This window comes from Onychomys torridus, chromosome X (genome assembly GCF_903995425.1).
Source record: "Onychomys torridus chromosome X, mOncTor1.1, whole genome shotgun sequence".
Lineage (NCBI taxonomy): Eukaryota > Metazoa > Chordata > Mammalia > Rodentia > Cricetidae > Onychomys > Onychomys torridus.
The window spans coordinates 38,377,558-38,441,850 of record NC_050466.1 but is presented as its reverse complement, the minus strand read 5'-3'; the positions used below and the strand labels follow the sequence as shown (position 1 = coordinate 38,441,850).

Genomic DNA, 64,293 nt, shown 5'->3' with positions numbered 1-64,293 from the left:
CTGGAAGGCAAAGTGCTCACAGTTGGGATAAAAGCCAGCCAGTAGTACCGAAGGTTCATATTCATGTGTTTACTGAGTACCTGCTATGAGCCAGGGACTACAGCTCCAGTTTATCTGACTGCAGCTCTGCCTTCCAGGCTACCTACTGCTCTTGATTTTATCACTTGTTTTCCCACTCAGAATATCATAAGTAAGAATGCCAGGCAGCTTTTACTCCCAGACTTTCTGAATAGATTTCCATCAACGCAGATAGCCCTGGCTGCCATATAAATACAGATAGTAGCAGGAGTGTACTCTAGCTGAAAGTGCTGTGTTTCACAATGCAAGACAGGAGATCTGAACTCTCTTCTAGGCTCTGCCATTGTGTTACTGGGGCCTGGCCTTCTCTTGACCTCAGTATCCTCATCTGTACAAGTGCAGTGGATTGGATGATGTTTAATGGACCTTGCATTTTTGATACTTTTAGGATGAAAATATGTAGAATTTATAAGGAAGCAGTTTATAAATGGTTGTGTTTAGGAGAGTACCCTTTCTTTTTCCTTTGGCGAAGAAAATCAGACTATATTTGGTTCTTGGCACCATAAAGTAACTAATATTTCCAAGAACTAAAAGCAATCAGATTTAAACAGCAAGGTAAAATGTGTGCATGATATTCACACACTTTTCTTCACTCAGCAAGAGTTCTATTTTAATCTGTCACTTCTGATATTATACTAGCATGTTTCAGCCCATTTAGGTTAAGTAGCTACAACAATTGGGGATGCACTGACTCTTATCTAGTCACTGCAAGTGCCCTAGGCAGAATCCAGTGAGGCCTTGCCTCTGAGACTGATAGCTGCAGGTGCACTTAAAGGCCCACATGGTCAGTACTGGCAATATGTCGCAGATGGCTCAGAATGGATTCAGTCATTTTTGAACTTACGGGAGACAGGGTAATTATGGCTCAGAGGTTCAGAAGCTTAGGAGCTTCTCCCTGTGTCACTCAGAGGGCCAGTGGCTTGAGGTGTGAGACTACTTCACCATTGCTGCTTTTGTAAGGGGTGGTCTCCATGACAACATAATCAGTGACTCTTTTCTCAACTGAGCACTGGGGTCCTAGAGCCTTAGTTATTCAAATTTGAAGTAACATGCTTCATGCATGAGCTAGCATTCTCCTCAAATGTAAAATTGACACTTAGAGTGGCTCATGTCTCTTCTCCTTTAGCCAATGGATAACAGAACTGATCTCTTTAAACTAAGTATGGTCCCCTTTCCCGATGCTCAATGCATGATTAATTGCTGTTCTGGAATAAACATGAACTCCAATTCACCTAACATTGAAAAAATCATTTATCTTTATTCATGTGTATGTGCATGTGCCTGCTTGATTGTAGAGTATCATATGTGTGCAGTGCCCATGGAGGCCAGAAAGGAGCATCAAATCTCCTAGAGCTGGAGTTACTAATTAATGGTTGTGAGCCTCTTGATGTGGAGCTGGTAATTGAACCTGGGTTACTTACCAGAAGCAAGTGCTACAGCAAATGCTCTTAACCACTGAGCCATCTCTCTAGCTCCAGCTAATGTTTATTGAGTAACTACTGTGTCCTAGTGTAGTATGTACACTGATGGTAATTTATATACTTTAATTTTTTTTCAAATGCAAACATGCTTATTTCAAAATTTAATCAGCGTTTTTGGTAATGTTATGCAGGGAACTCTACTTGAATATTTGTTGAATGAAGGAATGAAGAACAAAGAAATTACACATTCTTAACATCTCAAAGGCCTCTGAACAGTGTCTTCTCAAATTCTCTCATTATATAAATGGAGGTATTAATTCCTCAAGGGTATGTGACTTACCCAAGACCATACACACAGTTAATTAGACCTGTGAGTGGATTCAGGGCATTGTTCTCTTTAGACGTAGTTCAAATATCTCACGAAGTTGGAAGACATTGAGCATAAAGTCAGTGTTACATTTCATTAGACACATTCTTTTCAGGGTTTTGCTGATTGTGTTCTTTGGGATACTCCTCTAAATGATTTAAAAAGAAACACGGAGAAATTTGGAAAGATGTTTATTGATACTTTTAATAAAGAAAATCAGCAGTAGTGAAGTAGGGTTTGGTTGATGGGGGCAGGTGACAGTGCCAAGGGGTTCAAATCATGCTTTTTGTCATTTGCATCATTGGGTACTCAATATCAAACAAGTTTATACAAAGAATAATAAGAATTAAAATGTAAGTTCATTAAGTCCCAGATGAAAAATGTGTTGGATGGTCAGTTACCCTCTAGAAAATTCAATATAGCAAGATTAATTATAATAACAAAGCTCATTGGTGAGCTGAAAACCAGAAATGGGCAATTCAGTTGGCCATTTGCAATGAGCCTGCTGTAGGAGACATGACACTTACGTTGTCTTGTTTTGGCAAGTTGTCTTGTTGATTGGCACTGGAAAATGCTGAACACATGCTGTTAAAATATTCCTTGAGAACTCAGCTAGTTCTAGGTTAAAAACTGACTAAAGCATTGTTTAAGATTAATTTTGTATGTTTTCTCAACTCCCTTTTTCAGTTATTTCATGTTAAAAGCTTGAAATCTACCAAGATTATACCATAGAGATGAGTAGTTGCTACAAATAAGGTTCTGAGTTGTTTTTAAGAGCCCTTGCTTAAATATTTACCAATATGCTACTATACACAGTGAACTTACATGGCTAAATTCATCATTTACTTTTTTTCTTTTTCTTTCTTGTTCTTTTTCTTCAAGACAGTGTTTCTCTATGTAGTCCTGGCTGTCCTAGTACTCACTCTATAGACCAGGCTGGCCTCGAACTCAGAGATTCACCTGCCTCTGCCTCCTAAGTGCTGGGATTAAAGGCGGTCACTACTCTGTTTGGCTCATCATTAACTTTCTATTACCATGATTTCTTTCAGACAGGAGGCAATGCATTTTGATCAATGTCATTGATTGTATGCTTGCAATGACATGTGGGTTTGTCTTCTTGGAACCATCCCTAGTTAGGCCTCTATGATCACCAATTACACATTCTTAGGGAACTATCCCAGGTGGTGCATTGAAGGGGAAGTTCCACTTATGATTGTAGGTAGTGCACCTTATTATCCCCATGTTATTCAAAGTAGGTTTGAGACCAAACTGAAAGCAAATATTGGTTTGCTGTGTGTGTATATATGTGTATGACATTTAAAAAGAGTCCTCTTCCTCCTCCAATGGCTAAGGAGAAGAAGAGTGGGAGTGAGGAGGAGAGCACTGATTTAGGGATTGGGAGTTTGAAAAGATACAGGACAGGATTCAGGAAAAAAAAAACAGGAGAGGAATTAATGCTTTTGATGAATTTTAACCTATCAGCAGCTCCTGTGTGCCTCTGGCCTTAAATGGGCTAAAGATTCTGGTAGAAAACCAGTACATTTGAGAGAGGAAAGGAAGATCTAAAACCTGGATTGCAGCTAAGAAGGGATAACCAGGTAAGTCACTACAGTCAAGGACCATCCTTCCTGATGGGCACCATGGAAAACCTTCCTTTCTAATTTTGCCAGGGGCTACACTTATGGAAACAGTAAAATCTCTTACCAAACTAGTTCTCTAGTGATTATACCTGCTAACCTACGTGATCTAGTACAATATAGATCCTAGATGGGACCCTCCTCTGCACAGAGAAAAATCAGTATTTATAGAATTTATATATTCAAATTTAACAAAGAGGTGGAAAATGACTAGTTAGTAAAGGGCTTGGTCTATTTTCAATCCTAGTAAATATCCTTCAAAAATAGGTTTTTCATTAAGTTAGCTTTGTTTTTTCCTTAATCCAGTTGACATACCGGGAAACCTTAGTGTAGATTCCATACTTGCCTTTCATTGCACACTCTTCACCCCAGCTGATAATGCCAGTTAAGAAACTGGTACCTTCCACTTCAGTAACATGGGGTCCTCCACTATCTCCTTCACAAGAATCTTTGCCTCCCTCACGGTAACCAGCACAGAACATGTTGTTATAGATGCTGAATGTTGTGGACCGAAGGCATGTGGCTCGGTCAACCAGTGGAACTCTAAGGTACTGAAGAATGGAAGCCTGTCTGCCTTTGTTGAAGACTTTCCCCCAGCCACTTACATAGCCAGACCCAAACTTGAGGAAAATGTTTGTATATTCCCTATTGGCAACACAGATAGGGGTTACGTAGCTGTTTAGTATTAAAGGTTTATCCAGCTCCAGCAAGGCAATGTCATGGCTGTACTTATTAATGGTTGCATTGTAGTGGTGATGAGGAATAGTTCGAATCACATTTCGCCTTTGCTCGGTGTCTTCCTTTTCATCAATGTTATATTCACCTGTTGAAAACAAATCTTGTAATTTATTGTCTTTTACATAAACACATTTTCCATGGGTCTACAGTCTGCTTGGGTTCACTGATCACTAGCAACCAACTCTCAATGATCCAATATAGTGGGTGGGGAAATTGATACATCAAAAAAATAATTATACCATGCTGAGAGTGCTTTATGGGTTCACAAAAAGAATTCTGGGGCTTGGAAGCTGGAATAAGTTAGAATATGAAATTATGGCCCCTCTACCACTAGCCCAATTAATTCAGTAACAATCTTATTGGACCTTTGTACAATACTATATGTCCATCATACACTGATGTTGCCAATTATTATCTATTTTGTTTACTTACCTGCAACAACCTCAATTTTATCACCAGGTTTGAGACAGTGGGCAGCAGTTACAACCCATTTTTCATTAATGATGGCACCGCCACAGAATGCCTCAATTTCACCATTTAAAATGACCTGTGGAAATGAAATTAAGAATCTCACTGCATATATTTGATCCAGAGAAAAATGAATACATGTGCTGTTTGTGAGAGTAGGTAAAAGTTGGCTTCTAGGTGCTGGCAGAAATGGAGGATTTCTGGAAAGTGTCAGCTCTGCAGATGAATTAGTGTTTCTGGAGCACAACCCAAAGTGCTGTTTCTATAATGATCTTGAAGAATGAATGCAGAATGAGAGACAGTATGGTAGGGATAGTGCCAGGTGAGGCAAATCCGAGGAGTGGGTTTTGTGTGTGATGTGGGGTCCTTGAGTTCCTTTTCCCGTGTTATCTAGAGTCTGCTGGCATAAGTTTTTCAAGGAGATACAGTGAATATGGGATGAAATACTGACTAACTCTCTAGTATGAATAATTAAATTACTGTTGAGTCTCTTGCCTTGTATGAGGACATCTCATTTCTCTAGGTCACTTGAAAGAGAAAAAATGACCAATTTTCTCACGAGTTGTTTCAAGCCTCCCAAATGAGAATATTATGAAATGAGGCCTAAGGACTCCACAGGGGCTGTGTTTACTAGTACCTATGTGCTGATCACCACCAGGATTCGCGCATTCCTTCCATCTCCCCTAATCATAGCCAGCTTGCTCTGGCTAGAAATGTAGGCTGTTCTTGTTCTAAACCATCTGCTTTGCTATACTTAATTTTTAGACAATGTGGACAGAAGTGCCTGGAGAGCTGCATTAAACATGGATATTAGCAGATAAGAGGCTAATCCATTCTCTCCTGTCCATATTCACATCATAATCAAAGAGGACCATCAATGTTTTTTTACCCAATCCACATCTAAATCAATTTAGAGAATTTCAGTTCCAATGTAAACAAAGTCCTTCTTGATCCACATTTTCAAGGATAAAGCTGAGAAGTGTGGACACTAGAGGGCGCACTCAGCATTCAGTAAGCTTTGCAGGAGCCCTTTGCCTAAGCTATAAGCAGCCCTTAGGCTAAACCTGTTCCTAAACGTGACAAAGAGGGATGTTGGTCCCCATGTTGGGTAGAGATGGTCCTTTTAAAGGACTTGTTCTGAGCCTGAATTCAACCTACTGAACACCTGCTGAGTCCTGGACACTAAAGCATCTCTTTGTATCTAAAGTCCTGATGGGGCTCATCCAATTACCACAGCCCTTTCACCCTCTTTCCCACTCTCAGGCTCTCTGGCTCTTTTTAGCTATTGTTTTATAGTTTGAGGAATTGTAAAAATACAGAAAAACATAATAATGATATAATAAAAACCAACATTTCTACCACCCAGTGTAGTGGGTAGCCATTCCAGCCTTGGCCTGGAAGTTCCAACGGCCATTGAGGCTTCGGTAATGGTCACGCCTACAAGGCAGGGCTGAGGGAGGACGCTGAAGACCCAGGATCAAGAGGAGAGGCTTCTCTTGGTTCCGGGACCCTGGACACTGGAGGTACACTGAGCAGAGTTCTCCAGAGAACACTGCTGGACTGCGCCATACCTTTCCCAGACCCTGCAACCTACCTATCCCTTCATTTGTAAGCTACCCCACAAAATAAACCTCCCTTTTAACTACTTGGAGTGGCCTTAATTATTCCTCCAATAACCCAGATTTAACAATCTTCCTAATTTTATATATTTATTGAGTACATTTATTTGGGGCTAATGACTGTATTGTTTATACATGTTTGTAACTCAAGACATGATACATTATGGAATATTACTCTATCCATTCTCAATGAACAAACTAAGGTTTAAAGATACGTAACCACTCATGCTATTGAGATGGCACAGTAGCTAAAAGTACTTGCCACCAAGCCTAGTGACCTTAGTTCAATCCCTGGAATCCACATGATTGAACAATAGAACTGATTCCTGCAAGTTGTTCTTTGATCTCCACATGTGATCTGTGGCATATGTGTATATCCGCCCCCCCCCCCAAGTCTGCCTGGCCCAAGTGTTTATGTTTCTGAGCATCAGAATCTCTTAGAGGCGGTCTGAGAACCAAATGTGGTAGGAAAAAAATCTCGGTTTCTGGTAAAAACAGATTTGGGTGCTCATAGAGACTTAATGAGAATATTTTGTGGGTAGGATTGGAGAAAGTGGAATTTTTTTTTTTTTACATTCAGTAATCTTAGGATCACTTTTTAAATTATATTTGTGTTTTAATTTTACACATCAGCCATGGGTTCCCCTGTCCTCCCCCCTCCCGCCCCACCCCCACCTTCCCCCCAGCTCCTCCCCTCCATTCCCATCTCCTCCAGGACCAAGATTCCCCTGGGGATTCATTTAAACCTGGTGGATTCAGTACAGGCAGGTCCAGTCCCCTCCTTCCAGGCTGAGCAAAGTGTCCCTGTGTAAGCCCAAGGTTCCAAACAGCCAGCTCATGCACTAAGGACAGATCCAGGTCCCACAGCCTGGGTGCCTCCCAAATAGTTCAAGCTATTCAATTGTCTCACTTATCCAGAGGGCCTGCTCCAGCTGGGGGCTCCACAGCCTTTGGTTCATAATTCATGTGCTTCCATTCATTTGGCTATTTGTCCCTGTGTTTTTTCCAATCTTGGTCTCAACAATTCACACTCTTATAGTCCCTCCTCTTTCTCAACAGTTGGACACCTGGAGCTCCACCTGGGGCCTGGCTGAGGATCTCTGCACCCACTGCCATCAGTTATTGGATGAGAGTTCCAGCTCGACTGGTAGGGTGTTTGGCCATCTGATCACCAGACTAGGTCAGATCAGGCTTTCTCTCGACCATTGCCAGCAGTCTACAGAGGATGTATCATTGTGGATTTCTGGGGACCTCTCCAGCAGTCTGCCTATTCCTGTTCTCATGTGGTCTTCACTTATCATGGTCTGTTATTCCTTGTTCTCCCTTTCTGTTCTTGATCCAGCTGGGATCTCCTGCTCCCCTAAGTTTTCTTTCCCTTGAACCTTGCCCTTCATTACTCCCACTCTCCTCTAGGCTGTTCATGTAGATCTCATCCATTTCTCTGTTATTGGGCGATCCCTGTGTCTTTCCTAGGGTCCTGTTTTCTAGGTAGCCTCCCTGGAGTTGTGTAGCAGTCCAGTCATCTTTGTTTTACCTCTAGTATCCTCCTATGAGTGAGTACATACCTCTGGATAAGCAAGACAGTTGTTTAGCTTGAACTATTTAGGGGGCCTCCAGGCAGGCAGTGGGATCGGGACCCATCCCTGATGCATGAGCCAGCTGTTTGGAGCCCAGTGCCTATGGTCAGACACTTTGCACAGCCTTGGTGCAGGGAGGAGGGGATTGGACCTACCTCAACTGAATGTACTAGGCTTTGCTGATTCCCTATGGGAGAACTTGCCTTGGAGGGGGTTGAATGGGGGGTGGGTTGGGGGAGAAAGCTGGGGGGCATAGGAGGAGGGAGGATGGGGGAATCTGTGGTTGGTATGTAAAATGAATGGGAAAATCTCTTAATAATAATAATAATAATAATAATAATAATAATAATAATGAAAAAAGAACATGCTAAGAAATTAAAAGTACTGTTATGCTTAAAAAATGTTCACTCTGGCTGGGAATATACGTTGGAAGGGCCAATGGGAAACACAAATCTGAGTCCCCTTGTTCTAAAGCCAGGATAAAATTGCTGTTGAAGATACTGAAATAGAAAGCATTCCTTTTTCTTCTAGGATAGCTTTTATAACCATCATTTAAAACTTATTTAGTGCTATACTCTTTCTGGCATGGGAGTATTTGCTGGTTGACTTCAAGCCTTCACAGGTACCCAGGGCCTGTAGTCTACAGTTTAGCACACATAGTCTTGATATCGCACTGTCTGCTACTTCCAGATGATCCCCACACTCTTCACATTTTTCCTAACAGGGGAGGGTATGTTAGTCTTCCCTTGATAGACTACCACAGCCATCAAGGGAGAGAGGTGATTCCCAAACAAATGCACATGTCAGAATGTGTACAGGACCTGGAAGCCCCTTGTCATTTTCTGAATGTGCTGGCAGAAGCATATTCTGGGTCCAGAGATGCTATGTGATTATGCACCTTTTCCCAAATGGTATAGAGTATGTGCACTTGACATACTCTGCCTGTGCCAACCCTGCCAGGAAGAGTGTAGCAATGGCATTTGGGATGAATTATGAGAAGTTTGCCTGAGTACCATAGGATGAGGGATGGTAGTGGTCACTGTGTAAGTGTGGGGAGAGGTAGGTTCTATGAGGCACTATGGGTAGGAGGTAATAGATGTGACTACAATAATCCAAGGTTCCAAGTCCTCAGCACTTGTTCTATTGTCTCATTAGACTTCAGTTATGGAACACAAATACAAAATACTTAAGCCTTTGATATGAGACCCTTCTCAGTACAGAGCACTGTACAAGTGTACTGTTCAAAAGATGAGGTGGCTGATCCTGATCTCAAGTGATTTTACCATCACATAAATTTGGGTAATGTGGTTCTATGCTGGTCCTGAATATTACACTCCAACACATCTTTTTTTCTGGAAATAGAATTAACATGCCACAATGGAATGTTGTTTCTCTTTTAGGTACTATTATAGAATTAGTGAACACCTCTCAGCTTAGAGAGGTCAACCTGAAAGATATCCATAGCCCCTGGGTACATAGACTATAATATATTTTATATGATTCTGCCAAAGGATAAATGCCTGGAGATTCTACTGCTTTCCAGTGGATGACTGAGAAACATGGTTGTGTCCTTTTAAGTCTGAAGAGCATTTTTTGCCAACCCCTAATTGGTATTAGAAATTTTAGCAAACACCTTTGCCAAGAAAAAAAGGACCAAGCTATATTTATAATTAAAATATTACAAATGTATGGTTTGGAATGTTTGCTTAGCCATCTCAGGATCATAGCCATCTAAATATTAGCTACTTGGAAGATGAGCTGTCTGCTTGGCCAAGGACAAGTTCTTGTAAGACTTCAGAGAAGGAAGGGGAAAAATAGGAAAGCATATGTTCTGAGCAAGGCATCTGAATTCTGATCTGTCAATTGTTTTCATGGTCACAGTCTAGCTTTCTTCTAACAGCCCCCATCTCCAACATACCTAGGCACAATGACAAAATACATTCAATCTGTATTTCTGCTCTTCATGGCAATGGCAGCCCATGACAATAGCTGTTGTCTCATTGTTCTCTTTAAACTTTTAAATAACACCATTTATTCCATATTTTCTATTATACTAAGTAAGGTACATGATGTACCACAGATGTTGCTCAGCAAATTCATGGCAGTAGGTTATTTTGTTGAGCACATAAGGAATACTCACTTTGGTTTAATTACAACCATTAAATACAATGGCCATTGATATGTACTTCATTAAACAATACTGCAGGTTAATAATCCAAATAGTCTGTCCAAACTAGCTTTATAGATGTAGGTGAGATTGCATGTATTATTTTCTTTTTTCTCCTAATTGTAATTTCATCATCTGAGCTAGGAATGTTTTTTTTTCAATAAGACGTCTTTTTTCTTTCTTCCTTCCTTCCTTCCTTCCTTCCTTCCTTCCTTCCTTCCTTCCTTCCTTCCTCCCTCCCTCCCGCCCTTCCTCCCTCCCTCCCTCCCTCCCTCCCTTTCTTTCTTTCTTTTTCTTTTTTTTTGAGACAGGGTTTCTTTGATAGACTGGCTGTCCTAGAACTAGCTCTGTAGACCAGGCTGGCCTCAAACTCAGAGAGATCTGCCTGCCTCTGCCTCCTGAGTGCGGGAATTAAAGGAGTGAGCTACCACTGCCCGACTCTTGCTTTGTTTTTGAGATAGGGTCTCACTATGTAGCTGAAACTTACTGTGATGAACATTCAGGCCTTGAAATCAAAGATCCACCTGCCTCTTCCACCCAGGTGCTGGGATTAAAGATGTGCACTATCACACATAGATAAGTAAACATTTCTGTGGAATTATGGCCGGCATGTAAAAGAAAACATCTCTGGCTCATTAATATTTTAAGTTTGCTGTCTGTCATGGGGTTGTAACCTAGTTGAAGGAATAGATCTGTGCAGATAGCAGCATAAGCCAAAAGCTCAGGTCACTTCAATGACAGCTTGGGGACCAAGCTAGGGAAAGCTGAGAATGGGGAAAATAAAGATGAAAAAATATATCTTTATGGATGCACTGGGCTGATTAACTCATTTCTCTTATTCTTTGGAATGTTTGTCACAGTTTTGACCTTGTCACAAATCTAATACTACATTTAAAAGAGAAATTGCACATCAAAAAAAAAAAAGAAAAGATTGTTATTTTTTTTTTTAAACAAAAGAAACAGAACCCTGTAGCTATGTGAGGACTTTCTACTTCTCTGAGATTTTTTTTCCTTTTTTGTGCTTTTTCAGAAGGAAATTTTATTATTATCATCATAGACACATAATCTATATTCTTTCATTAAGTACATCTGTATTAAACAAAAGTAGAGTTTTAAAAAGTATTTAAGGAATGCCATACCATAGGCAATATCCTATAGTTGACCTGAACTACTTATTACCATATCTTCTCATGATATATACAGATTTAGCTCATTTATTTGAACTTCTAATTAATGTTTTATATTATCAATATACCACAATTTATTGAAAATTTTCTCTATGAGAGGTATGGTGATATTTTATTTGTACTGAAATGTGATTTTATTTGTATGTTAATAAATAAAGTTGCCTGGGGGTCAGAGCTAATAGCAAGGCATAGCAGAAGCGGGCAGTGGTGGTGCACACCTTTAATCCAGATCACATGACATGCAGATCTCTGTGTGTTCAAGGATACAGCCAGCATGGAGACACACGCCTTTAATCTCAATATCAACCATAGAGACCTGGAGGTCTGCATAGACAGGCAGTGACAAGGAGGTCATGTGGTTGGGTTTACAACCAATGAGAAAGCAGAACAGAAAGTCAATAAAAAGACAGATACACAGGAAGTAGGTCTTTTTCTGAGGGGGAGGATGGCAGCGGCAGGAAGGGTAAGAAAGGGTTTTAGTCTCTGCTCTTAGCTACTGTTCTAACCTCTTGGGCTTTTAACTCTAAAAAAAAAAAAAGATGTTTAAGGAAGATATTTATGCCAAAACTACAAAAATAAGATAAAAATACATCTTTGAAAAAGATCAGGTATTTCTTATATAGGGCTACACAGACCTTAGCAGAAAGCAGAAAAGGTGTGCACATGCGCAGAGCTGTCAGACTAGCCATGACTGTGGGAGAAAAATGAAATGAATGCTCTCCACAGGCACTGTGTGGTTTCCTCAAACCTCTACTTTACAGTTTGTCTTCCTCTTCTTGTTCCAAAGCTTCTATTCTTTCCTATGTAGCTGTTTTAGTTTCTCAATTGGCTAGATGCAGTTTCTAAGAAAAGTGTGTTTCTGTTAACGTTCGGTACACTTAACTCTCTGGCTCCTTAGAGTCCCTGCTTCTTTTCCAAGGAGCTCTGATCCCACTGCAGGAGAACCTGAAGGAAAGACTTCTTCCTGGTTTGCATCTTTGGTCTGGGCGGAGGGAAGGGGAGGAATTTGAACCTGAATTGGGCACCTGTGCTGCTCATGACTCCTAGAGTTCCAAGGAAGTAATCCTGTCAACTTGTCCTGACAGGCCACTTAGGCCCTGGCCACTAGGCAGGTAAATGAGTGGAAGCCATAGAATAAGGTACAGGATGAGCAACGAGAGTGACAGTGGCCAGGCTCCCCAAACCCCCTAGCCTGTTCTTACTGATTCCTCACCGTGGATGAACACTCTGTGACCCCCAAGCTAGAACCCCTGCTCTGGGGGTCAGAAGAGCTCTGCCAGTTGACAATTCCCAAACATTTGCTCAAACAAATCTCATGTTAAACAGGCCCAGCCTAGCAACTGAGCCAGGTGCTCAGAAAGGCTTCTTAACTGAGGCCAGACCACTTGGCCACAGCTTCTACCCCTAAGTCTACAAAGAAACCGGTGTCTCCAGTTGGTAAGATGTGGACAGCTCACCTAAACTTCTAAACTAAACTTCTCTCCTCTGTCTCTCTGTCTCTCTGTCTCTCTCTCCCCTCTCTGTCTCTCTCTGTCTCTGTCTCTGTCTCTGTCTCTCTCTGTGTGTGTGTGTGTATGTGTGTGTGTGTGTGTGTGTGTGTGTGTGTGTGTACTACTGAGACTTGAACCCAGGGCTATACTCATGTTAAGCAAGCACCCTACTACTGAGATATCACCAGCCCCACCTAAACCTTTTAACAGATGAAACATGTCTAGTTTATTCAAACTATTGGTGATTCCTGACGAAAGTCAATTCTTTGTTCCTTGTGGGATTTCTTCCCTTGAGTGCTTCTCTCCCACTGACTTGCCCAACAAAAGAACCAATTCTGATTGGAAAGGCTTTTAGGAAACATCAGCAATTTGAGACACTTTTCTAGGTGACAGTTGCAAGTGATGTCTCATGTTTCAGAACCACTATATTCTTCCTCACAGAGCTGCAGCCGCCATCTACTAGTCTCTTCTACTTGAAAAGAAAATCCAAGTTCTGCTATGCACAGGTATCTGCTAAACATCTGCTCTAAAGGGAGTGGATGGGAACTCCAGACTAAACTGAGACTATATTCCCCCATCCCATATTTTCGCCATTTCATTTACTAAGAGTGGCAACGCTAAGACCTCCATGTAAACATCTTGGGATTAAAAACATTCTGCCTTATTTAAAGAGGAAATGATAGTCTTTGTTAGTAAGTCCCTGGATAAAATTGCTTTATGCCCCTCTGGCACGTTGAGGGTCACTGTCACAAAATAAGATTTTTTGTTTTGGTTAGGGCCACTGTGGTGGTTGAAATGGAACATGTCCCCTTCATAGGCTCAGGTATATGAACACTCAGTTCCCAGCTAGTGGTGCTGTCTGGGGAGCAGGGACTGCCTGCCCATCACTAGGGTGGGCTTTGACAGTTTGTATCCTCACCCTACTTCCATTTTTCTGGGTCCTACTTCATGTTTGTGGTTGAAAATGTGATCTCCAGCTGCCATGCCTCCCCGCCATGATGGACTCTTATCCTTTTGCAATCATAAGCCCAAGTAAGCTCCTCCCTCCTTAAGTTGCCTTTGATCATGGTGCATTATCACAGCAACAGTAACAGAAAAGTAACCTTGTACATGGACATTGGAAATATAAGGAGTGAAAATACACAAGAACACACACACAAAAAACCAAAATTGGAATTAGCAACACTGATGTTAAATAGAATGAAAATATTATGGTGTCCGAACCCAAGAGTGATTGTTCAAAGGTCACTAGAGAGGGTTAGTTTGAGCAAGGATAATGACAAGCAATAAAGATGTGGGAGAGCAAAGGAAAGGATGATGGGGCATAAGGGAAGTAGCTCTTGGAAGGTGCCTTTAAGGAGGGATAGAGGGTATATAAATGTATATACAGAGATATTTTATTGTCCACATATTCAGTGTCTGTATGATTTTCTTCTATCCCCAAGTATATGTTTAATATCTTTCATCTGCTATATTAGAAAATGGCATAGTAGCAGACATTTTGAAGACTCTTGAATAGACACACAGCTAGGATGTATAGCCTGTTTCAGAAATTTCTAGTGTTGTTAAACCTGAAATTTAGATTAATACATCTACCTGACCTTGGTTACTTAAATTATAACTAATTTAATGATTGCAGTGCTATCCAAACTATCAGTCTCTGATGTTGTAAAAGTCCATACTTCACTAGAGAAAATATTTTGGTGTGAAGAATCATTGAAATCACTGTTAAATTATGACTGTGGCCTCTTCCTCTTGTGGTTCGAATCCAGTGGGAATGGGATGGAGTGTGAGATTGCATGCCTAACAAATTCTTGGTGATCTGAACATACTGCCAGACTTGGAGAAATGTAGCAGTAGATTAGGCCTCATATATTTAGTTTATTAGGCCTCAGAAACTAGTTTTTGCCTTAATCCTTTCCAAACGAGTCCTTTTCTTTATTCCCATCACTTTGTCTGGGCCTAGAGACTTTCTTACTCACTAGTTTGCCCAGAGACTGAAGGTGTTCTGTGAGCCCCAATGTGTATGTCTGTGTGTGTATGAGAAAGAGAGGGAGAGAGAGAGAGAGAGAGAGAGAGAGAGAGAGAGAGAGAGAGAGAGAGAGAGAGAGAGAGAGAGAGAGAGAGAGAGAGAGAGAGAGCGAGAGAGAACACTCATTTACAGACATCCCTATTGCTGACCAGTTGTTCGGAATCCTACTGTGCTCTTTGTTTAGTACCAGATTCTTTTTTGACCTCGTCTGGTAGCTGTCCCTGGACATGTCTTTCCCCAGATGCTTACCTATGGTTTTTTTTTTTTTTATTTTGCTGAGTGATGAAATCTACCTAAGTACATCTCACTGTTCCTTATCTGGCCTGTCTTTTGCCATCTGTGCTCCAGCTTTTAAACACACTATCAATATAGAGTACCTGCCAAGGGATTTGACCTGGTTTGGCATTTTCTCCACCAACAACTCGAGTGAAGTCATTCAATGATTCACTATTTTCAGTGACGTTATCCAGAATGGTGCTGTCAGTGATGTCATCCAGAATGAATTCAGCTTCGGTAGAATTTTCATAGCTCATGTCAGAAAAAATAGTCTCTGCACGGGTGAGCTTCTTAGAACTGTATGAAACAGAAACTCTTCCACATGGAAATGGAACTACAGAAACAGAAAAAAGGAGAATATTCTGATATTTCACAGTAGCAAATGGAACTGTATTACAAAAATTGAGAGTGAAGCCCATTCACTGCTGTCACTTTGGAGAAGTAGGCCCATCTCCATTAAAAAATGAATATAATTTCAAACTAAAAGGCTGACTGTGTTATTTTCATGCACAGTTTTTAAAACTTCCATGGGGGAGACCATTTAGCTTTGGAATCCACCATTTTTTATGGAAATAAAATAGGTGTTCTGAAATCAAATTTATTAAGACTTTAAAAAAATCTAATTATTTTCTATCTAGCTTCTTAATTAAAGTTTTACTTCCAAGACCCCTTCTCACGACTGGAAATCTGGAAGGGGTGCTATGTAACTTTCCTTTTAGGATAAGATAAAAGGGGCTTACATTACTTGTTATCAACAGGGTCTCTTTTGTAGACTATTAATGCAACAGAGATTCTAATGTGGAATTTTGAAGATATCTCGTTGTGATTCAATTGTATTTGTCAAAATTTACCAAATAGGTATAGGTTACTAACATGATAACCAAAATCATATTTACTAGGATCTGACCATCTTTCCCCCCTGCTTGGTTTGACTTATTGCTCAACAAATCATCTACTGATATACTGGGGGCCACCAGTATAGAAATTTGTAGCCAAACAAAGTCACCTCACACTTCATTTTCATGGTTTCCTTTCCTCTTAGTTATGTTTCATATACCAGACATTTCTATAGCAACCAGCTATGGCTAAGTATCATGAAGGCAGTTTGTGGTTGAAAAATAGGAAATTAGTTTAAAATACTCATGCATAAATGTACAGGATCAACAATGGCTTGAGAAAAGGGACCATTATCTTTGAAAAGGCAGGACAGCTTATATAAGGTTGGCCTACTTCCTCTGCTAAAGCTAAGGCTACATTCAAATGGAACTCTTAATAGTTGGAGGTGCTTTTTTCAATTTTCATTTTCCTCTCTTAGAGCATGGATGGGCTTCTAAGGACTAAGCTTCTGTGCCAGCTACCTTTATTGCAAGTTAGCTTTTTAATGTTAAGTGTGCACAGATGTGTATGCACATTTACACACACACACACACACACACACACACACGCACATACACACACCTAAGGCAAGCTGTGGGTAAGGCAATGTACAGGAAGAAGCAGGCAGAAGGTGAAGCATCAAAGGCTTTTCATTTTACTTGTAGCAGACACGCTCTTGTATTCTGGGCCTTTAATTTCCTCTGCCTGGTACATTACTGAGATAGATATCAAACCCACAGTTACAGAGGAATGGTTCATAATTTAATGTACCAATTTAATAAAAAAATCTTTCTTTGGAAATGCAAGAGAAACTGTACCTGGCTTGCTTCAAAATTGTACTTCTTTTTTATTTGTAGGTGTGGTATATGTGTGGGGGCACACACATGTGCTGGTGTGAGAGCCCAAGCCTGTATGCGTGGAAGCCAGGGGTTGACATCAAGAATCCTCATATATGTCTCTGCTTTCTAAATTACTTTTGAGACTGGATCTCTCACTGAACCTGGAGCTCACCATTCTGGCTGGTCCTATCTTCCCCTTCCCTTCAGTGCTGGGGTCATGGATTTACACTGCCTGGCTTTTATGTACTGGGAATTTGAACTCTGGTCCTCATGTTTGCATACCAGGCATTTTAGTTTCCTTCTTTAAGTCTTGCGAAGCTTATGTCCCCCCCCACCCCCACAATAAAAACTATGGCTTCAGAGGTGAGCAATGTATGTGGAGATATTCTAAATATAGCAACTATCTGTCAACATGGTGGCATGCTCACACATCTGTGAAACGTTGCTTTGCCCTTTACTGTAAAGATGACATGGCTCAGCCTAGGAGTGCATAAACAGTTACTGGATCCAGTCTGACAGCTCATATAGAAACCCAGTTTATGCCTCAAGTCAGGAAGTAACTTTAATAGACTGAACAAACAACAGACTTATGCTTAACACTTGCCATCTTTTTACTAGAAACTTACAAGTCAGCCAAGTATTTATATGTCTTTTATGCTATGGTAACATATTACTAGTTTGATGTGCTGAACCTCAAATATTGCACATAGAGATCACACAAATCCATTTCTTTGTGATAGAGAAATCATAGAAAAAACATGGACCCAGAAAAAAAATTCAGGCTGTATATATTACTGAATTTAAGTGATGGTGCCATTTGGAAACTTAATTTGTTCACTTCAAGCTACTAATCTTTTGTTCAGTTTCAAAGGGAGTAGATACAAGTAAGTATTGAAATAAGGAAATCTAGGGACTGAAGAGATTTTTCAGTGGTTAAGAGTACTGACTGCTTGTGCAGAGGAACTGAACCTGGGTTGTTTAACTAGAGTTATGGAGGATTAGTGAAGTACCTACATATTAGCTCACTCAGCCTCTGTAACTCCACTTCAGGGATCTGATGCCCTCTTTTGACTTCCATGGGCATTGTACACACAATGTATAATACATATAAATACATTGTACACACAAGACACTCATACATATAAAATAAAAATAAACGTTTTAAAAAAGTCTAAAATAAGGTAGTTCAAATGCTAAAGACCCAAATAGAAATTTTCATTAAATAACTTATTTAGATTTTGACCTGCTGGTTCACAGGACTTCTGGTCTTCTGCAAGTTGGTATCCCTCAGTGCAGGAACAAATTACCTTGTTATCAGCACCATTTTTACAAAACTGCTTGCACTTGCCATTTTTAATGTTGCATGTTGCATCTAAAAGAAAAGAAAAGGAAAAAACCCTAATGGTTTATCTGATATACATTTCAAAAAATATACACAACTACTGGCTCATGTGTGGGTTAAATATAAGTTCAAACAACCTGGGAGCCTTGAGTTAAGAGTAGAAAATGAGGTAAAATAACATTCTCAGTAATTCATGAAGATGGTGTTGGCAATATTTTGATTTTATGTATAACCAAATAATTGGATATTGTACTTTGACTAAATCATGAGCTACAACTAGAAACCTATTGATTTATGTATAATACAAATTCAGGAAAGTCAATAAAACATTTGTGTCAAGTTTTGCGAAGTAAATGCACCTGTTCAAATGCTTCACAGGTTAAGAACTAGGACATTATCAACCCCCACAAGTCCTGTGATGTTCCTTCCCCATCATTCTACCCTTCCTCCTTTACAGAAGTTATCACTACTTGGGCTTCAAACATCGTAAATATATATATAAACAGCACAGGTCGTCTTCTCTTTTAGCAATGTATTTATGAGATTCATCTATATGCTTTTATATAGCAGAAGTTCATTTACACTGCTGTGTAGTAGTCCATTGTATTAATACAATTTTCATCCATCTATTCTATCATTTGTTGAAATACTAATGTGCATGTGTGTGTGTAGGTATCTACAGAAGCCAGAGTGTGTTTAGAGTACTTGTGCATCTTTTTTTTATTACTAAACACTTAATTTTCACTCCATCCCAAAATTATTTTCTATTTATTCTGGTATAAACACAAGTGGTATTTGCATATCCGGCATCCTTTCTGGATATTTATTTTATTTATTTTAACTGTTTAACATTCATAGTTCATAGTGCTTACTGATAGTCCAGTAAATCAGGAGAGGAAAATTAAAAAAAAAAAAAAAGTTATCAAGAGAAGGGTATAAAAGAACCAACCTGAGATTTCATTTTTGTTGCCAAGAACTCACTAAGTACATGATAAAAAAGATGGCATCTGCTCTTTTGCATTTACTTAGTTTTTAGGACCTTTTCCCCTCATGAGTGTCGATAACATCCCTAGCTCTTTTATTGTTCCTAGCTATCATATCATTGCTACAAAGCAATACTGAAGTGTTCAGCCAAATCAAATACTGTGTGTAGAAAATGTTCCATCAATATGAGATTGTGATAAGTTAACAGAGGCAGGTGATGAGAACAGACTTGCAGTGTCCAGGGCAAGTGTGACGGGAATGAGTAAACTTGGTGTGATTTCTCTATTCTGCTTCTGTGTCCTTGGTTAAGCAACCAGACCTTTCAATCATTTTCTTATTTGCCATTGTCCTTTCTGTCCCAGCATGTTGCTGCTACTCTTGATCCCTGGCTTGGTTGGTTCATGTGGTGGGATGTATTACTGTAGCATCAGCAGCCTTTTTCCTGTAGCCAAAGGCTCAGGATTCTAGAAATAGAATTATAGCACAAGAAATTCCAGGGGAAAGGTCAGTAGAGCAGGACCTGAGAAACAGAATGGAACTCATTAATCAGTTGTTGAGCACTTAGATGTCAAACACTAGGTTGGGTATGGGTTTTCTTTGGTCCTGACAGCACCAGGTTGCTCATCACAGCCTTAAGAAAATTTTGTTCTGTTTAACAGGTTTGCCAGAAAACATGATGTTATTCAGCTAAATGAAATATTTTTCCCATTCCAAAAACACACAGTACATGAGACAGTTTTGTCTGTGGTGTCCTGCAAAAATTAAAACAAAACCAAAAACAAACAAAACCCCAAACCCTAAAACAACCCAGAGACTATTCTTTTGTATTTTTTTTTCTTCCCACTCTGTTTTTCTGTTGGGAAATGTTTCTTATATTCTTTAGGAGGAAAAGATGACTAGATCCTTGCAGACCTTGATCTGCCTGATAATAGATGCTTGGATTTCTTCTGCAGCAGAGGAAATCCAGAGATCTTTATTCTAGCCAAAGGCAGCCAGTAGCCAATTAATTCTTGTTTTTCTCTAACTAGAAAGCATGCCCCAAATGTTTGCTCCTCATTCCCCTGACTAGGAGCTCTGATGAACAGGGAAAAAGAAAGCAAAAGGTCACAACAGTGGAAATCTTTGCTTTTCTTACACAAGGTGAGGCATGGGCTCACACACTTATACATTGTGCTGCCTAGTGACTTTTCAGATTCTTGCTCAGGTCAGCTTGAGGCAAGCAGCTTAAATGGGAGTTTGTACATGCTTTGTTGTTGGTCTCTTCTAGTGTCTGAGATAAAGAGCATTCTGACAGAATTCCATTTTGTTTCTGAACCAGCTGAGCTGAAAAGATTTTGTAAAAACCCTTTATCAAATTGGTTGGATCTGATCAACAAACCCCAGAGGCTAAGTGTGGTGGTGGCTGCAATACAGCTACAGAGCCCTGACCAAACCCAAATGTGGGGACCAAGGAGCATTGAGATGTTGCCAGTTGTAGATTTAGCACTTTTTCTCTGTGGACCATAACCTCCCACATAGTGTTAGAGCATTTCTGAGCTTATGTTCATATTCCTCGAGGCTGTTCTCTTCCTCCTTTGTAAACTGTCTGTCTTTTAAAACAAGATAGAGAACCTGAGAGCTGGCTCATTGGTTAAGAGCATTTGCTGCTTTTTCAGACAAACCAAGTTTGTTCCCATAACCCACGTGGAGGCTCACAGCCACTTTTAATTCCAGTTCCAGAGGATCCCATGCCACCTTCTGGCATTTTTGAGCATTGCATGCACATGGTACCCAGGTATACATGCAGAAAAAAATTCCTTAAACATAAAATAAAAATAAATAAATCAAACTAGAGAGACATGGTTTTAAAAATTAAAATTATTTCACTACTATATTTTTATATGTGTGGGTAAGTTTTATCTGCATGTAAGTTTGTGTAGCATGTGCATATCTGGTGCCTGCAGATGCCAAAAAAGAGCTTTGTATCTCCTGGAACTGTAGTTACAGATAGTTGTGAGCCACCATGTAGGCTCTGGAAATTGAACTGGAAGAGCAGCCAATGCTCTTAACTGTTGAACCATCTTTCCATCCCAACCTTTATGTTTGCAGTGATCATCTACTACACTGTGGCCTTCAATTATAACAGACTGAGTTTTCCATTCCCTACACTCCAATAGTTTCATCATTTGAGCCAATAATGAGTAACTACTCAAAGTATTCCTGTATATATCTGGAATATGAGGACTAAATTTCATTAAGTAAGTCTGAATTTGAAATTATGATCTTTCAGAACACATGGCACTTTAGAGATGTTGAGTGGAACTCAGACAGTGGTTTATGGCTACACCAGGGACCCTAAACAAATGGAAGTCCAGCCCAAGTATATTAGTTCACCCACTTGCATTCATTCTTTCTTTTGAAATCCCTTTGTCCTTTCAACTTTTCTTTTTATTCTGAGATCTTTCAGATTTCAAAGGAAGATGATCAATGAACTTCCCCTTGGTACTGAACAATATGACAGGGACTTTCATCCCCTTTCTCAATAGGGCAAGTGCAGCTGCTGCCTTTCATTTCATTTTATGCCTTGTTCGTCTGTCAAGAGAGGTGGCTATACTGCCTTAATAGTGTCCTGATGCTTTTCTACTCTCTATCCTTAGCCATGTAGCCTGTGGTGTTAAATTCTTTCCCTTGGATTGCACCTCTATTCTCCTAGAATTTCAGAGTGCAAAATCTTTTCTTGGTACCATATGCTTCTCTCAGTCACAATGTCAGCAATACTGCATCCAGAGGCAGTAATCAAGTAGGAGGACTTTGGAGTTTACTGTGCAAATCATAAAAATTTCAAAATAAATATTCTAGGCTATGAGAAGAAAAAACAAAATATTAAATTTGCAAGTTACCTTTTGCCTGTTACTCTTTGATATAATCCATACTGTTGAATTGAGGAACAACCTCTGATCTTTATAACAAGTTTAACTTATAGAATGCTTTGTTCATCTGGAAGAGTTCCTATCACATGGGAGCCTGTCTTGCCCAGGTTTATAGATTATCTGCTGCCTCTGCCTAGATTGACAGCAACTCAGTCACAAGTTCAAACTATTTTGTGGGGCAGTTTTCTCTGAGTTTTGTGTACAGTTCAGCTGAAGTTCACTTCCTTGCTCAACCATTTATAGCTCTTATGTTCGTGCTGCAGTCCTCTAATGTTCATAATGGGAATAATAATGGTACTGAGCACGTATGACTGCATTAAGGACTAATAAGTAAAAGGAGTGGGACATTACCACTCAATATTAGCTTGAATTCATACCCTGAAAACTGACTACAGAGAAAGTGAATGTTTATAAGCTTTGAAGTGTGTTTTAAGATAAATGTATGTATATAAATATTTCAATTTCCTGTTTCATCTGGTTTAAAGAGGAAACTTTGAACCATGAATAATAAAAAAGTTACTTACCTAATTCACAGTTCCTTCCTTCAAATCCAACTTGGCACCAACATTCATAGGAATTAATATCATCCTTGCATTTTCCACCATTTAAACAAGGATTTGACTCACACTGATCTCCATCTTTAAGACAGGTTAAGAAATTGAATTATCAGATAAACTGAATAGACAGATGAGGCTAGGATTCTGATTTTTAGGGTCAAAGAAGAACTACCGAGCTGCAAGCTAACTGCAGGTGGGCAAGGGATGTACCTGTTTTTCTGAGTTTCTAAAAGCCACTGCAGCAAAGGCCAATGCCATCCTGGAAACTGCACAGAGGGGGAGGCATACAATCCAGGGGAATAGGGAAGATGCACTTGTATGGAAATCACTATATCAGCAGACAATGAGAGGGATTGTCTATGTTTCTTCATGGAATGGGAACAGGTTACCCATAAATCAAATAAAATTGAACCACTTCAACAAATACTATCCATGTTAATACAAGGCCATTTTATTGTAAGTATTGCAGAGCAAGCCATATTATACAATAAAGGTGTTTCCACTCAAGGAACTGGCAGCCCAGGCACAGGGCAAATGTATCCACATACCTATCATATGAACCAAGGGTCTGTGACAACAGGGAAGGTGCCAGAAGCTTAAAGATCGTTTTCTACCTACCACTTAGGTTCCAAGTGAGCAACAATGTTCAGTGTACCATTGGCAACTTAAAAGTATTATTGGATGTGCTTTATGAATAGATTTGCTGTTTCCATTCTATGTTTTCTGATGTTTCTACGTTTACAGTCTTTGAAGACACTGATAACAAAACAAACAAACAAAAAACAAAAAACAGGAAGAAGGAATAGGCAAGAGGGGAAGGGTTAGGAACAGAAGGGAACCTTTAAGTCTGCTTTCTTAGTGTTTGGCCTCCATTCATACTACTAAGAAAGCTTCAGGGGGATAGACTGAATCCAACCAGAAGGAGAGCTATGTATTTTGAGCTATAGAAAACTTGCTAACTAGGTCTGTAGGACTCCACATACAAGAAAGAAAACCATGAGATAAGATGGTATCAAAGAGCAAAGAGAGAAAAAAGGGAGGAATCAAAGAGAAATTTCTAGTTACTAGTCATACTTTATATATAACCAAACTCCTTTACATATACTGTGTAGAGTCCCATGTTCTTTCCCTACTGTCTGATAGAAACATGTGTCTAGGTCCTGTTAACTAAGGGACTAGAATCCTTTTTCAGAAATAAACTCTCTGGAAAATTGGATTGCTGTAAAAATTAGACCTTGCCCTCTCTGCCCCTTGATCCAATGTGCTTTTGCACAGATACTGCAATTTGTTCCAATTCTATGAAAACAAAATACATTATCTCTGGTTTATTATTATTGATGCTCAGAACTGGTCTAAAAACGAGCTACATTTGCACTTTATATTATAGACCAATGAATCTGAATTATTTAGGGTGTTTCTGTGAAAGGGTCTGGGCTTGCAGCCAGCCACACAGGAAACTCATTTGCTGAGACATATCTTCAAAATGAGTGTCATTTTATTTTGCATTTAGTCCTCCTTTGGGTTCCTATCTTTGTGTACTACAGGCGAGGAGAAAGCCATAGTTAGTAGAGGTCAAAGACAGCAGGAGACAAGACAAGACAAGGAGATTCTCCTTTAACACTGCTGCCTTCTGGAGATGCAAAGCTTGCTCAGTGGTTGAGAGCATTTGCTGCTCCTGCAGAGGATCTGGGTTCAGTTCCCACCACACACATGGTTGTTTATGACAGTTCATAACTCCAGTTCCAGGGTATCTAATGCCCCCTTTCTTGCCTCCATGGTTACCAGTCACACATGTGTTGCACAGACACATATACAAACAAAATACTTATATATATAATTGAAAAGAAATAAGCCCTTAACAACAACAACAACAACAGAGTATTAAGTTCCTATTTGATGAAAAATAACATTCAGATTTCAAAGTTGCAGTGAAAGAAAGGGGTTGGTGAGAGAACTTGGTTTCTCTTCCAGCTTTTGTGATTCCCTTGCCCCCTCTACACCTGTTTCCTTCTTTGTGAGACACAAGTCATGATACTTCACACATGGGAAGGTTAAATGTGATAGGCATTCTACAGACTGCTTCTGTGAACTGTACTCTACAAGGCACCTGACAGATGCTGGTTTAGTCAGGCTCCTTGTATGATGAGGTCATACTAGAGAATGACACAGCCCCAGAGAGCCTGGGCCCAGGCTAGTTCTGAGTAGTACAGGTTAATTTTATGGTAGGTAGGAATCTTAACGCTTGAAAACAAGCATGGGCTTTGTTCCTTTTCTGTTCTGGTTTGTGTTGTTTATGTTTTGGTAGTGAAAATAGCAGTGTCAGAAGTATGCCCTTAATGTTTCATGGCTTTTTGTAATCAAGGTACAGCAAAGACTGAATTTAGCTCACCTAGAAAGCCATTGCCCAGCTTCAAAGTATGCTTCTGGGGCTGGGGCTAGGGCAGGGCCTGGGGCTAGGGCAGGGCCTGGGGCTAGGGCAGGGCCTGGGGCTAGGGCAGGGCCTGGGGGCTGGTATGTATGATGGATGGGCAGTGTGAAGGGATCATGAGAGTTCAAGGGTAGCTAGAGTGAGTGTTGTTATGAGGTTGGTTTTTGTTTTTTTTTTTTTTTTTTTTTTTTGTGTGTGTGTGTGTGTGTGTGTGTATAGAAGTCAATTCTGGGTGTTTTTCTTCACTCACTCATGACATTGTTTCTGAGACAGTCTCTCACTGAATATTGATTAGGCTAAGCTGGCTAACCAGAAAGCCCAGAGATCTTTGTCTCCACCACCTCAGTGCTGGGATTATAGGCAAGTACCACCCAAATCTAGCTTTTATTTTATATCATTATTCTGTTTTTATTATTTTTTGTATTTTACCATTTTTACTACATTTTAATTAGAATATAGTCCCAACATTTCCATTTCCTCTGTATCCTCTAGCCCTTCCCAAAACCCATCCCTCCAACTCTCTCCATGCTCCCCACTCTAAAATTGATAATCTCTTTTTCTTTCATTATTATTGTTAAATATATATACATACAACATACATATATAACCATGCAAAAATACTTAATTACAACCCACTAGGTCCCTTTTTGTTCTTTGTGTGTATATGGTTTCAGGGCTAGTGAAGTCACGGCTCTTAGAAGAGAATCTCCTACTGCCACTTTGCTAGACCAACACAATCTCTAACTACATTCTAATTCTTATTCTTATACCCACAGGTAAGTGTAGCCACCACCCCTCATCAAAGAAGTTTCTATGTATAGCAAATGGAGACTATGACAGAAAACACCACTGGACACAATGCAGAGATCAACAAGTTATGGGGAGCCCAGTCCCAATGGATATATTTGTATCATAGTTCTTGTGTGTATGGCTCAGTGAGCATCACAGAAGATGGGCCAAAAAGACTGTAAGAGCCAGAATACTCCAAAGTCTTCTGTGAAATAGTCTGTCCTAGAAATGGATGCATAAACAAGATCTTAACAAAGGCCATACCAATGGACATGTTAACGTGGAAGGGAAAAAAAAGTCTCACCCCTAGGCAAAGATGTATAGGTGACTGCTGAGAGAAGAGAATTCCCTCTCCAAGGACCATCCTTATAATGGCTATCTGACACAAAGTGCTCAGTCCTGAAACCATATACCAAATACACACAAACAACAAAAATGTTGGGTGATAAGGATTAAACTCAGGTTTTCATCTGTGCTGGCTGAATGATTTTTGTTTGTTTTTGTGTTTTGCTAATGATATAAGCCAGTATCATCTTGGAAGAAAGAAAATGCCTCCATCACATTGTTTGTAGGCTGGTCTGTGGAGCATTTTAATGATTAATGATTGATGTGGGAGGGCCCAGCTCCCAGTGGGTAATGCCACCACTGGGTTGTGTAAGAAACACAGTTGAGCAAGCCATTAAGCAGAATTCCTCCATGGTTCCTTTCATTGCTCTATCTTTAGTTCCTTCCCTGACTTCCCTCAATGTGGTAAGTGAAAGCAAATAAACCATTTCCTCCTCAAGTGGCTTTGTGGTTATGTGTTTATCAAAGCAATAGAAAGCACTTTACTAACAGAGGTATATCTTCCCCAACCCCCTGGTTTGCATTAGAAAAAAACAAGCCACAAGCTTCAAAGTTTCAACTCCAGTATAAAGAGAGTTTGGATGAAGTTTTAGGGGCAACTTGGGAAGAAATGGGCATGACAGCATGCATCCTCAAACTAAGGAAAGACAAAGGTTCCCTCTTTGCTTTCAGGACTTCAAATGGAATGTAGAGAAACCAGAGTGAGTTCTGAGGGTATGAGACTGTCTAGTTCCTCCAGAAAAGGAATTGTAGAAAATCCAACTGGACCTCAAGTTAATGGAGCCCCAGTTCATTTGTTTCTGTTCATACAAATAGTCTGAAGGAGGTGAATCTGTGAAACTCCCCTCAAATCCTACTTCTGGATTTAAATGCTTTCAAATTTGTATTTGAAGGCAAAATTTAAAAATGTACAAAGATATAATATAAATAATATAATTGGTTGTTGTTAAAGTATTACACCTTTTTCCTTTGGGGCAGTTCATTGGGCAGATATTTACTGCATGTTTCCATTGCATACTGCTGTAGGTGGCAGGAACTCATCAACAAGTGAAATGAAGCTTGCTTTCTATTAGGTGGCAAAATGAACAATAAATTGTTGTGAAAAGTGCTACAGGTTGAGTATCCTCAATATGAAAGCTCAAATTCCAAATTACTCCAGAAACTAAAACTTTTTGGGCTGGGCGGTGGTGGCGCACGCCTTTAATCCCAGCACTCCGGAGGCAGAGGCAGGCGGATCTTTGTGAGTTCGAGGCCAGCCTGGTCTATAGAGCAAGCTCCAGGAAAGGCGCAAAGCTACACAGAGAAACTGTGTCTCGAACCCACACACACACACAAACAAACAAATAAAACAAAACAAAAAACTTTTAATAGAAACATGATGCCACAAATGGAAAATTCCATGCTGTGAAATAGTTTCATAAACAAAATTATTGTATGACATGATCTATAAGGAACATGTTTAAAGACTATATTAAGATATTCTCATAAGTTGGGTGGTGGTGGTGCATGCCTTTAATCCCAGCACTTGGGAGGCAGAGCCAGGTGGATCTCTGTGAGTTCCAGGCCAGTCTGGGCTCCCAAGTGAGTTCCAGGAAAAGGCACAAAGCTACACAGAGAAACCCTGTCTCAAAAAACCAAAAAAAAAAAAAAAAAACCCTCATAAATATATATTATAAACAAATTTAGACTTGGGTCCTATGCCAAAGATATTTCATTACACATAAGCAAATAATTTAATGCTTGCAAAAAAGCAAAGCCATAATCTAAAACACGTTTGTTTGCAAGTTTATTAGATAAGGGATACCCAACCTGTAGTTAAAAAAAAAAAATAGACCAGGACACAGTATCTAAAATGGCAGAGCTGCCAGGGAGCAGGTTGAAGTAATAATACCTGATGAAGGGAGGACTCATTGAGTTGGTGGAAGCTGGGCAAAGTCCCTGAGCAAGGTAAAGAAGTGAGCAGAAGCTGGGAAGAGTCAGCAAACAGGGAGAGCCAGATAACTCCTCTAACATGGCAACACTGCTAGGATGTGCAGGGATCCCCTTTGTGGAATGAGGAGAGTAGTAGTAGATGTGATCAGAAGGGCAACATGAAGGGATGGTAAGTCAAGACATGGAGGATTTAACATCGTAAACATTGGCAGTCAGCATCTTGAACTCCACTAATGACAGCAAACTTTCATTCAGCTCTGAGATACAATTGTTTTTGCTTTCTTTCTGCATTGCAGTTTGTTACTGAGACTTTACAATCTCTACTTAGATAAAGAAGAAAAGCACAATTCTCAAATGTTTTATATAGCAGCTAGGAAATAAAATTAATTGCTTACCAACATACTGCTTCCAAAATTCAGTCTGTAAGAAAAAAGAAGAAAACTTCATGATAGTGTTTAAAGTATTTTGATGTGGATTCATTTTCTTTTATAATATTTGTGATGTAATATCTACTGATACATTAAGATTTCAAATACAAGTTACTTTCTTTTAAAAAATTGATTTTAAAATAGTTTTCATTTTGTTTTATGTGTATGGGTGTTCTGCCTGCATGCACACATGCACCATGTACATGCAGTACTCACAGAGGCCAGAAGAGGGTGTTGGATCTCCTGGAACTATAGTTAGAGATGTTTGTGAGCTTCCACGTGGATGCTTGGAATCCAACCTGTGTCCTCTGGAACAGAACACTGGCCATCTCTCTAGTCCCCCATTCCTTTTTTAAATTAAGGTTTCCATCTTTTGCTCTGGGACACACTGCTCTGGGATGATGTGGGTATACTCACAGTTTTTTCAGTGTTTTCAAAAACTTCTCGTGCTTCTTCAAAACTACACCTTTCTTCTATACATTCTCTCTCAAGGTTTCCTCGAACAAACTCTTCCAGTTTCCCTGAATTATACCTTTTTGGACGGATAAGAATTTTGGTGGCATTTTCACGATCAAGAAAAACTGAAATTTAAAAGAACCTTTCTTTAGTTTTAGAGAAGAAAAGAAAACACTCTGAAAATGAAATTTGTCTTTTAAGAAAAGGTTTGTTTTTGATCCAAGTAATTCTATAGCTAATTTCTCTTTGGGGCATGGAGCCAAAAATCTGTGATATTCTCACAGTACCATATCCATATTGAGATTTAGGAATTAAAATTCAACTGTACTTTTAGTAAAGCTCCAATAGTAAAAGGTCACATTTTTAGCTATATTTGTATTTAGAAAAACTTTGCATGAAAAAAGAAGTTCTCAAATAAGCAGTTAAGTTTACACTTTGTCATCACTTGAAAATAGCTCAGTGCAGGATCCTTGCAAGGTAATCCATCATTACCCTGGCTGGGCTGTTTCCAGGACATAGTCTCCTAGTGACTTTGCAACAAATATCCCGTGAAGAACAAAATCCTGTTTTGATTTTGTTATATTTTTTGTTTTGAGATATCTATATATCTAACATGAAGTTGGAGGTTGGGTGGGTAAATAGATTGGGAGGATCTAGGAGGAGTTGAGTGAGGAGGGAAAGGATATGATAAAAAATGTTTTGTATGAAACTATATTAAACAACATCAACAAAATTCCAACTGTAGGCCAGCTACAAATGTGATTCCAGTGCCTCTCATGTGGTATTGAGGAACAATCACACCATAATTGATTTTGTCATCAGGCCCATGATGCCTTTAGTTGGTAAATGAATTCCAGTGATGTAAGCATTTCACTAACATTCATGATGTGGTTTGTTTTAGGTAAGACTGCCTACTCTATAGGACACTTCTGCTTTTTTGAGGATTGAAGGCTTTGAATTTTCTGCCTTCTTCCCTTTCCTTCTGCTTGCCTCTTCCTCTTTATATCTATTTCTGTTTCTCTGTCTCTCTCCCTCTACATATATACATGTGTACACATATGTATGTGTATATGTTCACATATGTGTATATACACGTATATAATGTATACAATCAATAGCAGGAACCTGAAAAACTGCTTGGAATTACTCCTTTTCTAAATATTGGAGCTGGAGAGATTGCTCAGTAGTTAAAAACAGTTACTGATCTCACATAGGATCTGGGTTTAATTCCCACCACATAAATATCATATCACATAAGTAGCCACATCAGGTGGCTCAACACTGTCTGTAACTCCAGTGCTAGGGGATCTGATGTCCTCTGGCCTCCGTAGATAGGCACCAGCATGCATGTGGTGCTGTAGTGGATAGCCATCCCAGCATTGGCCTGGAAGTTCCAACCCCCATTGAGGCTTCGGTAATGGTCACGCCTACAAGGCGGGGCAGAGAAGGAAATGGAAGTCAAGGATCTAGGATCAAGAGGAGGTCGCGTGCTTGGTTCCGGACCCGGGACGCTGGAGGTAGACCGAGCAGAGTTCTCCAGAGAACACCGCCGGACTGCACTATACCTTTGCCAGACCCTGCAACCTACTCCTTCATTTTAAGTTACCCCACAAAATAAACCTCCCTTTTAACTACGTGGAGTGGCCTAAATAATTTCACCATTATGGTGCACATAAATTCAATCTCATATGCATACACACAAATACAAATAATAAATAAATCTTAGAGAGAGCATCAATGTAGCTGATAATAGTCCAAACTGAACTTTCTAGGGCATTTAGCACTACTTTCTCATTAACCCAAAAGGGGAGAAGAAATGGAACTTAATTTTATCACTTTATTTTGTGGTAGCTAATTCCTTTATGGAACATTCTAGTCCATTGATGTCCTGGCTCTCTGAATCCCTTTGTAATGTTTCCTCAATCCCTGAAATTACTTTAAGTATCTTCCTATGATTCTTCCAACTTTCCCAATTCATTCCATTCCTTTGCTTGCCAGGCAGTCTCGAGGCGAGGCAGGTGTGTGTACCAACAAGTTGCCTATGGGTTCCTTTGTGTATTTATATATCAGTTCCCACAGCAATTCATTTTCTTGGTTCAAGTCACTCCTATAGAACATCTATGATGGTACTGATTTATAGTGTGGAGGAATGAAAAAGCAAGCTTTGTAATCAGATTGGACAGGATTTGAATCATGTATCTAACTCTTTTTGACTGTGTGAACATAGACAAGTCATACAATATCTGGATCTTAACTTTCCCAAATGTAAAATGGGTGTAGCAGCAGTGTAAGGATGTGTACATCATCATGTTGACAGGATCTCTGAGATAAATTAAAGGCCAGCGTATTCCTGGTTACTCACTTTTCCCCCAAGTTTCTCATGCTATCTGTTTTTCTTTGCCTCTGAGCTTTCTCCCTTCTCCAGCTCTTCTATGCACTTTGTAGAGCCTTTACTTCCTTCCTGCCCTCTGTGCAAGGAAATTACCATTGTCGTTATTGGTAGTAATCTTGGAAAGCATCATTTTGACTTCAAATATTTCCTGATTGCTCCTTGTCACACAGTAGAGGATCAGCCTGGATTTAGAGTCAGAAGTCTGCCTACAGAGCCTGTGCTATGTTGGTATCATCATACTATACTCAACCCTTCAGACACTATATATGTCTCCTATACCTTCCATATACATGTGGCTATTGAATCACTTCAGCTCTATTTCATTAATATCACTTCAATTGTCCATCTTCGCTCTATGGCTACTGTCCAGGTTTTGAACATTTGTTTCCTTTGGATGATTGCAAGAGACTTAAGGTTGGACTGGCTAGCCTGAAGCCTCATTAGTTCCTTAGAGTGTTACCAGACTGAGCACTAGAACATAGTGAAGGGTGTGATTTTTACACTTAAACTTGTTACACCTCCACATTGCTCTCTACTGTTCAATCTCCTTAGCTTAGGACCCTTTAAAAATTATTAGATGATCTGGCCCACCCCATTTTTTTGGCCTCATTTCTAACAGCCAATATTTAAACCAGACAGAGCATCTGGAATACTTACATTATTGTGGATGTGGCTCTTTCTGTGTAAGGGTTACTATCTACATAAAATGCTCATATTGGTGATTATTTTTATTGCTCTCTCTCCATACATATGATTATATATATGATATTATACACACATGTGTGTAGGGTGTGTGGATGGGTGGATGTATGTGTTCTGGCTAGTTTTTATATCAACTTGACACAACCTAGAGTCACTTTGAAAGAGGGAATCTCTTTTGAAAATATACCACCATCACATTGGCCTTTGAACAAGCCTGTGGAGCACTTTATTGATTGATGATTGATGTGGGAAGGTCAGTCTCACTGTGGGCTGTGCCACCCCTGTGCTGGTAGTCCTAGGTTGTGTAAGAAAGCAGTCTGAGCAAGCCACGAGGAGCAAGATAGTCACAGTACCAGGTGCCATAACAATAATGCACTAATATCTGAATGCATAAAAGACAGTTTTGATCTGTATAATTTGTAAAACCAAATTTGTTTCACAGACTGATTTCCAATTCTAAGTTGGCACACTAAGGCACTAGTCATAAATATGCAGTGTCTCCTTTTTTGAAGCCCATGATAATTTAACAGAAGACAGTGCTACATGAATACCGTCCACCCCAGGGATAATTCCTTGGCTCCCTGACCACAATCTTGTTGCCTTTCTCCTCACTATTGTCTGAGGATCATATATTTAACATCTCTTTAGGATTATCTCAAGTCATTATTGCCCCAGATCTGAAATCTTGATTCTTTTATTATTTTTCCATCATCCAAGGTCTTCTGATGGGCATCAGTCCTCTGATATCCACCATCCCCTTACTACTAATTTATAAGAAAGTGTTTGGATCATTTGTCCTCACGTAGGTCAATCTGGTGCAGTATGTTGAATGACCTGACTTTATGATCCACATAATGAGTTTTCCACAACGTATTTTTCATCTCTTAGTCTACCCACTTTGTGAGAGCAGTTTAACCTTTCCATTTTCATGTCATCGCGCCAGCCTTTCAGTCTGATTCCACAGTTGACATCATGTCTGGAGTGGGAACCAGAAGACCAGCCTGTTTTCTGGGGATGTTCAGGGTTGGCACCCCTGATCCTGGCACTGTCAGCTGCTAGAGATGATTTTAGTAGGTTGACAAGTAAGTGTGATAAATGCATCTTAAGGGAGCAGGCTATTTGTCTAAATGCAGTAAGGTTTTCTCTGTGTGCCTTTCCCTGGGGTGTAAAGTCACTGTTGTTTCAAAAAGGAAACCAAACAAAAACCCAATATGTTATACTTTGCATGGACTAAGTTTCTACTCTAGCTAGCCATTTTTATACTTGTATTGTCCCCAGAGAAGTCTCTGAGTAAGTACCAGGGTTCTCTAAACAACAGTTCTGAAACATGTGGTCTCACAGATGAGCTGATTTATTCTCATCTGTGTAAAAGCTTTCATGACAGATCACTTAATAAAGAAAGGTTAATCTTCCAATTTTAACTGAGAAATTAAATTGTAAATATATAATTTTATACATTATAACCATGCCTTAACATCTAGTTCTAAAACGCTGAAACACTTGTAGATTCAATAAATACTTTTTATGTAAATAAGACCATTGTCATTTAGATGTTTTCCCTTTTGATTTTAAGGTGGTGAGTTTAAAATCACAAAATAACATGTTTCCCTGGTTATTCTATAATTACTTTGTTAAGACATTTTCCCACTTTCATTTTTTAAACCAAGGACACAGAAATTTTGAGAGGAATTACATTGTTAAATCATAAGAATAACTATCTATTAAATAAAAATGAACGACAAGCACTGTAGCTCCAGGCCTTTTTTAAAATGGAGAAGATGAAGTTACCAGAGAGCCGGTATTTGCCAGCTGACATGCTGCCTGCTAGAATCTAAACTACAGCGTCAAATCTTGGAATCTTGGTTTAGTTGAAAATGGTGGTTCTAAATTTTTTTTGTATCTAAAAGAGAAACATATTCAATGTAGCTTTGAAGAGGAAACTAACCTGCACATTCAGCACTGAGTAGATATCCCAAAAGGAAGACAGTGATGAGGACCGGAGATTCTGCCATGATGGTGTTCAGGTACTGCATGACCTTTGTTAGTAGATTGTGCAAGTGTCAGAGCTGATCAATCATTCCAAAGTACGAGCTGAATTGGATTTACTTCTGGGAAATTCCTGTCCACATCCCTCAGTGGGTCTTTGGGCTATTTCCAGTGGTTTCTTAGGTCAAGTGAAGAGAATGAGCAGGGCTCATCATTAAAGTGCACCTTAGGTTTCACAGGCTTCTGTAACTAGGGCAGGGCTACAGTTGTGCTGGCAGCAAAGTTTATCAGTTGGAACTCATTTTATCTTTGTCAGAGAGCAATACTATAGAGTTTAAAGATAAAAAGGGAATTCCATTATTTTATCCTTTATGTTAAAATATCTTAAAAGATGTTTGTATACTAAATTTACAAATTATAAATCTGAAATTTTTTATGCACTTCATTGTAATCAAGACTTCACAATCTTTCTTGTGCCATATGCCAATATAGTGACACATATATAACCTGTCTCTGAACAAGTGTGCATGCACATGTGAAAGTATCTATACCCATGGATATGTAGAAATATACGTGTATAACTATACAATGTCAGTGCAATCCCTATAAAAATTTCTAACACAATTCTTCTCAAATCTTGATAGGACAATTTTCAGCTTTGTATGGAAACACACACACACACACACACACACACACACACACACACACATACACAAACCCAAGTTAGCTAAAACAATCCTAAATAATTAAAGAACTACTGAAGTTATCACCATCTCTGACCTCATATTGTACTACAGAGCTGCAGTAATGAAAACAGTATCATATTAGTATAAGAACAGATTTATTAACCAAAGAAATCAAAGAACCAGACATAAATCCGTACACCTATGGATGCCTGTTTTTTTTTTTTGTTGTTTGTTTTGTTTTATTTTTTTTCTTAATAAAGAAGCCAAAAACACACACTGGTAAAAAAGACAGCCTCCTGCATGTAGAAGAATCCCACTAGATCCATACTTATCACTCTGCACAGGGCTCAACTTCATATGGATCAAAGATCAGATACACTGAAGTGGATAGAAAAGAGGGTGGGGAATAACCTTGAATGTATTGCCACAGGAAATGACTTTCTGAACAGGACACCATTAATGCAGGCACTCAGATCGACAGTTAATAAATGGGACCTTAGGAAACTGAAAATCTTCTGGAAGACAAAAGATACTGTCAGTGGGACAAAGTGACAGATTGCAGAATGGGAAAAGATTTACCAACTCCACATCTGATAGAGGACTAATGTCCAAAACACATAAAGAACTCAAAAAACTAGATATCAAGAAAACAAATATCTCAACTAAAAATGGGGTACAGATATAAACAGATTTCTGGTAACACAAATTTCTAAAAGGTCTTATTAATAAAAACAAATCTGGCGTCAGGTATTGGGGAGAATGCTGAATGATCAGAGAAACAGAATGAGCCACATCCAGCCTCACCTTGCCAATTCCTCAGCTGATCTTGTTTCCTCAGACTGAAAGCTGTAGTGGGTAGCCATTCCAGCCTTGGCCTGGAAATTCCAATCCCCATTGAGGCTTTGGTAATGGTCAAGCCTTCAAGGCGGGGCTGAGAGAGGAAGCTGAAGACCCAGGATCAAGAGGAGAGGCTTCTCTTGGTTCCAGGACCATGGATGCTGGAGGTAGACCAAGCAGAGTTCTCCAGAGAACACTGCCAGACTGCACCATACCTTTCCCAGACCCTGCAATCTATCCCTTCATTTGTAAGCTACCCCACAAAACAAACCTCCCTTTTAATTATGTGGAGTGGCCTAAATAATTTCACCAATAGAAAGCCTCTGAATCCTCATCTGAATGAATCTCAGCTGACCTGCTGCTAAAAGCTAAACGCTTTAAAAAGGCTCTAGCTCCTGGTCCTCGTGCCTCTGTTTCCTGCCATCACTTCCTGGGATTAAAGGCGTGTGTCACCATGCCTGGCTGTTTCCAGTGTGGCTTTGAACTCACAGAGATCTAAATGGATCTCAGCCTCTGGAATGCTAGGATTAAAGGTGTGTGCTACCACTGTTTAATATAGTGTATGTTCTGTTCTCTGACCCTCAGATAAGTTCATTGGGGTGCACAGTATATCAACCACAATTTCTCAAAATAGGAAACTCAAATGGTCAATAAACACTTAAGGAAGTGTTCAATGTCTTTTGTCATCAGTGAAATGTAAATTAAAAGTACTTTGAGATTTCATTTTACGCTAGTCAGAATGGCTAAAATCAATAAAACAATTGACAGCTCATGGTGACAAGGATGCAGAGTAAGAGGAACACTCAACATATTGCTAGTGGTAGTGCAAACTTGTACATTCATCATGGAAATCAGTGTGGTGGTTCCTCAGCAATATGGGAATCAATCTACCTCAAGATCCAGCTCTTGGGCATATGCCCACATGATGCTTCATCTTACCACAGAGACACTTTCTCAACCATGTTCATCAATGCTCTATTTTATAAGACCCAGAAATTGGAAACAGCCTAGATGTCCCTCAGCAGAAGAATGGATAAAGAAAATATGGTTAATCTACACAATGGAATGTTACTCAACCATTAAAAATAAAATAATGAATTTTGCATGTAAATGGATAGAAATAGAAATAATCCTGAGCAAGACATCCCATACCCAGAAAGACAATTATGGTATGTATTCACTTACAAGTGGATATTAGCTATTAAGCTGATGATAACTAAGCTACAATTCATTGAACTACAGAGGTTAGGTATAGATTAAGGGACTAGGGGCGGGGGGCAGAAGTTCTCCTTAGGAAAGGAAAATAGGATACATAGTTATGGATGGATTGAAGGGATGGCTAAAACAGGAGGATCAAATGGGGTGGGAATGGGATAAGAGAGGGGAAATATTGGAAGAGACAGTTAAAATTAAGGGCCATTTGATGGGTTGTATAGAAACTTAATACAGTACAAGTTCTTAAAATGCATACATGTATGAAGGCAATGTAAAGGAAATTGCCAAATAATGGGGGAGACAGAGCCCCAGCTGGACATCTCTTGTCACTAAATGAAGCTTCCAATACTGGGAGCAGATTACATCTAATTGAGTTATTGGCCAAAGGGGTCCTATGGGAAACCCCAAGCAAACCAGGCTATTGCCAAAACTATAGGTTCAGCTCCACAAAATGATAGCATGGCTCAGTTGCTAAAGATAACATTTACACAATTCTTGAACATGGAGAAGTTGAGCTGGTGCCTAACTACAGCCTTCACTCCTATGTGCTAGTGTCTTTGGTACAGGAAGGTACTATGCACCCTACCAAAGTAGAAACATGAACACCAACCCAGTCACAAACCATGTGATCTACAATGGTGTCTTGCCTGCTAGATATGCTAGTGTGATGGTGGCACAAAACTTGTGGGATTGGCCAATCAATATCTGACTTAATTTAAGGCCCACTCCATGAGATAGAACCTGACACTGCTTGTGTGACCAAGAACCTGAGACTGGATAGCCCAGGGAGCTAGGGTGAAACCAAATATTACTGTTTGACTAAAAGAATGTAGCAACAAATGACATTCTGCTGTACTCATTGATCACTGTCTTGCTCAACCATTATCAGAGAAGCTTCCTCCTGTAGCAGATGGGAACAAATATAGAGATCCATAGCTAGACATTACACAGAGAGTGAGAGACCTTGGAACACTCAAATTCCTCCCCTAACAGCTTAGGTAACACTGTATAATAGTAGACAGAAAGCTTTATTTCCCTCGAACCTTGCCCTTCATTATTCCCACTGTTGTCCAGGTTGTTCATATAGATCTCATCCATTTCTCTGTCACTGGGCGAGCCCTGTGTCTTTCCTATGGTCCCGTTTTCTAGGTAGCCTCCCTGGAGTTGTGTAGCAGTCTAGTCATCTTTGTTTTACATCTAGTATCCTACTATGAGTGAGTGCATACCATGTTCTTCCTTCTGAGTCTGGGTTACCTCACTCAGGATGATTTTTTCTAGATCCATCCATTTGCCTGCAAACCTCATGATCTCATTGTTTTTCTCTGCTGAGTAGTATTCCATTGTATATATGTACCACGTTTTATTTATCCATTCTTCAGTTGAAGGGCATCTAGGTTGTTTCCAGGCCCTGGCTATTACAAATAATACTGCTATGAAAATAGTTGAGCACGTGTCCTTGTGGTATGATTGAGCATCCCTTGGGTATATGCCCAAGAGTGCTACAGCTGGATCTTGGGGAAGATGGATTCTCAATTTTCTAAGGAAGCGCCATATTGATTTCCAAAGTGGCTGTACAAGCTTGCATTCCCACCAGCAGTGGAAGAGAGTTCCCCTTGCTCCACATCCTCTCCAGCATAATCTGTTTTCAGTATTTTTGATCTTAGACATTCTGACAGGTGAAAGGTGGTATCTCAGAGTCGTTTTGATTTGCATTTCCCGGATAATTAGGGATGTTGAGCAATTCCTTAAATGTCTTTCAGCCATTGGAGATTCTTCTGTTGAGAATTCTCTGTTTAGTTCTATAGCCCATTTCTTAATTGGAGTGTTGGGTATTTTGATGTCTAATTTCTTGAGTTCTTTATATATTGTGGATGTCAGCCCTCTGTCAGATGTGGGGTTGTTGAAGACCTTTTCCGATTCTGTAGGCTGTCGCTTTGTCTTGTTGACCATGACAGAGAAATGGATGAGATCTACACGAACAAACTGGAGGACAGTGGGAGTAATGAAGGGCAAGGTTTAAGGGAAAGAAAGCTTAGGGGAGCAGGAGATCCCAGCTGGATCAAGAACAGAAAGGGAGAACAAGGAATAACAGACCATGGTAAATGATGACCACATGAGAACAGGAATAGGCAGAGTGCTGGAGAGGTCCCCAGAAATCCACAATGATACATCCCCTGTAGACTGCTGGCAATGGTCAAGAGAAAGCCTGATCTGACCTAGTCTAGTGACAGGACAGCCAAACACCCTAACAGTCATGCTGGAACACTCATCCAATAACTGATGGAAGTGGATGCAGAAATCCTTGACCAGGCCCCAGGTGGAGCTCCAGGAGTCCAATTGGTGAGAAAGAGGAGGGACTGTAAGAGTGTGAATTGTTCAGACCAAGATTGAAAAAGCACAGGGATAAATGGCCAAACAAATGGAAGCACATGAATTATGAACCAAAGGCTGTGGAGTCCCCAGCTGGAGCAGGCCCTCTGGATAAGTGAGACAATTGAATAGCTTGAACTGTTTGGGAGGCACCCAGGGAGTAGGACCCGGACCTGTCCTTAGTGCATGAGCTGGCTATTTGGAACCTTGGGCTTACCCAGGGACATTTTGCTCAGCCTGGAAGGAGGGAACTGGACCTGCCTGTACTGAATCTACCAGGTTTAAATGAATCCCCAGGGGATTCTTGGCAATGGAGGAGATGGGAATGGAGGGGAGGGGCTGGGGGAAAGGTAGGGGCAGGGGTGGGACAGGGGAGGACAGGGGAACCCATCGCTGATGTGTAAAATTAAAACACAAATATAATAAATTAAAAAAAAATAGTAGACAAAAAGAGTATAAGAGCCAGAGGGTATGGCTTTTATTTCAAATAAATAAAAAAAAATCTCAGAAGTCTATGTAGCTAGAAGTATCTTGATCCTGCCCGGCCCCAAGGTCCCACAGATGCTTATAAAATAGTCACTCAGAGGCTTATATTAATTACAAACTGTATGGCCTAGGGGTTTAGCTTCTTTCTCGCTAGCTCTTTCATCTTAAATTGACCCATTCCTATTAATCTATATGTTGCCATGTCTGCTGGCATCTTGTTGCTCCTTGGGCAGTGGGCTGGTGTCTCCCCCTACTCTGCCCTTCTCCTCTCTGTATCTCTGTTTGTATTTCCCACCTGGCTGTAAACTTTCTTGTCATAGGCCAAAACAGCTTTATTTATTATCCAATGGGAGCCACACATATTCACAGCATACAGAAAGACATCCTACAGCAAGACTATACTTCAATTTACCTGTATTTCTTTGTGGTATTTTTATAGCCTTATTTTTATTTTATGTGAATGAACATTTGCTTGCATGTATGTCTGTGCTCTCTGTGTGTACAGTGCGCATGGAAACCAGAAGAGGGTGTCAGAGTCCCCTTAGCACTGGAGTTACAGACAATTGTAAGATATTATCTGGGTGCTGGGAATTGAACCTTGGTTCTCTATATTAACAAGTACTCTTAACTACAGAGCCCTCTCTCCAGCCTCATGTAATATTGTTTTGATATATTTTACTTCTATATATCTTAGAAATCTTAAATTATATCATCTCTACTTTTGCTGTATGTAAACAACCAACAATCTTTCAAAGAAATTTTAAAATGAAGAAAGACCTGTTATGTTTAGGCACATATTTCCATTCTGGAGCTCTTAATGTATTGAACCAAAATCGAATCAGCTGTACAATTTTCATCACTCTGAAGGATTTTCATTGACAATTTTCATAGTGTAGGTGTCATGATACATTTTCTCAGCTTGTGTTTATTTGAAAATGTCTCCATTTTACCTTCATTTAAAAATATGATTTGGCTGGTTATAGAATAATGTTGAGAATGTTTCTCTCATTCAAAACATTAAATATGTTATTATCTTCAGGCATGCATTATTTCTGATGAGAAGGTGATAGTATTTTCTATCACATTTTTATTTAGAAACTGACTATCAGAAAATAAAGTGTTCTTGGGATTTATTGAGATTTGTGAGTCTGTGGTTTGGTAATTTTTATTAAAATGTGAAATATTTTAGATAAATAATGAAGAATGGAAATCATATGGCAGAAAAATGTTTCCTTTTATGAGAAACTGATTCTCTGTGTTTGTGTGTGGGGGTGCATGCACCTGTGTAGGCATGTGTGGAGGCCAGAAGTTGAATTCAGATGTCCTCCTCTATTGCTTTTCACCTTAGTTTATGAGACAGCCACTCTCACAGAACCTGGGTTTGTTGATTTGGCTAGTTTGTCTGACCAGTGAGTTCCAGGGATCCTCCTATCTCTACCCCCACCTCCCACAACTGTGATTATAGGTGCAAGCTATCATGCCTGGCTTTTGATTTTTATTGTTTTATTCTTTGGGAATTTCCTACATGTGTTCAATGAAATAAGATGAGATCTACCCACCATTTGCCTCTCCATACTCCACCCATCTCTGTATCCCACTAACACATTTCTTTCTCAACTTTAGATTTTTCAAATTTGTTTTCTTACTCTTTTCTTTTTAAAAATATCATACTAACCCCAATTATTGCTACCCTTATGTGTATGGAGTTGGGATCAATTATGTGTATGGATTGTGGGAAACATTCTAGGAGGACTGTATTTTTCATATGGGCAAGAGCTGGGCATTCTCATGTTTGTGAGCCATCTCCACAACCCCAATCTGTCTGTCAAAGTAGACATTTATGCAGTCCTCACAGCACTAAATGAGACTTCCTCTTGCATACTTCCTTCCAAGTACTTGGTGTTGTCAGTATTCTGGATTTTAGCCATTCTAAGAGATATATGTAGTGAAACCTCATTGTTTCAATTTGAAATTCTCTAGTGACATGATGCCCAACATTTTTTTTTGTTATCTGTGTATCTTTGGAGAAATGTGTCTTAAGGTTCTGTCTCATGTTTTAAGGTGATTCTTTATTATTGAATTTTGTGTTCTTCATTTTGGACAACAGTCTCTGTTCAGTTGTCTCTTTACAGGAATCTTCTCCCATTCTGTGTCTTTTCTTTTACATTTACTTGGCAACAATTTTTTTCTTTCATGATTTTTTTCTTTAGTGTCACATGTAGAAAGTTATTATCCCCAAACCCATGGCCATTTTTATTTTCTGCTGTATTATCTCCTATAGTTTTGTAATTTACATTTAAGGATGCGATCTGTTTTTGAGATAAATTTGGCATAAAGTTAACACTTAGACTCTTCTTATTTTTTTTTGCATGTGATTGTCCATTTGTTCCATCTTTGGTTTGTTTGTCAAAGACCAGTTGACTAGATTATGTAGAGCAGTTTCTAGGCTCTCTGTTTATTCCATAGATCTATTTTGATATTCTTTCAAGGGTACCACCTGTAATGATTGTTGTAGCTTTATGGTAAGACTTGGAGTCTAGTAAAATCAGAATTTGGGCTTCTGCTTCTCTTTCTAGGTCTATTATGCTTCCATATAACCTTGATAATTAGTCTTTTGGTAGCCATAAAATGTCTTGCTGTTATTTTTTTAAAAATATGAATTGCAATGAATGTATAGATGGTGTTGGGAAGAACTGACATCTTGACAATATTAAGCCATGAACATGGAATATTTCTATTTAGTTCCTTGATTTCTTCCACCAGAGCTTAGAGTCTTCTTCATATAAATCTTTTAGCTATTTTGTTATCTTTATATTTAAGTATTTCATTTTTGATGGTGCTAATCTGAATGGCATTTGTGTTTTAAATTCCAAATTCCATTAGTTTACTGCTACTATGTGAGAAACAATTGACTTTTATATTTTAGCCTTGTGTCCTGCAACCTTGTTATAATTACTAATAATTTACTATAGGAGCTTTTGATACTGGGGTTTTATGTCTTCACAAACTCAGTTTTACTAATAAGAATCCAATTGATTTTTTAAGATGAAAGAAGGGCTTATTCTGGCTCACAGTTTAAGGGGATAGATACATTTCTATGATGGTGGGGAAGGCATGGCTACAGGAGGTCAGCTGGGCATATTGCATCAAAAGTCAGAAAGAAGAGCCTAAATGATTTGTTCCCATTGATTTTGTGTTCTGGCATTGCAGAATTCAATTATTAGTTGTAGGAGACTTTTACCTGTTTGAAAGTTATTTGGAGTTATCAACAGATAGACACATCACTTGCAAATATCTTTCATTTATTTATTTCCAGTTTATATGGTATTATATATATTCTTGCTTGTTTAGTTACTAGCTTGCCCACTACCATGTTGAATTATAGTGGTGAAAGCAAAAATTCCTTGAATTCTCCTGGCCTTATTGGGGAGACTATCTAGTCTTTCTATAATAAATATGATATCAGTTATAGACTTTATGTAGATTTGTATTTTTTGATGTTATGCCATCAATACAACTGTATTTTTTAACCTTATTTTTTGTGAGTTACTAAGGATTCAGTTTTGGGCATCACATATACCAGGCAAGTCTCTCAGGTTCATTTTTAGCTTTTCACTTTAAGAAAGGTCATCTCTAAGTTACACAAACTGGTATTGAACTCATTCTGTAACCTAGGCAGGCCTAGAAATTGTGATCCTCCTGCTTTATCCTCTCCAGTAGCTGGGATTATAGGCCTATGCTACCAAGTCTCTTTCAAAAAAATACTTGAAAATGTGGATTTCATTGGTTGATTATTGAATGTTGTTACATGCCTTGTAAAAAAATCCCCCCATGGTCAGGTGTATGAATATATATATATATATATATATATATATATATATATATATACACACATATACACACACATACATGTATATATGTATGTAAAATATGTATATATGTATGTATATGCATACATACACCCCATATATACATATATGCCTCAGAATCATGCTTTTTAAAAATTACTATAGCTCTATAGTATTATTTAAATTTAGGGATGGGTGAGGGAAACAGTTCAAGACCTGAAAAGGGAAATAGAAACAATAAGAAGACACAAATAGAAGGAATGCTGGAAATAGAAAATCTGAGTAAATGAACAGGAAACACAGATGCAAGCATAGCCAACAGAATACAAGAGATGGAAGAGAGGATCTCTGGTACAGAGGATACAATGGAAGAAATGTATTCATCAGTCAAAGAAAATACCAATGCCAAAAAAGTCTTAACACAAAATGTCCAAGAAATCTGGGACACCATGAAAAGACCAAACCTAAGAATAATAGGGATAGAGGAAGAGGAAGAATACCAACTCAAAGGCACAGAAAATATATTTAACAACATCATAGAAGAAAACTTTCCCAACTTAAAGAAAGAAATGTCTATGAAGATACAAGAAGCCTATAGAACACCAAACAGACTAGACCCCCCAAAAAAGTCCCCTTGCCACATAATAATTAAACAACTAAATGTGCAGAATAAAGAAAGAATACTAAGAGCAGCAAAGGAAAAAGGCCAGGTGACATTTAAAGGCAAACCCATCAGAATAACAGCTGACTTCTCAATGGAGACTTTGAAAGCCAGAAGGGCCTGGACATAATGCAGACGCTAAGAGACCATGGATGCCAGCCTAGACTAATATACCCAGCAAAACTTTCAATCATCATAGACGGAGTGACCAAGACATTCCAAGATTTAAACAATACTTATCCACAAACCCAACCCTACAGAAAGCACTAGAAGGAAAATTCAAACCTAACGAAGTCAGATACATCCATGAAAACACAGGCAATAGATAACACCACAGCACTAAACCCCAAAGAAGAGAAGCACACACACACTGCCACCAAAAGATAACAGGAATGAACAAACGCTGGTCATTAACATCCCTTAATATCAATGAAATTAATTCACTTATAAAAAGACACCTGCTAACAGAATGGATACAAAAGCAGGACCCATCTTTTGCTGCATACAAGAGACAAACCTCAAATTCAAAGATAGACACTATCTAAGAATAAAAGGCTGGGAAAAGACTTTCCAATCAAATGGTCTTAAGAATCAAGTGGGTATAGCCATCCTAATATCCAGCAAAATAGACTTCAAACTAAAATCAATCAAAAGAGATCAAGAAGGGCATTACATACTAATGACAGGAAAGATCCACCAAGATGAAGTTTCAATTCTGAACATATATGTCCCAAACACAAGGGTACCCACATATGTAAAAGAAACATTACTAAAGCTTAAATCATATATTAACCCCCACACATTAATAGTGGGAGACTTTAACACCCCACTTTCATCTCTGGACAGACCTGCCAAATTGAAACTTAACAGAGAAATAATGGACTTAACTGATGTTATGACTCAAATGGACTTAATCGATATCTACAGAACATTCCATCCTAACATAAAAGAATATATCTTCTTCTCAGCACCTCATGGAACCTTCTCTAAAATTGACTACATACTTTGCTACAAAGCAAATCTCAACAGATACAAAAAATTGGAATAACCTCCTGTGTTCTATCAGACTACCATGGTTTAAAGTTAGATTTCAACAACAACAAAAAGTACAGAAAACCTACAGACTCATGGAAACTGAATAATGCTCAACTGAATCACCAATGGGTCAAGGAAGAAATAAATTAAAGACTTCCTAGAGATCAATGAAAATGAATATATCACATACCCAAACTTATGGGACACTATGAAAGCAGTGCTAAGAGGGAAATTAATAGCACTAAAGGCCCACATAAAGAAGTTGGAGAAATCTCACACTAGTGACTTAACAGCATACATGAAAGCTCTAGAACAACAAGAAGAAAAGTCTCCCAGGAGGAAGAGATGCCAGGAAATAATCAAATTGAGAGCTGAAATCAATAAAATAGAAACAAAGAGAACAATACAAAGAACAAATGTAACAAAGAGTTGGTTTTTGAGAAAATTAACAAGATAGACAAGTCCTTATCCAAACTAACCAAAAGGCAGAGAGAGAGAGCATCCAAATTAGAAAAATCAGAAATGAAAAGGGAGACATAACAAGTAATACTGAGGAAATCCAGAGAATCATTAGGTCATACTTCAAAAACCTCTACTCCACAAAAATGGAAAATCTAAAAGAAATGGATAATTTTCTGGATAGGTACCACATACTTAAGTTAAATCGAGATCAGGTAAACTATTTAAATTGTCCAATAACCCCGAAGGAAATAGAATCAGTCATAAAAGTTTCCCAACCAAATAAAGTCCAGGACTAGATGTTTTCAGTGCAGAATTCTACCATATCTTCAAAGAAGAGTTAATACCAATACTCTTTAAATTGTTCCACACAATAGAAACAGAAGGAAGATTACCAAACTCCTTCTATGAGCCTACAATTACCCTGATTCCCAAGCCAAACAAAGATGCAACAAAGAAAGAGAACTACAGACCAATCTCCCTCATGAACATTGATGCAAAAAACTCAATAAAATACTGGCAAACAGACTCCAAAAACACATCAAAACAATTATCCATCATGATCAAGTAGGCTTCATCCCAGGAATGTAAGGGTGGTTCAACATATGAAATTCTGTCAATGTAATACATCATATAAACAAACTCAAAGAAAATAACCACATGATCATCTCACTAGATACTGAAAAGGCATTTGACAAAATCCAACACCCCTTCATGATAAAGGTCTTGGAGCGATCAGGAATACAGGGAACATACCTAAACATAATAAAGGCAATTTACAGAAAGCCAACAGCCAACATCAAAGTAAATGGAGAGAAACTCAAAGCAATTCCACTAAAATTAGGAACAAGGGAAGGCTGTGTGCTCTCCCCATACTTATTCAATATAGTAATTGAAGTTCTAGCCAGAGCAATAAGACAACATAAGGAGATAAAGGGGATGCAAATTGGCAAGGAAGGAGTCTAGCTTTTGTTATTTGCAGATGACATGATAGTATAAACAAGTAACCCCAATAATTTGACCAAGGAACTCATACAGCTTATAAACAACTTCAGCAATGTAGTAGAATAAAATATCAACTCAAAAAAATTAGTAGCCCTCATATATACAATTCACAAACAGGCTGATAAGGAAACCAGAGATACATAACTCTTTACAATAGCCACAACTGATGTAAAATACCTTGGGGTAACTCTAACCAAACAAGCGAAGGACCTGTATGACAAGAACTTTAAATCCCTGAACAAAGAAATTGAAGGAGATGCCAGATAATGGAAAGATCTCCCATGCTCATGGATAGGCAGGATTAACATAGTAAAAATGGCAATCTTACCAAAAGCAATTTACAGATTCAGTGCAATCCCCATCAAAATCCCAACACAATTCTTCACAGATCTGGAAAGAACAAAAAACCCAGGATAGCCTAAAGAATACTGTACAATGAAACAAACTCTAGAGGCATCATGATCCCTGACTTCAAGCTCAACTATAGAGCCACAGTAATAAAAACAGCTTGGTACTGGCATAAAAACCGACATGTGGTTAGATGTAGTCTAGTATTTTTGAGGCTATTGTGAGTGCCAATATTTCCCTGGTTTCTTTCTCAGTATGTACATTTGCCATTGGTTTGTAGGATGGCTACTGATTTTTTTCTGTATTAATTATGTATGCTCTTACTCTGCTGAATGTGTTTATCAGCTGTAGGAATTTTCTTGTGGAATCCTCTGTGTCTTTTATGTATACAATTATATCATCTGTAAATAAGGATACTTTGATTTCTCCCTTTCCTATTTTATTCTCTTTATTTCCTTCTATTGTGTTATTGTTCTAGATGAGACTTCAATCACTGTATTGGGCAGGAGTGGAGACAGCAGACATCTATGTCTTGTTCCTGATTTTATTTTATTTTTTATTTTTATTTTTTGTTATTTATTATACTAGTGTTTTAATTTTACACATCAGCCATGGGTTCCCCTGTCCTCCCCCTCCCGTCCCTGCCCCCACCTTCCCTCCAAGCCCCTCCCCTCCATTTCCATCTCCTCCAGGGCCAAGACACCCCTGGGATTCAATTCAAACTGGTGGATTCAGTACAGGCAGGTCCAGTCCCCTTTTTCCAGACTGAGCAAAGTGTCCCTGTGTAAGCCCAAGGTTTCAAACAGCCAGCTCATGCACTAAGGACAGGTCCCAGTCCCACAGCCTGGGTGCCTCCCAAACAGTACAAGCTATTCACTTGTCTCACTTATCCAGAGGGCCTGCTCCAGCTGGGGACTCCACAGCCTTTGGTTCATAATTCATGTGCTTCCATTTGTTTGGCTATTTGTCCCTGTGCTTTTCCAATCTTAGTCTCAACAATTTATGCTTTCAGTCCCTCCTCTTTCTCGACAATTGGACACCTGGAGCTCCACCTGGGGACTGGCCAAGGATCTCTGCATCCATTTCCATCAGTTATTGGATGAGTGTTCCAGCATGACCGTTAGGGTGTTTGGCTATCTGATCACCAGACTAGGTCAGATCAGGCTTTCTCTCGACCATTGTCAGCAGTCTACAGGGGATGTATCATTGTAGATTTAAGGGGACCTCTCCAGCACTCTGCCTATTCCTGTTCTCATGTGGTCATCATTTATCATGGTCTGTTATTCCTTGTTCTCCCTTTCTGTTCTTGATCCAGCTGGGATCTCCTGCTCCCCTAAGCTTTCTTTCCCTTAAACCTTGCCCTTCATTACTCCCACTGTCCTCCAGTTTGTTCGTGTAGATCTCATCCATTTCTCTGTCATGGTCAACAAGACAAAGCGACAGCCTACAGAATCGGAAAAGGTCTTCAACAACCCCACATCTGACAGAGGGCTGACATCCACAATATATAAAGAACTCAAGAAATTAGACATCAAAATACCCAACACTCCAATTAAGAAATGGGCTATAGAACTAAACAGAGAATTCTCAACAGAAGAATCTCCAATGGCTGAAAGACATTTAAGGAATTGCTCAACATCCCTAATTATCCGGGAAATGCAAATCAAAACGACTCTGAGATACCACCTTACACCTGTCAGAATGGCTAAGATCAAAAACACAGAAAACAGCTTATGCTGGAGAGGATGTGGAGCAAGGGGAACTCTCCTCCACTGCTGGTGGGAATGCAAGCTTGTACAGCCACTTTGGAAATCAATATGGCGCTTCCTTAGAAAATTGAGAATCCATCTTCCCCAAGATCCAGCTGTAGCACTCTTGGGCATATACCCAAGGGATGCTCAATCATACCACAAGGACACGTGCTCAACTATTTTCATAGCAGTATTATTTGTAATAGCCAGGGCCTGGAAACAACCTAGATGCCCTTCAATTGAAGAATGGATAAATAAAACGTGGTACATATATACAATGGAATACTACTCAGCAGAGAAAAACAATGAGATCATGAGGTTTGCAGGCAAATGGATGGATCTAGAAAAAATCATCCTGAGTGAGGTAACCCAGACTCAGAAGGAAGAACATGGTATGTACTCACTCATAGTAGGATACTAGATGTAAAACAAAGATGACTAGACTGTTACACAACTCCAGGGAGGCTACCTTGAAAATGGGATCCTGATTTCATTTTTAGCATCTCATTTATTTTTTAATTATAATTTTTATTGTTTGAAATTACAATATAATTACATAATTTACTCTTTCCTGTTGTATCCTCCCACCTCTCACATGTACCCCCTGCTGTCATTTATAACCTCTCTTTCTGTAGTTGTTGTTGTATATACATATGTATACTTACATATAAATATATATTTATAAATATATAAATAAAATATGCCAAGTCTGTTTAATGTTACGTGTATGTACATGTGTTTTTTGAACTGACCATTTCATATTGGACAACCAATTGAGGAAATGCTTTGAGTTTTTCTCTGTTTAGCTTAATGTTGATTTTCAACCTGTTTTATATTGCCTTAATTATGTCGATCTGTAGTCCCTCTTTTCCTAGATTCTCTAGGACTTTTATCATCATCATTTTTTGTATTATTTTTTCATTTCTATTTCATTTATTTCAGCCCTCATTTTGATTAACTCTTCCCATGTACTAGTTTGGGGTGTTGTTTGTTCTTGCTTTTTTCCCCATGGCTTTCATGTGCATGATTAAATTAGTAATTTGAGTTCTCTCTCTTTTTTTTGATGTTAGCACTTAGTGCTGTAAACTTTCCTCTTAAAACTGTCTTCACTGTCTCATAGATTTTGATGTGTTGTCCTTTCATATTGGTTTCAAACTTCTTATTAAAACTTTATAAGTGGATTAATGTTTCTTTCTTGCAGTTTTTAATATCCTGACTTTGTTCTGTATTTTTAATGTTTTTACTATAATACGTTGTGAGAGTTTCATTTGTTGTCTTTTCTACTCGGTGTTCTGTAGACATCTTTTAACTGAATGGGCTTTCTTTCTCTAGGCTTGGGAAATTTACTGCTATGATTATATTGAAAATATTCTCTATGCCTTCACTATGGTAATTTTCTATGCCCATAATTGGTGTTTTGCAATGTTTCTTTTTCTGCACTTGGGTTTCCACATCTAGGGTCAGATTGTTATATGAGATCTTCCTTCTTCTCTCCCTCCCTTCTTCCCTTCTTCCCTTCCTCCCTCCCTCCCTCCCTCCCTCCCTCCCTCCCTCCTTTCCTCTCTTCTTTCAGTGGAGGTGTTTACAATGTTCAGGAGAGGACTTAGTCTTAGTAGGGCTGAGATGCCAGTTTTTCTTTGTTTGGCTGGTTATTATAATTTTGTGGACTTGGCAGAAACCTAGACATACTTGGGAGAGGGAATCTCAACTGGGAAAATGCTTCCATCAACTTGACCTGTATGCAAGTCTGTGGGGGCATTTTTTGATTGCTGATTGATGTGGGAAAGGCTAGCCTACTGGGGGTGGTGCTATCTCTAAGCAGGTGAGCCTGGGTTGAGTAAAGGTGACTGAGCAAACAGTAAGGAGCATGGTATCTGTTTCATTTCCTGCCACCAGGTTTCTGTCTTGAACTACTGCCTGAACCACTGCCCTGACTTAACCTGTAAGATATGATAAACCCTTTCCTCTTCAAATTGTTTTTGGTCAGGGTATTTATTACAGAAACACAGATTACAACTAGGAAACGGGAACAAGAAGTTCCAGAGTGGCATAGGTGCACCTAAACAAAGGAAGCTACTTGCTGCAGGACACTGAATGGGCTGTATTTTAGGAGCAAATTCTGGATGCTACAGGAGGCTGGGCATGGTTCCTGGGCAGTGTAGGTGGGCCTAAGCAGTGGAAGGGTGCAGAAGGCCATGAAGGTTCTGCTTTTGGCACAAGAAGTTCTCAGGCAACAGAGTTAGGCCTCAGCAGGGGATGCTAAACTCACCTATTTGCTGCAGGAGGCTGTGCCAACTGGACTCCTGGAGCAAAATTTCTGGGAGCTTTACATGGGTATGGGCAGGGTCCCACAGGAGTCTGGTACCTAGGGATTGTTTTCCAGGTGGTATAGGTGGGCCTAAGTGGAGAATTTTTCACTTGGTTCAGGAGGCTACTGGGCAATGCAGCTACACCTAAGCAGGTCTAATTGTGTTCCCTTATTTCTTCTTTTTCTTCTTGCACCTCTGGTTTTTACAGTCTGTTTTTATTTCGCATATTTCTGTGGAAGTTTGAAGATTCCATCTTATTTTATTTATAGTTTTTAAAAGAATATCTTCTATAATTTTTGTAGCAATCACTGTGGGTATTAAAATCTTGTTATGTCACTTGCTGTAGTCTGTTGTATTAGTATTTTAACACTTCAAGTGAAGTGTGAAATCTTGCTTTGATTTTGGTGCCTTAACCTTCTCCACTCTTAAATAGTATTTTGTTGGTAAGCAGATGGTGTGTTTTAATTCTTATTTTGCTTAGTTTTATTTGTTTATTTTTAAATTAGTATACAGAGTGATAGGTGAATAATGACGTTTCTAGAAGCCATAGGTTATTAAATGCAAATGCTACTTTAAGGTTTGGAAATTTTTCATATGATTTGTTGGTCAGAGTTGACTTAGAGGCCCCCAACAATAGATGTCCATGCCATTGGCCTTGCTTGCTCACCAGAACTAGATAGTAAGATCCTACGCCTAAAGATGCCATGTATTTTGGCTGAAGGACATAGAGAAATGAAGCTGGACTCATCTGGCACTCCCTCTCTGCTGGCTAGCTTTCACAGTACTGGAAGGTGCTATGCAGGTTCTAGGAGAGAAAAGTCATCAACAGTCCCTGTATGCCCCAACATCTTCCAGTGTTTCACCCATGTTTTCCTCACTGTTTCACATTCTAAGTGTAGTCTTTGATCAATTTTGAATTGATTTTTGGGCAGAGTGACAGAGAAGGATATAATTTCATTCTTCTGCAGAAGAGTATTGAGTTTTACCAGTGATGTTTGTTGAACAGGTTGTCTTTCTCCATTTATATTTTTGATAACTTTGTCAAATATTAGGTAGCCCTATGTACTGGCTAATTTTATGTCAACTTGACATAAGTTAGAGTCATCAGAAAGGTGGTAACCTCAATTGAGAAAATGCCTCCATAGGGTCAGGCTGTAGGCAAGTCTGTAAGGCATTTTCTTAATTAGTGATTGATGGAAGACTGCCTAGCCCATTGTGGGTGGTGCCATCCCTGGACTGGTGGTTCTGGGTTCCATGAGAAAATAGGCTGAGCAAGCCACAGAGAACAAGCCAGTAAGCAGCACACTCCAGGGTCTCTGCATCAGCTCCTGCCTCCAGGTTTCTGCCCTGTTTGAGTTTCTGCCCTGACTTCCTCCAATGATGAACAGTGCTGTGGAAACATAAGCTGAATAAACCCTTTCCCCTGCAAGATGCTTTGGTCATGATGGTTGTTGCAGCAATAGAAACCATAACTAAGACACCGTATATGTATGAGTTTATTTTTGGGTCCTATATTGTGTTCTGTTGGTATACATCTCTGTTTTTCTGTCCCAGTACCATGCTGTCATTGTCACTATAGTTTTATAGTATAATTTGAGGTTAAGTATTGTGATAGACTGTGAATCTTAGTGATTATTTATTTCTATTATTCTTATTTATTATTCATTTGTATGTATATATGTGTATAGGTGTATGCATGTGTGTAGTGCAAGTACTATGTACCTTGGCATGCATGTAGAGTTCAGAGACAACATTTAGGAGAAGAGGGTGAGGGAGGGGGAACTGTGGTTGGTATGTAAAATGAAAAAATTAAAATAAAAAAGAAATGAAAACAATTTTTCTTTATAAGAGTTACTGTAGTCATGGTGTCTCTTCACAGCAATAGAAAACATAAGGTCTCTCTTATTTCTGCAGTGCTATGGACTCCAAGTTCAGTTAGTACTGATTTTGTGTGAATGGGGATTTGTTCATCTACTAGGTCAAGGGCAATCTATCAATAGCAACATCCCCAAAGAAAGGTAACTCTTCCTCCCTCAACAGCCATCAACTGCTAATAAGTCCTCAGTTGGGAGCCTCTCTTCTATTCATGATCAGTTATTGATTAGCTTGCTCTTACATAGGTTTTATGCAGTATGCCTATATTTCTTAAGTTTAAAAAACAGTATTATCTACTTAAGAACAATTTTTATTTCATTATGCATAAGACCATTATCTGTTGTACATAATATTGCAATTTTTCAGTAACCAACACCCAAATTTCCTGAAATAGTGGTTACTTATTTATGAGTACATTGAAGGAACAGTGTGGTAGTCTATATGGGGCTTGTATCCAGCAACATAGTACCTGGTACTAGTGCAGTTATTTATTTATCTTTTGAGACTGTGTCGTGCTCTGTAGAATAGGCTGATCTTCAACACATAGACATCTTATTGCATCTATTTCCCAAGTGCTGGGATTAAAGGTATGTGCCACTACTCCAAGCTTTTTTTCTTCTGTTGGTACAGTTATTGTACTACATTGTCTACATACTACCAGCTGCTGCTCTCCAGACAGGCTGCACCGGGAGAGAATACAGATTTCTATACTGCACATGCCTGCCAATTGCTGTTATTGCTTCCTTTATTTTATTTTCTGCTTTTAAATGGATTAAAGTAGTAGTTGTTTTAAATGAGATTCCCTTTTTACATGTTAGAATATGTCTCTGTATGCTTTTTATACTTTTGTGTTTCCCATTTTGTAAGCTGTCTATTTATCATCTTTGCCCATTTTCTACAAGTTCTGTTGATTATGAAAGCACAAAATAATTGCCTCATGGTATACTTATTTTAGTTATTATTGTAGCCCCAAAGTACAAACATATAAGTGTCCATCAAACAGACAAAGGGGTCAGAAAATGTGGTCTATCCATACAATAGAATATAATTCAAGAATTAATAGAAATGAAATATTTACCAATGCTACAATGTGGGTTAACCTTGAAGCAATTATTTTAACTCATGGACGTCAATCAGAAAGGGGACATATTATATCTTTCATGTTATATGCAAGTTTGTCTGAAAGAGGCGAATCCACAGAAATAGAAAGATTAGTAATTGCTGAAAACCTAAGAAGAAGACCAGGAAGGAAAGGGGCATTGACGTTACTGATGGGGATGGTCAGAATGTTTTCAAATTTCAAATTCATTGTAATAATGGTTTTATGAAGGTATTAAAATTGCTAAATTGTATACCTTGTACTGGTTATTAGTGTAGAATATGAACTATTATCTTAATAAATGCATACAAAATCTAAAAATAATATGGTTTCCAATAGCCTTAAACGGAAGCACTTGTTCTAGTTTCAAGAAAGCTTAAACAGCTATTGGTTAATAGTTCATGTGTTTCCACTAGTCTGGCTCTTTGTTGTAGCTGGAGACCTTCTCTCCAGGCCCTGCCAAACCCTGTCAGTCCGACAGCCCATTTATAAAATAAACACACAAACGCTTATATTATTTAAATTGCTTGGCCATTAGCTCAGGCCTACCGTTGTCTAGCTCTTACTATTATATTTAGCCCATTTTTATTAATTTATACTTTGCCACGTGGCTTGTGGCTTATGGGTACCTTATATCTTTTTTGTCCTGGAGGCCTCTGGCTGTGTCCCCTCCTGCCTTTTTGTTCTCTCAATTCTCCTCTCTGTTAGTCCCACCTATACTTCCTGCCTGGCTACTGGCCAATCAGTGTTTTATTTACCAATCAATCATCCACAGCAATTTGTCCCTGTGCTTTTTCCAATCATGCTTTCAACAATTCTCAATCATACAATCCCTCCTCTTTCTCGACAATTGGACTCCTGGAGCTCCACCTGGGGCCTGGCTGAGGCTCTCTGCATCCACTTCCATCAGCCATTGGATGAGAGTTCTAGCATGACAGTTAGGGTGTTTGGCCATCTGATCACCAGAGTAACTGTTTGGGAGGCGCCCAAACAGTGGGACTGGGACCTGTCCTTAGTGCATGAGCTGGCTGTTTGGAACCTTGGGGCCTATGCAGGGACACTTTGCTCAGCCTGGGAGGAGGGGACTGGACCTGCCTGTACTGAATCTACCAGGTTGAGCTGAATCCCCAGGGGAGTCCTTGTCCTGGAGGAGATGGGAATGGGGGCTAGGCTGGGGAGAGGGTGGAGTGGGCAGGAGAAGGGAGGACAGGGGAATCTGTGGCTGATATGTAAAATTAAATTAAATTAGAAAATTAAAAAAGAAAGCTTAAACAACATTTGAGATTTACAAATTAATAATCTGTGGATCCTAGATTGTATGCTTCAATACACACAATATGTGTGTGTGTGTGTGTGTGTGTGTGTGTGTGTGTGTGTGTGACATGAAGTAAAAAGGAGACTGAGAGGATGAAGATAACCAGTAAAAGGGGAAAGGAGAGCTCCCCCTGACCTGTGGCAGGAGGGTAAGCTGCCCCTAGAGTGTGAGAGCAGGGGAGGTGGCCTTGCTCCTCTCCTTCATCTACCATGTGGTGGAGTGGAAAAAAGAAAGATGCTCCCCCTTGTCCTTTGCCAGCTGTGGCAGGAAGGAGAGCTGGCCTCAGGGACATGAGAACAGGAGAGCTGGTCCTTGTCCCTCACCAGCTGCAGCATTTGGGAGATGGGGCTTTGCATTTCACCTGAGCAACACAGTAGAGCTGTCCCTGGTGGTGTGGATGTAGGTGAGCTGCTGGAGGGCATAAGAGTGGGAGAACTGGCCCTGTGCCTTATTGCCTACTGCATTGGGTGACCTAGCTGGGACAGTGCTGGAGAGCTCACCCCGTTGGTGAGGATGAGGGAGAGCTGGAGGTCTGACCAACCCAGGTACCACCCAGGCCCAGAACCAGGGCTATGAGTTGGCCCACTCCAACATCCATCCCATCCATGAACTGCTGGAGCACATAAAGGGGTGGATCCTGCAGACCCAAAGTTGCAGATCTTCATACCATAGGACAACAGGATATCCAATAGGAGTCCCAGTGAGGATACAGTATTAATAGTGTAGCAGAAGCCAGAGACCTCGAATTAAATCGAAGACTCATTGCAATCCACGATGAGATTTTCTTTAAATTGTATTCTTTTTGAGGGGGTGGTTTGCAATGGCAGAAGGAAGATATGAAAGGACAGGGAGATAAGTGGGATTGGGGGACAAAATACTTGAAAAACATGACATACTTGAAACACTATGTACAGTGAATATACGACAAATCAAAATAGAAGGATGATAAGGAGGAATAGTTGCTGTGGAAAAATACAATCGCTAACTAAGAAAAAAACCTTCATTATGTTAATGTAATTATGATCGCTATGCCTATATAATTGACTTTAGCAAATTCATGTATATTTACAAGTGTTCTTTCTCCCATTTTAGGGTATTATTAAGTATACTTTATCACTTGTTCACTATTCCTTAAAATTTTATAAGAAATATTCATTAAAATAACCAGAGAATAAAACTCTAGAGCTAATATACTTAAATAGAGTACAGAAGCCCCATGAAATTTATTCCCCACAGTTCCTTTGTTGCCTCTGCTCTAGGCAAGTGTGAGAAAAGAGAAACCTAGTATTAATTGATAAGGAAACAAAAACTACACAGAAATCTCTGAGATGCTCCCTTTGCAAAGATGAGTGGAAGAATGGGGGATAATTGATTGATATGGCATAGCCTAGTCCACTGTGGGCTGTATCACCCCTGGGCAGGTGGTCCTTGTATAAGAATGCAGGCTGAGAACAAGCAAGGGGAATCAAACCAATAAGCACCATCTGTCCATAGTCTCTGCTTGATTTCCTGCTCTGATTTCCCTCAGTGATGGACTGTGAGATGTTAATTGTAAGAAAAAAATTTCTCCCCCAAGTTGTTTTTAGTTACTATTTTATCCCAAGAAAAAGAAACCCAAGTAGGAAAGAGGGAAATTAGAAAGTTTTGTCTTTTTAATTGAAAAAATAATAGTAATTTTTTTTTTTTTTTTTTTTTTGGTTTTTTGAGACAGGGTTTCTCTATATAGCTTTGCGCCTTTCCTGGAACTCACTTGGTAGCCCAGGCTGGCCTCGAACTCACAGAGATCCACCTGGCTCTGCCTCCTGAGTGCTGGGATTAAAGGTGTGAGCCACCACCGCTCAGCTATAATAGTAAATTTTTATGGTTTACAATGTTATACTTTAATTCATGTTGCATAGTAAATGATCAAAGCAGGCTAATTGATGATACCATATCACTTTACATAATCATTATTTCTTTGTGATAAAAACATTTAAAATCAACTTTCCAGGAATTCTGGAATATATGATATACTAAATATTATTATTATTATTATTATTAGTAGTAGTAGTAGTAGTAGTAAAGATTTTTTTATGTGTACAGGTGTTTAACTTTTTTGTTATTTATTTATTTATTATATTTGTGTTTTAATTTTACACATCAGCCATGTGTTCCCCTGTCCTTCCCCCTCCCATCCCCATTCCCACCTTCCCCCATCCCCTCCCCTCCATTCCCATCTCCTCCAGGGCCAAGACTCCCTTGAGGATTCAACTCAACCTGGTGGATTCAGTACAGGCTGGGCCAGTCCCCTCCTTCCAGGCTGAGCAAAGTGTCCCTGTGTAAGACCAAGGTTCCAAACAGCCAACTCATGCACTAAGGACAGGTCCTGGTCCCACAGCCTGGGTGCCTCCCAAACAGTTCAAGCTATTCAATTGTCTCACTTATCCAGAGGGCCTGATCCAGCTCAGGGCTCCACAGCATTTGGTTCATAATTCATGTGCTTCCATTAGTTTGGCTATTTGTCCCTGTGCTTTTCCAATCTTGGTCTCAACAATTCACGCTCTTACAGTCCCTCCTCTTTCTTGACAATTGGACTCCTAACTTTTTTAAATGAGAAAAAGGGGCTTTAATTATGGAGCGGGAGGGTGCTAAACGCTGAAGAGGGACGGAAAAGGGTAAAATAACAATAAGGATGTCTGAAAAAAGTCATCAAGTATCATTATTAACTAGCTACCTAAAAATCAATAATGCATGTAATTCTATGTTTAAATACACTATACAGTTTAAATGAAATTTTCTCATGTGGGCTGACAATACTCCCTTTAAGACCCAAAGAGCACCTAACAGAAATCCCAACACCAGACATGAGAAGCCCTCTTTTGAGTTGTTGGTGGTTAGAGTTTTCTTTTCTTTTCTTTTTTTTCTTTCTGTTAAGTGGATTTATAATAAAAGCCCAAGTATTACTTTTTTTCCATTTTTTATTTTATAATTAATTTAATTTTATATATCAGCCATAGATTCCCCTGTCCTCCCTCCTCCCACCCCCATCTTTCACCCAATCTTCACCCCATTCCCACCTCCTTCAAGACAAGGACTCCCCTGGGGATTCAGCTCAGCCTGATAGATTCAGTTGAGGCAGGTCCATTCCCCTCCTCCCTACACCAAGGCTGAGCAAAAAGTCTCAGCATAGGCCCTAGGTTCCAAAAAGCCAGCTCATGCACTAAGGACAGGTCCTTGTCCCACTGCCTGGGGGCCTCCTAAATAGTTCAAGCTAATCAACTGTCTCACTTATCCTGAGGGCCTGATCCAGTTCCATGGGGGCTCCTCAGCTATTGGTTCATAGTTCATGTGTTTCCACTAGTTTAGCTATTTGTCCCCATGCTTTTTCCAGTCAAGTTCTCAGTATCTCTTACTCATATAATCCCTCCTCTCTCTCGCCCAATGGACTCCTGGAGCTCCACCTGGGGCTTGGCCATGAATCTCTGCATCTGCTTCCATCAGTCATTGGATGAGAGTTCTATCATGACAGTTAGGGCGTTCAGCCATCAGATCACCAGTGTAGGTCAGTTTGGGCTTTCTCTCAACCATTGTCAATAGTCTATTGTGGAGGTATCTTTGTGGCTTTCTGGGGGACCTCTCTAGCACTTTGCTTCTACAGTAATAAAAACAGCTTGGTACTGGCAAAAAAAACTGACATGTGGACCAATGGAACTGAACTGAAGACCCTGACATTAATCTGCCCACCTATGAACATATAATTTTTGATAAAGAAGCCAAAACTCTACAATGGAAAAAAGAAAGCATCTTCAACAAATGATGCTGGCATAACTGGATGTCAACATGTAGAAGGTGGCAAATAGATCCATATCTGTCAGCATGCACAAAACTTAAGTCCAGGTGGATCAAAGACCTCAACATAAATCCAGTTACTCTGAACCTGATAGAAGAGAAAGTAGGAAGTAGTCTTGAATGCATTGGCACCAGATATCACTTCCTAAATATAACACCTGTAGCACAGACACTGAGAGAAACAAATAATCAATGGGACCTCTTGAAACTGAGAAGCTTTTGTAGAGCAAAGGACATAGTCAACAAGAAAAAGCGACAGCCTACAGATTGGGAAAAGATCTTCACCAACCCCACATCTGACAGAGGGCTGATATCCAGAATACATAAAGAACTCAAGAAATTAGATATCAAAATATCCAACACTCCAATTAAGAAATGGGCTATAGAGCTAAACAGACAATTCTCAACAGAGGAAGCTCAAATGGCTGAAAGACTTTAAGGCATTGCTCAACATCCCTAATTATCCAGGAAATGCAAATCAAAACGACTGTGAGATATCACCTTTCACCCGTCAGAATGGCTAAGATCAAAAACACAGAAGACAGCTTATGCTGGAGAGGATGTGGAGCAAGGGGAACTCTCCTCCACTGCTGGTGGGAATGCAAGCTTGTATAGCCACTTTGGAAATCAATATGGTGCTTTCTTAGAAAATTGGGAATCAATCTCCCCCAAGACCCAGCTATACCACTCTTGGGCATATACCCAAGGGATGCTCAATCATACCACAAGGACACATGCTCAACTATATTCCTAGCAGTATTATTTGTAATAGCCAGGGCCTGGAAACAACCTAGATGCCCTTCAACTGAAGAACAGATAAATAAAATGTGGTACATATCCACAATGGAGTACTACTCAGCAGAGAAAAACAATGACATCATGAGGTTTGTAGGCAAATGGATGGAACTAGATAAAAATCATCCTGAGTGAGGTAACACAGACTCAGTAAGACAAACATGGTATGTACTCACTCATAAGTGGATACTAGATGTAAAGCAAAGGATAATCAGACTGCTACTCACAATTTCAGGGAGGCTACCTAGTAAAGAGAACCCTACGAAAGACACAGGGATCACCCAATGATAGAGAAATGGATGAGATCTACATGAACAACCTGGCCATGGGGCGGTGGTAATGGAGGGCAAAGTTCTGGTGAAAGAGAGCTTAGGGGAGTGGGAGGTCGCAGCTGGATCAGGAACAGAGTGGGAGAACAAGGAGAGAGATACCATAATAAATGAAGACCCCATAGGAAGCAAAGTGCTAGGAGGTCCCCAGAAATCCACAAAGATACCTCCACAACTGGCAATGGTTGAAAGAAAGCCTGAGCTGACTTACTCTGTTGATGTGATGGCCAAACACCCTAACTGTCATGATAGCATTTTCTAAGAGACTACTAGAACATTGCAGACTACTTCTATTGCCCTTGGTTGTCCCCCAAGAGGTGGAAGATAAGTCCCTATTGCTTAAGATGTCCTGTCTTTCAGACACAGGGCTCAGAGTCCTCTAACCTGGAATTGATTAGAATGTATGCTCCTTGAGGACTAACTTGCATGGTACCAGAAGATGCCATGAAAGTTTGCAAAGGTGGGAAGCAACCAAGAGCCCTAACCAGCTATGATGACTATGAACCAGAACAATGAGCAGCGTGGCAACATAAACCTAAGGGTGCAGTAGTGGCATGCATACCTTGGTGCTAACTAACAATTGGAATCAATACCCATCGACAAGAGGGCAACTATTCCTGGTACTAGAAATCTAGCCAATTTCCAAGGGATAGTGAAGTCATAGATCTTGGAGGAGAGCTTAGAACTACTTTACTAAACAAGCATAATCCCTAACTACATTCTAAATATTTATCTTTGTACTTACAGGTAAGTGTAGATCTCATACCTCATCCAAGAACTTTTCTTTTGCAACAGAGAGAAAACTACAACCACTTAAAAATGTATGGATCCCAGTCACAGTGGATATATCTACAAAAGACTTCCCCACCTAAAGCTCAGGGAACATTTCTGGTGATGGGGTAGAAAAATTTTAAGAGCCAGAGGATCAGGGAGTTTATTGTGAGATTGTGTTTCCTGGTAATGTTAGAAGCTACACCCATAAGGTCTCACCAACATGGCTGTCTAAACATGATATTAATAAGGACAACACCAATAGGCATGCCAAAAAGTGGACAGGGAATAGCCCAGGAGACCTCAACCCTACATAAATTACTGGCAACTAAAGAATGTGGAGAGAAGTAGAAATAGGCTTCCTCAGAGAGGAGTACATGAATTGGTTATCCAAAACCAAATGTCCTGAAAATGTATAGACAGGTAATAGCATATAGATTGAGCGGGTTTCATCTAGGAATATGTTTGTGTTTACCTATACATGTATGCATATAGAAACAATGAATAAAGAAGCCATGGATTTGGAAGAAAGCAAGGAGAGATATATAGGAAGGTTTAAAGGGAAGAAAGGGGAGGTGAAATAATGTAATTATATTATAATCTCAACTATTAGGGAAATAATTATTTTTATATAACATATTTTGATCATATTTTCCCTTCCCCCACTTTCTACTATATCATTTCTACATCCCTACCCACCCAACATTATGTTCTTTCTCTCTAAAAAAAAATCATGTGTAGTAGGAATCTTAAAAGTTCTTATTAATAAAACTCAAACCCGAGGGCAGTTATTGGGGTGATTGCTGGAAGATCAGAGACACAGAACAAGCCACAGTTTTCTCACCTCACCAGTTCCTCAGCTGGTCTTGTTTCCTCAGGCTGGAAGCTTCTGAATCCTCATCCCAATGGTTCTCAGCTGAACTGTGCTCGAAAGCCTGAATGCTTAACCAGCCGAATGCTTTACTCACTACATGCTTTTTTCTTCTTAGTTCCTGGTCCTCACGCCTTATATACCTTTTTCTTTCTGCCCCCACTCCCTGGGGTTAAAGGTTGGGTTTCTGGGATTAAACGCGTGGGTCACCATGCTTAGCTGTTTCTAAAGTGGCCTTGAACACACAGAGATCCACCTGGCTCTGCCTCCCAAGTGCTGGGATTAAAGGCGTGTTCAACCACCGCCCAACTTCTGTTAGGGCTTAGTCTTCCTATTTTCTAGCCACCATTTTTGGCTTTGTTCTAGTGGCTGTCTGTTCTCTGACCCCAGATATGTTTATTTCGGGGAACACACAATATTTCAGGGAACACAATACCCACCACAATCATGGGGTGGCTGTGGTGGGTAGGGAGGTAGACATGGTTTTAATCCCAGCATTCAGGAGGCTGAGGCAGGAGGAGGCAGGCCGATGCAGGGGTATCTCTGAATTTGAGGCCAGCCTGGTGTAAAAGTCAAGTTCCAGGACAGCCAAGACTACACAGAGAAACCCTGTCTTGAAAAAATAATGAAAATCAAAACAAACAAAAAGTAATAAAACTAATAAGGCAAAAATACCAAAACAAGACAAAAAGCATATACCCATTTGATGTTGGCAAACTACTTATTCTGGGCGTGGGGACTGTTCTGAAGTGTGGTTGATATATCCAGGGACATTCCACTGGAGAAAACTGATTTCCACTTCTTGAGCAGGTATTAATATAGATGCTTCCTCCTCCTCCTCTTCCTCCTTCTCCTCCTCCTCCTCCACCTCCTCCTCCTCCTCCTTGTTTTTTTGATACAGGGTCTCTTTATATAGCCCTGGCTGGCCTGGAACTCACATAGATCCACCTGCCTCTGCCACCTGAATGCTGAGTTTAAAGGTATGTCCCACTACAGCCCGACCTGTGTAAATATCTTCTTGGTTATAGGTGGGAATTTGTGTCTACTTCTCTTTTTCGGTGCTGAGATTTTTGTTTGGTTTGAACCTGCACAGTCTTGTGCATGCTATTACAGTCTTGGTAAGTTCATATGAGTATTAGTCCTGTTGTGTCTGGAAGATGCTCTTTCCTTGGAGTCATTCACCATTTCTGGCTCTTACAATCTTTTTATTTTGCTTTGCCTGAATATATGTTTATGGCATGTGGGCAGTGCCTCCAGAGGCCACAAGAGGGCTTTGGATCCCCTGGAACTGGAGTTACAGAGAGTTGTGAGCTGCCATGTATGTGCTAGGAATTGAACCCAGGTCCTCTGGAAGAACAAGTGCTCTTAACCACAGAGCCATCGCACCAGCCATGACACGTTATATTAAGTACTATTTTCATGCAGTGAAATTCACCAGCAGAGCCCAGTCTTCGTATTTGAAACATTTTACCTTTTTACTAATGAATCTTCTTTTATTGTCTACCCTCTACTCTCCACTATGGGGTAATTCAAAGTTGGAATTCTCAGGGTCCATGGATGAGAGGAGATGGAGTAAGAAATAAAGGTTTAGAATCAATGAGGGGAGTTGAAGAAACAAGTTTGTGAACAGTTTTCTGTACAAGGTCGAATCCTGTCCCAGAGTTCTGGGAAGAGGCCTGTAGCATGAATCTAAAAAGGTCTTATCAATAAAAACAAACCTGGAGCCAGGTATTGGGGTGAATGCTGGAAGATCAGAGAAGCAGAACAAGCCACAGCCACCTCACCTTGCCAGTTCCTCAGCTGATCCTGTTTCCTCAGACTAGATGTCTCTGAGTCCTCATCCAAATGGATCTGAGCTGAACTGTGCTGCTTAAAAGTCTAAAAGCTTAACCAGGCTATGGTTCCTCATCCTCATGCCTTAAATACCTTTCTGTCTCCTGCCATTACTTCCTGGGATTAAAGGCATGAGTCACCATGCTTGGCTGTTTCCAGTGTGGCCTTGAACTCACAGAGATCTGGATGGAACTCTGCCTCTGCAATGCTAGGATTAAAGGCGTGTGCTACCACTGTCTAACCTCTATGTTTAATATTGTGGTTGTTCTGTTCTCTGACCCCAAATAAGTTTATTAGAGTGCACAATATTTTGGAGAACACAATATCACCACAGAGGCCAGTTAGGGCATTTCTGGGAACTGACATTTGAGGGTTGTTGAAATTAGCTACTGGGTTGATATTTTTATTCTGCTTGACTGACATCTATATAGTCTACATTTGGCCAACATGGGGCCTCTATAAATGGTTTTTTCAAATGTCACAATATGCTTTCATTCAGTAAACACAACCCCAAGAAAACACTATTGAAACAGTTGTCAAATGAA

The 64,293-nt window shown here is 39.6% G+C and overlaps 1 protein-coding gene across 2 annotated transcripts; it reads right to left on the bottom strand.

Moving 5' to 3' along the window:
* Positions 1–3,778: 3,778 nt before the first annotated feature.
* F9 (coagulation factor IX) lies at positions 3,779–34,069 on the bottom strand. Of its 2 annotated transcripts, XM_036173891.1 has the most exons (8): positions 33,982–34,069; positions 28,904–29,067; positions 28,454–28,478; positions 22,532–22,645; positions 18,016–18,144; positions 15,159–15,391; positions 4,674–4,788; positions 3,779–4,326 (listed from the first exon to the last, which is right to left on the bottom strand). In XM_036173891.1, the coding sequence occupies exons 1-8, from the start codon at positions 34,067–34,069 to the stop codon at positions 3,779–3,781; spliced, it is 1,416 nt and encodes a 471-aa protein (XP_036029784.1). The 2 variants fall into 2 exon arrangements, with proteins under 2 accessions (XP_036029784.1, XP_036029785.1); XM_036173892.1 differs by lacking the exon at positions 22,532–22,645.
* Between the last annotated feature and the right edge of the window lie 30,224 nt (positions 34,070–64,293).

Bases quoted from the DNA above. Each gene is read 5' to 3' on its own strand.
- F9 (XM_036173891.1), bottom strand. From the start codon at position 34,069: ATGCAGTACCTGAACACCATCATGGCAGAATCTCCGGTCCTCATCACT. The intron at 29,068-33,981 runs GTTAGTTTCCTC...TTTAAATTTCAG, and splicing joins ACTCAGTGCTGAATGTGCAG to TTTTTCTTGATCGTGAAAAT. The intron at 22,646-28,453 runs GTAAGCAATTAA...CCTGTCTTAAAG, and splicing joins ATTTTGGAAGCAGTATGTTG to ATGGAGATCAGTGTGAGTCA.